Consider the following 71,463-nt stretch of genomic DNA (forward strand, 5'->3'; position numbering starts at 1 on the left):
GACGGCGACAGATTTAGACTGACAGTAATGGAGAATTTTGCCTGGGGTTATACTTGTGGGGGCACATGCTTGGAGGACTAGGGATGGGTTTGTACTGGGGGGGGTGGGGGGGGTAGTACTACTATACGCGCATAGTATATGCACCTGCCCCACTGGCTGCTCATTGACAAAAGCTGAATAAATGACACACACACACACACACACACACACACACACACACACACACACACACACACACACACACACACACACACACACACACACACACACACACACACACACACACACACACACACACACACACACACACACACACACACCACCCCCATCGAACATCACCAGCAGTCCATCAGGCAGGAAGAGGAAAGACTCCACTCCTCAAAGTTATCGCCAATCAGTTTATCCCAGGGCGGGAGAGTGTGCTCGAGGTGATTCATTAACAAAGCACAGTGACGCCCGCCTTGTGTCACTCTTTAATGACTATTTCCGGTAACCAAGGCGACCCCTTGGATGTAGAAAGAAGTGGTGGCTGTGAACCCCTTGACACGGCGTGTGCTAAAGCCCGCTTTCAAAGTCGTTCTGCAGGTGGGTGAGGCTGTGCTCACCTGAACCCCAATCAAAAGAGAAGAGCTGAGAGCTATCGGAATACATTTCAATACGCACCCCCAGGGCAATGCGCAGCATACAGCCCTTAGGAATGCGCAGGCAAGGAAGCCAGTTACCAAGCTAAGTATCTATGTACCGGGGCTCCAAGGTGATTTCAATTTAAAACAACATAAAAATTCAGCTCACAGTTTATTACCACGTACTTTAATTCAAGGGTAGACAGGTTACCATAATCGCAGGGGAGGATATATTGATGTCACAAAAAGGTAAATAAGGGTTTTTAATTTGGAATAAAATACAGTTACTCAAACCTTACTATGTGGGTACAACCCTTCCCCTGAATCGTGTCATCTCGCTATTCTGTCTCTCTGTTTCTCTGTCTTTACTCTCCCTCCCTCCCTCTCTGTCTCTCTCTTTCCCTGTCTACGCCCCTCTCACCAACTGTCTCTCTCTATCTTGAAACAATTGAGACCCTTGGAGCATTAATTAGTGCCGTATTTCCAGGGAGCCCCGGACCCTAACTGCCACCTACAATGATTGCTGACTTCTGTAAACATGATCCACAGCATAACAAGTTGTTGTTTTTCACTATCTTGTTTTTCTGTTTTTTTTCACACCAATGAGATCAGAGAGCTATCCGTGCACGGCCACCAGCTTCCTCCCCCTCGCTTACTCTGTCCCTCTTCCTTCTTTCTCCAGCTTGCGCTATTTTTCACTCTCTCTCTGCGGTTCACTTCATCCTCTCTTTCTCCCTCTGTCCCACCCTCACCCACATCACACAAACAGTTTCTCTCTCTCTCACACACACACACACACACACACGCACACAAACACAAACACACACAGCAGTCTCCTCCTCTTGTCTGTATGTGTGTGTTTGTCTAGCTCTCTCTCTCTCTCTCGCTCTCTCTCTCTTCATTAGTCAGCCCCTGCGCTGGCCTGCATGCGATTCATTAGCTTTTATCCTCTCCATTTGAAGGAGCTGGGCATAATTAGGGCATCTCTGTTTGTCCGGCATCCTTCACACAGTCACATCTCAAGGCCAATTACCGATGCTACCGCAGAGCTCGGTGATAACACCGCCACAGCGGGCGCCAGGAGATTGAACTTCAAACTATAACCGCCTCTCAAGAATGTAAATAAAATCACTTGCAAATCAACAGCTAATGATTGAATTGTGGAGAGCCACTCCGGGGACGTGCGTGCACTGAGGCCTAGCGGGGGAAAAACTTTCAGCAGCCGCTTGTGCATTTATGCATATTTGTCGTGCTGGGAGCCCGCACGCGATTGGTCTGTGTCTTCAGCCCAATTTGAATACTCTTTTGGTAGAGCCTAGTTTATGTGGATTCATTATCACGCACATGTAAAGTGGAAGAGTGAAGTCATAAAAATCTAGCAGCACCAAGTGAATTGGCTACAATAGCGATGGCCGTGTGATCAGGAGAGATAATGTGCCCATTCATTAGAACAAGCTGAGTAACCAATACTTTAATGATAAATCATTCCTATTCCGTTTTCCCAAAGGGACATGGTGGCCATGTTTGATTTAATATCCTGCCCGCTCAGCTCAGGATGTGCTTTTTCTCCAGATTAAGCATTGTTTAGTTATCACTATATATCTCAGACAAACTGATACAGTGCAGTTTGGCTATCGTTAACCAACTCAGCAATTCTCCCCAAGAACAAGCAAGTAAGAACGTGGGTTGAAAAATAAATTAGAGAAAACTGTTGACTTTATTTTTTTACAGAAGACTATGCACAGGAAGAGAACCACATAACATTTTAATATTTCTAACACAAATTAAATTACCTACTTAACTGTCAAGTGTGCAATTAATGTAATATTATCTAGGTTTCGACAGAATGTAAATAATTAAAGGGATGTTAGGTCTATTCAAATATTTCAATAGACAAACTGGTAATTTAGTTTTATGTACCTAGCTTTAAGTTTCCCCTCAGGATTCTGTGATGTTACAGGGACTTGATATCTGCCGGGAATGGCCAACCAGACCACCACAGTGGGCCCAATGAGGTTGCCCTGGGCAACCACACCATCTTTTACGATCTAACCCTCTTAAGTAGAAATACAAATAAGGGCACTATATACTGGCTAAGGTTATAGTTGGATCTATAGTTAGATATATCTATCGCATTGCTTATGACGATTGAAAAAAACATGGATAATTATCCAATAATACCAAGTGACTATAAATTAAATCAAGGCCACACCATGGAACCCTGGTCCTAAACTCCCACTACACTCACAAATCTTTACGTGAAAAAGCATACTGCCCAAGGGGTTCTGTTTTATATTTTATAATTGTAAAGAGAATCCATCAGATGGTAATGCAAGCCATGATGTAGACCTGAAAAGGTTTGCACAACAGAGAAAATATTTGCAGATTTAGGAGAAAACATAAAGCATATTAACAACACCATTATTTTTGGCCTACTAAAAACTTTATCACAATATGAATTGCATAAGCAACATCTTGCAGTATAAAAGGCCACAGAACTGCAGCATGATGATGAATCTCTTTGTGTGTGTGTGTGTGTGTGTGTGTGTGTGTGTGTGTGTGTGTGTGTGTGTGTGTGTGTGTGTGTGTGTGTGTGTGTGTGTGTGTGCAGATAACCACTCTCTCATCTCTAGTAACCCAATACAGCCCCATTCGAGAAGACGCTTGGGTCCCAATGGTGATGTCATCTTTGACACACAACACGCGCAAAACATGACGGACTCCATGGAGATGAACCAAGCGGCTTTAACGCAATTACATAGAAGAACAGATCGAAATACACTGAAAAATAGAGTAGACCTTTATGTTTGGAAGTATGACTGCGAGACAGATCACACCCCCAGTCAACGATATGGTATCCGGTGACCTCTTACCCCACTGTGTAACTCAACCATCGTTCAGGTTCTAACGGAACAAATCCGGGGCTCTCCGAGGAACTGTTCAATGCCCTGGATTATCACAGCTCTAGCCGACCGTCTGCAAGTCTAGAACCTAATGTCACCTACAACTGAGCCATCAAAATCGACAGCCAAAGCAACGATGGAAAACGTTTGATGAATCTATTATTGTAAAAAACTGCACAATATCTAGATAATAATTTTAACAGTGGATTTCGACGCTCCAGCACCTGGGGTTTTATCATCAATCACAGCGGAACTGCTGTTCCTCCGATGTGCTTTGAGCAATCACAAAAAAAGAGGAATGGCGTGCATATTTAATTTCATTCTCCACTGGTTCACACAGAAGGAAACCTGCCACTGTTTAACAAGATACCTTCTGACAAAAAGTCTCTATTACAACTGAGTCAGCGACACGGATGAGAGGAAAATATGTCATATTAATAATAACGTCATGACAAACGTACCATAAGTACTTCAGACGCTTGCTTAACACAACCCAAGGCCTCCAGTAAAACAAGTAACAATCAGGGCGGACGTTGAGCCCTATCAGGAGACCAAGAGAGGGGCAATGGCCTTTGTTGATGCTGGAACTTAATATGCCTCTCCAGGGTCAAAGTTTTCTTTTACAAATGGTCTTACAATTGTTCTCCTATGTAACCCGGAGTTATTTTTGCAGGTGGCAGAGCGATATTGGATCCTGTGTCAGATTTCAACAGCCCACCACTCTAACTAACCCGTGATTTAGAGTCGTTCATGACTTCACAGTTTACACATCATGGTTATAACAGTATTGTGATCATGAGTGAGCAACGTTATCCTTAGAACAACAGAAGAAGAAACAGCGGATGTCCAACAAAGATGGAGATTGAGCTACGATGTTTTATATACACAAAAACCCAGCAAATCTGTGTTACTCTGGGCATTGACTTTAATTTTACAATAAACTTTTTAAAATCTGTTTCGATGATTTTTAATTGCAATGCATCACACGAAACAATCGCAATATTTCACAATGTATATGGAATTGAGACCCTTGTGTCATGATGTGTATGGTACAATCAGATTGGTGCCAAATCCCATTCCCCACCCAAAGCGCCAGAGATTGCCCTACAGGGAGAAAACTATAAAAGATGAGCTCATTCAAGCCATGTCTTTGTGAATGGATGACCAGCTGTTTGACCCTCCCTTCTGAAAGAAGACACCAACAGATCACAATACTTCCAAGTGCGATAATAACAAGTTTATTATCACCGTATCGGATGTATTGGTGATCTGTTGGTATCTTCTTGCAAAAGGGCGGGTCAAACAGATCAACGATACATCCAATGCACTGAAAATAACAAGCTTATGTTCGTTTCCCCCCCCCCCCCCCCCCCCCCCCCCACCCCCCCCCAAAAAAAAGTCCAATGCGTGTCTAAAACATTTAGGGACATTTAGGGACACTGTCAACAAGTTGCATTTGACCCTAATTCAAATTAAGAAAAAGTGCGATGCAATGTAAAACAGGAAAATCCCAATTCATTGCATATTCTATCGTGCATCGTGATGCATATCGTATCACTAGAGATCCATGCCGCTGTGCAACTCTATTACTGGCGGATCATAAATAATGATGCACTAGTATTCGTGCAATTTATCCTTCTGCTGATTAGGGATCATACATGGCCTGATTAACGTGACCAACTTTCGGGTTCCCAGTCAGAGGCAGCAGTCTCAACAAGTTGACTGATACTCTGGCACTCAACAGACCTAGAACCCTCCCTGAGGTTGTCAGACCGGAGCGCATACTCAGGCTGACTGATGCATCCCGGCGTGCTGCATCGCTCTCATATTTACTAGTCTCTACCTCTGCTGCCGTGTGTGGCTGCAATCCATCACCCAGTCAGAGACCCACAAAACACACCCATCGATTTTTGCTCTTGTTTACATATTCACACATATGCAATTAGAGGGGGGGGGGGGGGGGGGAGTGAGCCCCATTCCGATAAATATACCTTATCCAGAGGTTGCCAGCAGGCAAGACTGATAAATCTGACGTTAGGATGGAGGAGGGGAGGGGTGATCCGCCAGTATGTTCTGGAACACTAAAGGGGCCTCACAGCGTTTAGACATATAGATCTTGTTTGTGTTTGGTTGGACTTATACTGCTATAGTGCCCTTGTAAAATAGACACAAATTATCTCATCAATGTTGTCATTTCAATAACTGCATTAAACAATAGATTACTGGGTTGTATTTGTTTACACTTCGATCAGTGTCTAATAATTGTAAATGAGCATTTGGTCAAAACAGTGATACATGTTGGAGGCGGGGCAGCACATCTGAATTCTGACTTGTGCTCCTTGATTCCTGATGGTCAGAAAGTATATGTGTGTACCATGCTGCCCCCAACAGGCCAACTCAAGAATGCACCTACATAGTCAGAGGAGAACAGAGCGTCGGACTAGCGACGCCAAGTATGATAACTTAACCCTTACCCTCACTGTCACTGTTTACCTTGTAGCAAATTCTCTGAAACATACACGCACTCCTTAGCAAACACAGTCATGTGATCTGGGTTAAATGCAGTTTCATGCTTGAGTACTTGTCAACCTAGGATACTATGTCTTGTCAAATTTGCAACATAACATCACTGCAAAGTCTGCCATTCGCTTTCAATGTGGGTATTGATGAGCCTGCACACACGATAATGCCCCTCTTTATTCAAGGATAATGCCATTACCCAGACCGCTGAGATGACCCCTTTTAGGATTTAAATTAGTCTGTATTAATTCCCCTAAGGCAGTCCACTCTACCGGTTTTCCAGTGAAAGCATTGGTTTGCCAGACGTTTTTCATTATCTCCATGTAATACATGTTGAAAACTGGTTCGCCCAATATATTTGTATATTTGCATGTGCAAATATTGATAAGGAAGAATGAGGAAGAGAACATTATACAACATATCTAACTACTAAGTTAAGTTTAACTACAAAATATGTTTCAGAATAAGACACACTTTCACAATTAAGTAAAAAAGAACTAAGTTGTTGTTTTTTTTTACATAAATACGATACATGCCTAATGGCTCTGAAGCTGAGAGTATTAAAGATACGGAACATGAGGAAACTGACTGTGGGTTCCTGCTTTAGTTGTTTCATATAGCAAGTGTGTCAACTCCAAAAAAATGTATATAATTTTACACACGATGGTCATGGTAGGCTATATTAATACTACAAATAATGATTCCTGAGTAACTCAAGAATATCCAGCATTCCCTAAATATGTGATGGTAAGCAGGGAGGGATCCTATGCGCTCAAGTCGGTACACAGCTCTTTGACGACAAACTGAAGAGGAAACGTGACTATTATAACAAATGAAGGCTGTACGTGTTACTCCATGAAGTCGCTCCGAAATCCAAATGTCCCTTTAGCACTGGGTGAGTTCAATTGAACGAAGCTCTAACACGGGCATCGCACAAGAGTGTGACAGACTTCGACGAGAGAATCATCCCTTCATCTGAATCCCATTCGACACTGACAGCAACTTATCAAGAGTTAGACACAGCTAACTCTTCGACACTGGACGCGTGGTCAAAGCTTTACATGTAAATCATCGGTGCTTTAATAAGCACGCGTAAAAGATGTAATCTTTGGCACAAGGTAAATAATGCAAGTTGGAAACTATTGGGCAAACGTATGATAGCGTTCAACCAGAACCCGTGTACATACACACACACAGCCACAATAGCCAGCCACACACGTATTGCTTACCTCTAAAAACTTCGGCTCGAACAGACAGCAGAAGGGCTATTGCAGCAAACAAGCAATTGACAACTTTATCCATGTCGACACCTCCGCCGTAGCGTTAACCCCCTAAAAGCGGGGTTAACCAACAACTCTTTCGTCCTGCAAGTTGAAATTCTGAGCGATACTTTCTAATTGACGTGTTATATATCTAGGGCAGAGTCTATCCTGCCCTCCTAGTCTATTCCTGTGTGACAATGGTCTGCTCTGTCCTCGACACGCCGCTCCTTGCCGACTTGCTCCAGACTTGAGGAGGGATCTCTGAGTGAGTCCTGATTCCTGAATTACGCGGGGATTGAGTGGTCCAGCTCCGCGAGCCCCGAGTGCATATGTGTGCGCGCGCGCTCTGTCTCTCCGGTAGAGGGGGCCTGCGAGCTCTTTTCGGCGCGAGGCTGGCACGAGCCAGAACTGAGTTGGCCATACTAGAATTAACTCAAACCAACAAGGTATGGCCCCTCCTCCTATATTGATGATATAATGATAGTTTTTTGGTTCAATATGATATTTAATATCACCATTATTGTGACTAACCTGACATAAATGTATATCTTTATGTAATATCTATCTATCTATCTATCTATCTATCTATCTATCTATCTATCTATCTATCTATCTATCTATCTATCTATCTATCTATCTATCTATCTATCTATCTATCTATCTATCTATCTCTCTCTCTCTCTCTCTTTCTCTCTCTATCTATCTATCTATCTATCTATCTATCTATCTATCTATCTATCTATCTATCTATCCATCTATCTAGCTGTCTAGCTATCTTTCTATCTATCTTTCTATCTATCACATTAATGTCGACATTTGTTTACAGACAAATATGAACTTCACCTTGCATCTTATCCAATCAAACCTTTGCTTTAGAGTTAACGTGTGTAGGCCTATATCCTTCAATGCTTCATCTGCTTAATCTAAATTCCCCTTGTATGTCCTCTTTGATCAAATTTGTGCATTGATCCCATTAAAGGGAGACCGGGTTGACATTCAGGAGCTCTTCATTAGTTGACCCAGCATATCACTGATTCAGAATCTATACTTATTGAACATGCTTTTATTTCTTTATGGTTTAATTACGGCACGTGACTTTTATATATATATATATATGCTAATATAAATGTGACATTAAAGTATGCCTAAGACCTTGCACATACAAACAATGGATTTTCCATAGCCCTTAGAAGTGTGTCACAAAATGCAAATGAGTGACAATGTCAGACAATGTCAGTGTGTTATTGTCGGATGCGGGGACGCAGGTATGCATGAAACAGTCAGCAGTATAGGACAACTCCGTGGAAGCTCCCATCCCCAATTAAAATGACGTATTATTGACACAGCACTACTTTTAGATTCAGGATCACCTCTTGTCAACAATAAGCAGATATTATCCGGTTGTTCTTGTTGTCACTTTAATGGCATGCGTGAATGTGTGCGTTCTGTTGTTTCGAGATAAGGTGTGGACCAGGTTGGACCAGTCGTCCATAAACAGGCGGTAAAACATAGCATGTTTTCTTTGACAAACATATCATAGGCCTAATGATAAGGTCCAACTTGAATCTAAAAATACGATGTGGTTGAAAGCAACAATGCATAACTGAATAGCTATGCATTGTCTACAGTTGTGGACTCATAGATCTGCAAAGAAACTTCATCCTTATTGATGAGAACCGTATGCCTGATAGAAAGTTGAATGTTGCTTTAATCAAAATACTTTTTGTGATGAAGTTGCACTGGACCGGAAAACATGAGTGGATTTGTTAGGCAGTAACTTAAGTGAAAACCATACATCCAAGAAAGACGACATTCATCCACAATGCTACCAGGCATTGCGCGCCGATTTGTAAAAATAACGCATTGTAGTAATTGTAATAAGTGGCACTATCACGCTGTTTGCCAATAAGTGTCATTCATCTCTCTCTAGCCGCGTGCTGCTTCCTTGCGGGACCAAACAAATGGCGCTACCGAAATTACCCTCGCGCAGGATGACTTATTAAACCTCTCGCGGTGTGGCTGCCAAAAAACAGTGTTATTTTCTGGCTGTTTTTGTTCTACTTTGTTTATCCAGCACTTTTGATTGTCAACGGCTCAATGGGAGATTGATTAGCAGACTATATTCAGTAAAGTTAGCGACTGCCACCAAAGCGTCTTTCTCTCTCTCTCTATGCACGTTTACGGCTGTGAAACAAGTGTGCTCGTAGCGGCGCGTGTTGCTCTGCTTGTTCCATCTCGAACGAGGTCTCATTAGAAACCAACACTGTTCGCACGGTTATATGCCCCCACAGGAAACACAACAAGTAAACAGCATTGACAAATAGGCCCTCGGTTGAGCTTCTCCTCTGGACACTCCCACACTCGAGTCTAGACTGTCTTCTAGATGCCCATCCCTAGTGAATAGCGGTCCGTGCCGTGAAACAGGTCAACTTCTTGCACACATAATAAGTAATATATGGTTTTAATTAATTCGCATGCTGCATAATGGGGTTGTTGACAACACAGAATGTGCTGTACTCTATTTTAATTGGTCCCCGAATATCATTCTGAAGCTTAAATTAGCATGTGTGCTGTAATGTAGATGACCTCGAGTCAACTGACTTGAACTGATGCAATGTTTTTTCACGCCTGACACACGATGCATGCTTTGAAAAGAGACCCATCCAACATGTGGCGAAACTTAAATGATGCATTCATTACTTAAAGTAATATTGAAATATGCCACCAGATGTCGTAGTTTTGTATTTTCTATCGAGTCGTAATACGCTGTTTAAAAAAAAATCTGGCAGGTGTATTTTCTAAAAGTATCAATACAGAGGAAATATATATTGAAAAGCTTAGAAGTGCTATCACGAAGTTGTGTATCATCTAAGATGTTAAAGTTCAAATATACAGTAGTGGGCTATTTGTCCAACTCAATGTCTGTAATGTTTAATTTGTCTGTAATTGTTCATTCTCAAATAAAGTGATATCCAGTTAAACATTTCTTTAATTCACTTCATTTTAATTGCGCCAAGGTGGTTTGCTGAACCAACTTGTCTTTCCAGAAAAACATTATTGCAACTATACAATTCCACCATGGGGAGGTATAAAATGTAATCCAACACATTTAATAGAGACATTCATACCTTAACAATTTGATGTTGAGAGCTTAAAGTAATTGAATTGCATTGTGTGGGTCCCATCGCGAAGGCATCTGAGAATCTTCCGGTATTGTGGCAATCTGGTGGAGTGTAACATTCAATCACAGACTATATGGTTTTGCTTTGTCGCTGGTCTTGATCCCACCCCCCATACCAACACACACACACACACACACACACACACACACACACACACACACACACACACACACACACACACACACACACACACGAACACACACACACACACACTATCGCCTTCAACACAACCTCTGTTCATTGCACAGACTTGGCTCTTTGATCCCCTCCTGCAACAAGGAGGGGATCGGCTGGAGAGTGTAACTGAACCCCAGTGTTGCATCCTGGTCTTCAATGGTGGGTGTCAACAACAATGTTCATCCAGCAAGGTACCCATGTCTAAATCCTTTACCTGGGAAATTAAAAGTTCCCCCCAGTGTCCTTGGTTGTGGCTTTAACCACTTTACCCAGAAGGAATTTATAGTTGGGTAAACCAATATGACCGATGGTTGATTTCATATTCCTCAGGCACAAAGCCAGGGAACATTATCTTCCTCGTCTTACTCCGAAACCGAGGAAGTGTGAGATCGGGCGTCCCCATAAAACCTCTTCTGGCACGGTGTGAGTGTGCAGTAACGTTTATCTGGGCCGCAGTGTCTCCGAGGTTTATCCCATCAGATGGACCCCCGTGGCATCAGAGCACTGCACAGCATGTGTACCACCTGCTCTGAGTCAGTAAGGGAAGACCGTGATCATAATTACACCACACAAACACCTTCCAACACGCACACAGAGTGATCAACTTACACACACTAGCACAACACACACACCAACACACACTGATAAGGTAACCCACACTGGCACAACACACACACACACACACACACTGATAAATTCACAGGCACTACCACAACACACACACACACACACACACACACACACTGATAAACTCACAGACACTACCACAACACGCACACACGCACACACACTGATAAACACACACTAGCACCACACACTCCCGCCCACACACACATGTTCCCATGGCTGCCTGGATCCCATCAGGAGGGTTTGAGGTAGTTATACAAAGCACTGAGGCCTCCCTGCAGCACTTCCTTGATGGGCTTGACCAGGGGATTGTGGACGATGTGCAGACCCTTATCAAGTGGGTGGCAGGCCAGCTTCCTCAGGCCGCTCATCAGGTACATCTCCCCGGGCACGCTCTGCAGGTCGTTGAAGTCCACGTTGAGGAGCTCCAAGGACTCCAGGAAGCACAGGGTCTTGGGCAGCGAGTGGAGGCTGTTCCCCTCCACGATGAGGATCTTCAGATTGACCAGGTCCTGGATCTGGTCGGCGATGACCTCCAGCCGGTTGCAGGCCAGGTGGAGGAAGACCAGGCCCTTCATGCTGTAGACGCAGGTGGGGATGTGGGCCATGCGGTTGTTGCTCAGGTTCAGCTTGGTCAGGTTGCGCATGGAGGCCAGGCTCTCCGGCAGCGCCGTGATCCGGTTGTCGGCCAGGCTGAGCACCTCCAGGCTGCTGCAGGAGGCCAGCTCCTCCGGCACCTCGCTCAGGCAGTTGCGGTAGGCGAAGAGCACCCGCAGCTTCTTCAGCTGGCCGATCTCGGGCGGCAGGCTGGCCAGGCTGTTGCCCCACAGGTTGAGCACCACCAGGTTGTCCATGCCGCCCAGCGCGGAGGGCAGGCTCCGCAGGCAGTTGATGGACAGGTTGAGCTTCTCCAGCTCCCGCAGCTCCCAGAGCTCCGCGGGGGGGTCCTCAAGCCCCCGCATGGCCAGGCTCAGGGTGCAGTAGCCGAAGCGCACCGCGGTCTGCTTGCGGAACCTCTCGGCGGCCGAGGACAGGCCTCCGCCGTTGCTGCCGCTGTGGTCGTCCCTCACGCTGGCGCTCCGCCGGCCGTGGCTCGTGCTCACCTCGCTCAGCTCCTCTTTGGAGAAACTGCGGGAGTGACGCCCGCCCATGGCCTGTCCAAAGGTGAGAGAGCGTCTACTGAAATAAGTTGGCAGCTGTTGGTCAACGGCCGGCACTCAGAGCACCGAGTGATTCACTGGCGGTAATGGCTGCCTACTGCTCTCTGGGGATCGGGAACGAGGCCTGGCGGTAGGCATGGCAAGGCCAATGTTGGGCTGTCATCCGGTCGTTGCTGTCAGGCTGTTTTGGCAGTGGTTTCTCTGGAGTTCTGCTCTCGGTGTGAGAGAGAGCTGTTACAGCCGCGCTGTAACAGAGCACTGCTCGGGGAATGAAGTCTGGGTCCCCCCAACCGAGTGCCCGCCTTACTGGGTTTCACTCTGCAGCTGGTCCTGTCACTTCCCAGTGGGACCAAAAGTCAAAGCCATTGTCCCAGCCCACCCCCCCCCCCCCCTCCCCCCGATCCAGCCCCCAGTGTCCAATCAGAGGAGAGGGGATAGAGCCTGGCTTAGACTCAATCACTTGATGTCACAGCTATGATCTCACAACCCTAAGACCCCACACTCAAATACACCAACACACACACATGCACACACACACACACACAGAGACACACACACACACACACACACACACAAACACACATACGTGGATATATGTACATGTACACACAACACGTGAGGGCACAGAGCCTCACATAGGAAATTGTACACAGCACACACACATGCACACAAAACCACACACACACAAAAACACACATATATACACATACACACACACACACACACACACTCTAGGAACTTGAAACATGACGCAAGAAAGACATAGATAGCATCATAGTTAGTATATTAAAAGCATGTCAACATCCCGAATTTACTGGATAAATGACATACCAATGAACAGCTTGTGTGCTTGTGTTACCATAACCTTATATCCATGTGTGCGTGCGTGTGTGTGTGTGTGTGTGTGTGTGTGTGTGTGTGTGTGTGTGTGTGTGTGTGTGTGTGTGTTGTGTGTGTGTGAGTCAGGTGAATGTTCTCCTCGTACTACCGGAAAAACTGGCACCGAGCCTCGACTTCAGCAAAATATTAAATTGCTTTTTTTAAAGCGGTTCTCAGAGGTGCTTGGGAAATTGCACATACATGGATCTGGTGGCGGTCAATGCCAAGCACTACAGGTCACTTATCATGGCCTTCCGGTGTAGCTGGCCTCACTTTTTCATCCGCCGTGCGAATAACGAATAATATACACCCACAGTGTTATTTAAAATGTTTAACAGTGTTTAAAGGCTGCCTATAAAACTTACTGACCTCACTACTTGGCAGAATCATGGCTAAGGTTAATCTGTTGTGCTAAATAAGAATGAGCGGTACCTATAAATGGAGTCTCCCTGAACGGACTCGACACGTGTCAAGATATTTCTATGTAGTGTTATTTTTTTGGTCATGTTAAATGTCATGACATTTCAATCTTATCTGTATACATGCTGCAAGGCTTGCAGATTGTTGATGAATTATCCCCTCATCCTCGGGTCACTCACGTGGTGACCTTTGTATTTTATTAGTCATGACACTTGACTTGGAGTACAGGGCTTCATCCAGGATTATCACGTTGAACCATGCGCCGTAAATAACAAAAACGAATCCTCAAAGGAACCGAACTGCGTACGCCACTTGGAGGATATTATAAGCGTCATCACTCTGTTCCTAACATGAATCATCTCCCTCAAATTAGAGAGGATTTCCTCTAGGGGAGGGGGGATGCGGGTGGGTTTATTGCAAATGTCAATTTTATATAATTACATGTGAAAAAGTCACATAGGTTTCTTTTTCGGTAAAGTTGTCGGATAATTCCTGGCTGTTTATTTCCCATAGATTTTACATTGTATTTGCGTTTGCGACGCATACCCAATCATTTTGTTAGGCAGTTGTTGAAGCACAACTGAAACTGCATTAGCCAAAATCAGATACTGTATTGGCATATTTATGTAAAATTCGGTTTGATTGATGCTATAATTGGTTGTTATAATGGGAAGCACTTGTGACATTACAACTGCCTCTGATTTATACTGCCTCAGTTCACATGTGATTTAGTTTCTTCAAAGAAACCCAGCCGTTCACAACTACCAGTACTGATTTTGGTTTGATAACATCCTACACAGTAAGGTCTATTCCAACACCACCCACCCACTTAACAGCATATCCAACGGTGCAGTCAGGCCTGCTCTGCTGCATCAGTGCCATGTTCCACATCTGTTGAATTTAAGATTGGCTACTGTACACTTGCTCATGGCTAGAGCGCCGATGGCAACTTCAAGCAGATGCTTGTTCATGTCTCCAGTCATATTTAAGTAGGTGCATCTATATCAAAGCAATCTATAAAACCATGTTTATGACATGGTTCAGTATGTTTGTATATGTCTCTTGCGATGTCAATGTATGTGGATCTTTGTGTGTGTGTGTGTGTGTGTGTGTGCACGCACGTGTGTGTGTGTGTGTGTGCGTGCGTGCGTGCATGTGCGTATGTGTGTGTCTGAGTGTGTTCATGTGTATGTGTGCGTGTGTGTGCCTGTGAATATGTTGAAATGTCTCCGTGCCCGAGTGCCTGTGTACGTGCGTGGGTTTGCCATGCCTGATTTCAAAAGCAGCAGGTTGGCTACATCCTGCCATAGACTATTTACATGAGAGATGGCACCTTGGCCACCACTAGTTGGGCCTCAAACCATGGAATGAGACACGAGTCTTTGAGCACCGCATGCTGTCAGATATGGAGGGTTAGTCTCGGCCGGGCCGATTCACATCCCTGACGCAAAGGGGACGACTGCACTCGTGATGGGGAAGCTAGTTAAAGATGTGTGGGATGGACGGACGGAATGATGGGTGCATGGATGGATGGACGGACGGATGGATTGACAGACTGATGGATGGATGATGGATAACACAACATGGTATAGACTAGTAGTATCTTTTAAGATGTACTAGCAGACTGAAGTATGGACGATGGATAACACAACAGGCTATAGACTGCTAGATTGATTTAAAGGACACCAGCCGACTAATGTATGCACGATGTATAACACAACAGGGTATAGACTGCTAGTATGTTTTTAAATGATACCAGCCGACTGATGGATGGATGATGAATAACACAATAGGGCAGGGATTCCCAAAGTGTGGTGCGCGCACCCCTGGGGGTGCGCGAGCTGCCGCTAGGGGGTGCGCGAGATGAAAAATGTAATGGCTGTAAATAAACATTTCCTTTGTAAAATTTCAATGAAAAACTGTAATTTTGATTATTAAAAAAAATTAACTTCATTTATTTTTAAGTAGCCTAATATCACATGAGCAATGTTGTGTCGCTCTGTTTCAGCGCCGCTTTGATTCGGTCCTAGAAGTAGCCTATAACAGCAGTTGGAGCGGAGCGCGTTGCCAAGCAACTGCGTAAACAACTTAACTGTCGAACCAACTGCTGTATAATTTCAAATATGCGCACATAGTTTTTGGCCCCTACATTCATTATCGCAAATATGCTGAATTGGCTGAAGTCAGGAAAACTGTCAGGCGAGACATCTAAAGTAAAAGTTAGGGATGAAGGAGGAGAGGAACCAAGAGAGAGTGAAACATCGGAGGAAACAGAGGAGATAATTGGAGCGGATCCGGGAGAAGAAAACGAGACGGAGACACCAAATGATGAACGTGAGGACACCGCAAAGGAGGGAAGGCGATGGCAACAAGGCAAAAGAGGTGAAGAGGGTGAACACCAGACGGGGAAAAAAAGAAGGAAATATGATGAAAACTATCTGGGTCTTGGCTTCACTTGGATTGGTGATACAGACTGCCCTAAGCCGCAGTGCGTGGTGTGCAGTGAAGTGCTAGCAAACAGCTGCCTGAAGCCTTCTTATCTACGTCGCCACTTTCACACGAAGCACGCTAATTTAACTCAAAAGCCCCTTACATTTTTTAAATCAAAATTGGAGGAGTTGCAAAACAGCCAAAAACAACTGCAGTTTCATTCATATGTTGGGTCTAAACAAGACGCATTACGGGCTTCATATCTTGTCAGCTACAGAATTGCGAGAAAGGGGCTGCCTCACACAATTGCCGAAGACGTGTGCTTGCCAGCTGCCAAAGAGATGGTGGGATGCATGATTGGAGAGAAAGAAGCAAAAAAGTTAGACATGATTCCAGTATCCAATAACACTGTGTCGCGCCGCATCAATGCAATGTCTGAAGACATCCTGGCTACATTAGTCAGCCGTGTGAAAGAGAGCGAGTTTTACTCTCTGCAAGTAGACGAGTCTACAGATGTGGCAAATCTGGCCAATCTTCTGGTGTATGTCCGTTACCTTTTTGAAGGCACGGTACAAGAAGATTTTCTGTTCTGTCGGCCCCTTGCTACCCGAACAACAGGATTGGAAATCTTCAATTAAATTGATGGGTTTATGAGGACCAACGGCATCGACTGGACAGGCTGCGTGGGCATTTGCACTGACGGGGCAAAATCGATGACGGGGAAGCACACAGGGCTTATAGCTCATATCAGGAAAGTGTGTCCATCCATTCAATGGTTACACTGCAGTGTTCACAGGGAGGCCTTGGCAGCCAAAAACATGCCAGCTGATCTACTTGCAGTACTGAATGATGCCGTGAAACTGGTCAACTTCATTAAAGCTCGCCCGCTAAATTCAAGACTGTTCACGCTGTTATGCAACGAGATGGGCAGCGAACACAAAGCACTGCTGCTGCATACTGAAGTGCGTTGGTTGTCCCGCGGCAAAGTGTTGACAAGGCTTTTTGAACTGCGACACGAGCTTCAGCAGTTTTTTGAGGACAATCCATTTCATTTGGCATCCAGTCTGCATGACGAAGACTTCCTGAAGAGGCTCGCCTATCTGGCGGACATATTTTCTGCTCTGAATGAACTGAACCTAAGTCTGCAGGGAGTCAGTGTAACCGTGTTCAACACACAAGACAAGATCGAAGCTACGATGAAGAAGCTACGCTTCTGGGCGAGCTGTGTGAGTGGGAACACACTCTTGTGTTTCCCTACGCTTAACGAGTTCTTGGGGGAAAATGACGTGCACCTGGGTGAGCACGTGAAAAGCCTCATCATTGAACATCTCAACCAACTCGCCGAGCAGCTACGGAAATACTTCCCACCTATGGACACATCTCAAGCGTGGATTCGCAACCCGTTTGAAGTTTCCCTCCCGGTCCCCCAGCTGTCATTTCACGAGCAGGAACAGCTGATCGAGCTGTCATCTGACGGGGCTCTGCAGTTGCAGTTCAAAAAAAAGCCACTTGTCGATTTTTGGACTGAGTCAATGCCATCGTACACAGTCCTGGCAAAGAAGGCCTTGAGAGTGTTGATGCCCTTCGCTACAACGTATCTGTGCGAGGCTGGCTTCTCTGCTCTGACAGCAGTTAAGACTAAATATCGGCAAAGACTGGATGCTGTTGAGAAAGATTTGAGGCTTAAACTGTCTTCAATTGCGCCAAACATCGCAGAGCTTTTTGCCAAGATGCAGGCCCACCCGTCGCATTAATATGGGTAAGTATTTGGCCAAATGGTATTGATATTATTGCTACAAATATACTGGAAATACTCACACGCACACCCTCCCTGTTCTCTCTCTCTCTCTCTCTCTCTCTCTCTCTCTCTCTCTCTCTCTCTCTCTCTCTCTCTCTCTCTCTCTCTCTCTCTCTCTCTCTCGCTGCAGGCTGAGCCAGCTGCGCTGCACTGAAAAATCCCCAGGATCCCGGTTTATTTTTTATTTTTTAATCTGTTCCTGAGCCATGCTCTTTGTTATTTATGTTGTGTGTAACTTATTGCAATTTCATTCAAATTACTGGCGTTCTAATGTTATTTCCATAACCTGTTGTATAATGACGGGGCTGTTAGCTCCACGGTCATTTAAACTTGCTGCAATTTGTGTTCAACGCGGCTCAAAAATATTATAACATGTTCACAACTTATCTGCTTTCTGCCTCTGATTATTTTTTCCCTTAGAAAGGGTCTCATATATGTCCATATTTCTGCATATTTTGGACCAAGGCCTAGTGCCCTCATCTTGAAAGTGTCATAGTTGGAATTGTTTGTACATAAATTGAATAAGTTGATAATAGTTCTATAATAAGTTAATGATATTTTTTACAACAAATACATGGGAGAGTTTCATGCAATCTTAATACTAAATATTTTAAGAAATTGAACGTCGGGGTGCGTCAACCGGGTTGCGACATAGAAGGGGGTGCACGGCTAAAAAAGTTTGGGAACCGCTGCAATAGGGTATAGACTGCTAGTATATTTTTAAATGATACCAGCCGACTGATGGATGGATGATGAATAACACAACAGGGTACAGACTGCTAGTATCATTTGAAAAGAAGCTTGACAGGCCGACTGACACACATGCATATTTAAATACCTCCAGTCTGTCAGGTTGGCTGGACGGTGAGGGAGATGGATGGATAACAATAGGCGATGGAGAAGGAGAATCATTTACAAAGAGAGAGAGAGTGAGCCCGGGAGACAGGCAGGCAGCAGCAGCAGTGATGAGCCCAGCGGTGGATGCTCATTTCGGCGGCATATCGATGTCATCACGCCCTGCCTGCCTCCCACCATAACGCAGTGCCACACGCCACTTGCTTCCCTTTAACCATCGGAAACAGATGCACGGCCACAGCTTGAGGTGTAAATCAGCAGGAAATAGGGTTTCACTGCCCCTCTGCCGTTCACACAACACCTCCAATGCAGAGTCACATTAGCACCTAATGAGGATATGAGTGATAGACTGTGTGAACACAGGCCCCCTACCGTCCTGAGGGGAGGCGGGGGGGGGGGGGACAGAAAATGATGTAATTTAAGGGGAGCTAATCTGGCTGTATGGGACCGTAATGACTAGCTGAGACACCTTCGGAGACTCAGAGTTGAAGTTGCACACCTTTATTACTTGTTCATTAGGCCCCGGGCCACGCAGGCGAAGACTGATCATCTCATTGGGACAACCGCTGCCCAAAGGGCCCTATACGGCACTCGGTCCCGTTCCATGGGCCAGTGGCCCCTGGCCAGGAACAGACACTTTCCAGAGAGTGTCTTAGTCGTGTGTGCCTCAGAGATATCCTCATGGACTGCAGAGCCATGCCCTGCTGAAGAATATCTTCCATTCTTCAGACCCCGCAATGTCTCTCCCGAGCAAGATCACAGCTGTAGAAATCAAGACAAGAAATGTGCATTTGGGGGAACCTATGAATTTCATGAAGCAAGTCAGCTGCAGGGGGAATAGGGAGGGAAAGAGAGAGAGAGAGAGAGAGAGAGAGAGAGAGAGAGAGAGAGAGAGAGAGAGAGGGAGAGAGAGACATAGAAGGAGAGTGAGGGAGAGGGAGAGTGAGAGTGACACAGAAAGAGAGAGAGAGAGAGAGAGAGAGAGAGAGAGAGAGAGAGAGAGAGAGAGAGAGAGAGAGAGAGAGAGAGAGAAAGACAGAGAGAGAGAGAAGGTGAGTGAGCAAAAGTGGATGGCGCACCACCTTAGCGGCGAGTCTTCTATTATTCAGCAGGTGCAGATGGGAATATTTTCCCCATTGGACTGATTTTGAACTTCCATGTGAATGGGAGCCACTATAGCCAGCCCCACTTTCCGGCTAATAGTGTTAAGCGTCATCCCAAGGCACGAAAGGTGTAGGCAGAAAAAATGTGTAGAGAAAAGTGCTCTCAATGTCTTGTAGGTGCTGCGAGTGCACATATGCTAATGTATATTTTTAAATAGAAACTGTATAAGAGGCTCAAACACATTTCTAGTTTGGATTCCATTTATTATTTGCCTTTCGGACATTTCAGTAAACGAAAAGATCTTCTGAGCTATGCAAATGAGCCACGTGGAAGTGTGAGGGAGTTCTGCTCTCAAGGCAAGAACACCAGGGCCAAGAACATCTTCAGTTCAATGTTCCCGGTGTTTATTTATTTTGTGAGTTTGACGAACACCGTTTCGCCACCGGCTGATTGTGCAAAATTGTCACCATGGAAATCGCACCACTGGGAGAAGATCGAGCATATCCAGAGCCCACACGGAGATCTGTCAGAGGTGGGGGCGTGAAAATAGCAGCCGCAGTAGCAGTGGCAGAAGTAGCGGTGGCGCTTCTGAACATTGGAAAGTGTATTCCTCCTTCTCCGTGCTTCTACCAACCCATCTGTAAGTTAAAACACACTCCACCACCACTGTGTCTACCCCGTCGGCCACGTATGCGGCAGTTACCTTGAGGTCGGTCTGCGGTACCGTTAACCCCCTTTGTTCGCCTGGAGATAAACTGGGACAATATGATGAATAGACGATGATAAAGGTGCTCAGTGGAGAGCCGGTATCCAGGTTAACTGTGCCGCATAAGAGACACCTTGTCCAACCATGGTTGGAATCAAGCGGGGGGGTTGGGGGGGTGTGGTGGGAACCTCCAGAGTGACCGGATCCTTTCTGGCTCGGCTTTGCTGAGGCAGCATTCGGGGAGAACAAGCCAATTGTAGTCGTGACAACAACAAGCCGGGGTGATGAAGTACCGCCGAAGATCTTATCTGGGTTCCACCTGCACGCTTTGAGGGCTATCGGTGCCCCCGTTGCTTAACATTCATGTAATGGAATCTAATTAGCGGTGAAGTGGGATGACTATGGTAACAGCGGTGTGAGTGAGGATAAACACCGTCTGAGGCTACTCCGGGACTTAGAGCTGCCATGGAGAACACGAGGTTAAACACAGACATAAACAGGCTGCAGGCTGTGTTATGGGACCTGTGAGAGGCTGTCTGCCAGGCAGGTCTGAACCTGCTTGGAACCTGGGGGTCTTGTTCGATTTTTCCTTCTTTTGACACCAAGCTGTCAAAAGCAAGACAGATATCCTGGCGGATACTCCCTGATTGGTGGAGAATGTTGACCCTGACCTCACCGGGCACTGATTGTTTGGTAGTTTCTGGGTTGCCTAGGATCGACAAGGGAGCTCGGATGAGGTTGGAGATGGATGGGAGCAGGACCCGAAGATTACCACATTGTTTAACTGTCAGTGTGAAATGGCAAAGTTTCTACAAGTCAGCAACAAAGAAGGAGGGTTTGAGAGTTAGTCATTTACTTTTTATTTCAATTATTTATATTAGGCTGGAACAATGTAATATAGCAAGCAAAACAAGAAGATAGTTAAACTCAGCGAATGAATAATAATGACATTTTTAATTTGCAGAGTAAATAACATAAAACATGCAATAAAAAACGAATGAGATACATTCATCTATTTTTCCCTTGATAGTGAATTTAATATGTTTGAACAGGATCTCCTTTACTTGGATGGAATTAATAATGTTACCTGTGCTTCGACCACTTACCTTAAAGTAGGCCACTCTCCAGCCTACCTTTGCTCCATAAATCTTTCATGTGGCTCTGCATCGGTTTTCCTATCGTGACAGCAGGAAGGAGTGGGAGCTCCATGATCTGTGGGAATCTGGACGCAGGCCAAAACCCACATGACAAACCCCAAACTCAAAACATCAAAAAAGGCTGAATTTCATTTGGTTGCGAGATGAGCAGCGATTTGAATGATCGCTGTGCTTTTTTTTTCCCCACCCTCCCCCCAGTTACAATAAAGGGCAGATGAGGGCATGGCACCCACAGATCAAAGCTGCCCTGAGAGCAGGTTCCACTGAGTCAAATCTGCATTTTCACTTCCCTGAGAGAGCTCCATGAGCTGTTGGCCCAGACAGGTGCCCGCAGGTGGCTTGGCTCCAGCTGGGATACGGCTGAGGAGTCCTGTTCAACCGGCATCCAGCGTTGCATACTAACCAAGCCAGAGGTGCTTCCACACGGAAAGGTTTGAAAGAGAGAGACCTGAGCCGCTGCCAGAGAAGCCAGGGGTAGAGGGGGACGCAGGCTCCCAGCTGCGCTGGCTGATGAATGCCGCTAAAGGCCACAACACCGGAGAGTTAGAGACAGATGACGGCTGACGGGGGTTTTTAGGGATGCCCTCACATCTGAGGGGCGTCGGTAGGGACGCCGTCTCAATGGTTTGACATCTGCTGGGCTACTGGGTGGCTTCAGCCCAGCGCTCTCGTCACAAACTGAGGCCAGGGCGTGTGCGGGCGTACAAACACGCACGCAAACACAATGAAACACTCATGCGCACACACATGCGCATGGGCACACGCTTACCAATACACACACACACACACACACACACATATAAACACACACACACACATATCCATCCACAAATCCACATGCAAACACACACACACACACACACACACACACATATATAAACACACACACACACATATCCATCCACAAATCCACATGCAAACACACATACACACACACACACACACACACACACACACACATATAAACACACACACATATCCATCCACAAATCCACATGCAAACACACACACACACACACACACACACACATGCAACAGACATACACTTCATTTCTATCCATTACCGACAATGGGCTGAAAACTTCTGAAATGAAGGATTTGGGCTGGTTTTTCCATGCCATGGGGATGAGGCAGAGAAAGGCCAGCGTTCCAGAAGGGGAATGTGTTATTTCTCTCAGGCCTGTAAGCCCTTTATTGAAGTGTAACAATCTTGTCAGACACCTGTTGGCATGAGTTATCTACTGTCACCCTACACCAGACGGTGACTAGTCCACTGCTGTTGTGAACCACACTTGGTCCATAATCTCCACTGTAGGAACATGTGTTTCAATGTACGTATTTTATCTGTCTGCTTTTTTAAGACTTGTGACGCATGACCTATGGTAACCATATGGGGTTAAGACATAGCGGGGTTCATGTGTCATTTGTGGAGAGTGTGTGTGTGCGTGTCTTGTGTGTGTGTGTGTGTGTGTGTGTGTGTGTGTGTGTGTGTGTGTGTGTGTGTGCGTGTGTGTGTATGTGTGTGTGTGTGTGTGTATCTTTGTGTTTGTGTGTGTGTATGTGTGTGTGTGTTTGTGTCAAACGTGTGCCATACATTTAAGTGATGTGTGTGTGCTTGGTCAGTTACATAATTGTGCGATGTTATGTTGAATAATTGAAAGCAACCGTCAACCGTTTCGCTCTAGGTTTTTTGACACCATGTGTCACGCAAAACAAGCCATTTACTGCTGACACCATGGCTCCCATGGTCGCCAGTTCCGAGAAGTGTTTGTGAAAGCAAAACAGCTTGCCGTTACTGTCACAGTGTTAGACATTTCTGTGATTAAGTAGTATTGGGCCAAGAAAGGGCTGGGAATGACTTTACTGGTCATAGGGGAATGGAAAAGTGCACACACACCCATAGCCCTCAGAGTTATTTTAGACGTATCGGAAAATACTAATTATGAAAGTTTTGTGGAGTTTCAACATGAAAGATTTCCATGTACTTTTTATTGCTGAAAGGTGTCTTTACAAATCCTAAGTAATCACTCCTGGATTCTGGTGTTGAGTGGAGTCTTCACTCCTAGTGTTGTGAGCAACCCCCACTCTGTTCATCTACTCAAACATGTCTGATAGGAATGTCGACGTCTGCTTGTAGGCTTATCCACTAATTGCAGTGTGAGTGTCTCAGCTTTTGTTGAATCGTATCCGTTGTTCGGCTATGGAGCTATGTTAAGACCGAAGCACAGTTCCATATCTCTGCACATATTTAAGGATGGGTTAGGTTCTCCATCTATGCTATCGGTTATAAATGCCCATGAACATGTAGGTTTAAATTGTAGATGATTACTGAATAGAATGTTCAATTAATTAAATCGTTAAGATACAACACTGAAAACTGTTTCATATAAAATATGCTACTTATATTGATAAAGTAAACCGAATTTGATTGTTCTTATCGCATTAGGAAGATGATTATCGCAATGTTTTTGTTTTTTATGTAGGCCTATACAGACATTTCCAAGAACGGCATAAATGGCCCTGTGCTGACACCTACTGGTCATTAAAAGGTAAAGCAAGTGTCTGGCCTCGTGGTATTGGTCAGGGCTACACATAGTCATACGCCCCGCAGAATAGTCTGTTCTATTATGCCATTTTTTTCAAAGAAGATGACATTACTACAGGTGTTTATGTTCAGCCTATACGAATGAATGGCTACTAGAACCATCTATCTAAATTTATGCTTGTAGTGAATACATTTTGAAGCTATTTTTTTGGCCTATACAAATACTATTAGCAGCCAACTATTTTGGACATTTTACTGATGAGTGGGAGTAGGGTTCCCTGCTGACCTGAACATGTGAATGACATTACCGCCATCCACCCAGAGCGTCATCGTGTCTATCCCGGCCAATGGTTATTTTAGAATGCGGACGGCTCTCGCTTGACAGCCAGCCAGCTTATCCAATCAGGGTTTAAAATTAAGTAAAATACCCGCCTTTCCCCCTCGTATGACCTATCAGAATAAAGCGCTCATTACTAATTCATTACATTGCAAAGGGGAGTGACGCAGTTTTAATAGATCTATAGATAGGCTACCCCATGCTTTTTCTGGCCGAAAAAAATAATAAATTCTGCCGTTGTCCAAACAAACATTTATCAGAATCACCGACAAGAATACGGATTTCGACTCCCATCGTGTGGGCTGCATGTCGAATCTCCTCAGTGCTTCTTGATTGTGTGGATGCCATTCCGGTGGGAGGTTGCGGAACATCCCGAGGACTAGATGCGATAACCCAGAACGAGATATGCCGCAGCCGAAATCAAGAAAAATCGCCATCCTCGGGTACCGATCCGTAGGTGAGTATTAAACCATGGTTAAACAGCATGGTTGATCCGGGAACACAGATAGTAGACTACGGTTTGCGAGCCGGAGGTTGCTAGCATCGGGTACTAAAGCGCTTTACGCCTCCTATCATAGATTTAAATTACAGGCAACGATGGTGGTGGTGGAGGGGTTTTGTCACGCGATGCCATGGAACAAATGAGAGCGCGCTCACCAGGTGAGACGTGGCCTTGTAGTCACGCTGGCTCACAGAGGGCCTTGTGTGCCGGGCTTTTATTATGGATACCCTTAGCTTAGGTTGTGATGGAGAGAGAGAGTGTGAGTGTGTGTGTGAGGGGGGGGGGGGGGGATGCTACAGCATCTACAGCTTCCATTGATCGATTACGTTTGAATCACGTTGAAGGAAATCATCATCCGTTCACCCATTATCGCTTTCCACGCGTTGAGTGTGCCCAAAGGCTGTTCCCTTTGACTGTTTAAAGATACACCAGACCAAAATGAGCATGTGATCAGTGTGTTAATGGTGGCAAGATGGCACTCAGAATGACGGTAACGGAACGAGTGATGCGTGCTGGAAGTGGATGAAGACTACCGCTGTATAATTGGCTGTGATAGCATATCTCTACAGTTGTAGATGGTCCTTCAACAGGGGTTGTCCGTTTGAAATAAATTGGAAATTAATTCTTTTTTTCTTCCATTTTCACAGGGAAGTCCTCTTTGACAATTCAGTTTGTTGAAGGCCAGTTTGTTGACTCGTATGACCCAACGATAGAAAACAGTAAGTGGGATTTATTGATAGACCAATCAATAATACTGTGAAATGTATACTGTCAGGTGTAATTACAGACCCTTCGTATTATTACACCAGATGCATTCTGATCCAATGTAACATGAGTTTGTGATGCCTATGTGTGATATTTGTATTCCTGACAAATCATACCATTTCTCTGGGAAAATAATTAGTGTATTTCTGTATGACATCTAAAAAACACATGGCAAGCATTCAACACAGGGGAATCGTACCATTATATTGAGGTACTTTTATTATGTGTATTACTGTTTTTAGCACAGCCTCAGGCACCATAGTGCCTTTATAGCTAGCTTTCTAAAAATCAAAAGAGGCATTTTTCCTCCTGAGAATCGTTGACTACCAAAAACCGTACTCATCAATTGGAAAAGAAGCATAATGCAATACAGCCATCACCTCTCTCTGTCTTGTACACACTCAACTAACACTCAACCTATTCACATCTATCTCATAAATTGAATAGAATTGTGGAATAAAAAAGGCTTTAACAGCCATCCAGATTTGTTTGTGTGTCTGCGTGCGTACGTTGTGTGTCTGTGTGTTTGTGTGGGATTTGTTTCCGTCTCTATAAATAACCTGACTGTATGTTTAACACAAAGTGAAGTGAGAGTGTCCGCATAGAGCAGTCTGGAGCTGTATCTGAGATGAAGTGAGCTATTGACATCCCCGCTCCTCATCGAACCGACTGACCCCAGTGAAACAAAATACCGCTTCATTTTCAAAGCATTTCTTCTGAATTTTCTGTTTTATACATATTTTCTAAATGTTTGAATGGAATATATATATATATATATGTATGTATATATATATGTATGTATATATATATGTATATATATATAAAAATATGAATGTCGTGTTCTGTCATGCGTTCATACGTTCAACATTCGAGTGAGCTAATGCGACCTGTCTTTCTCGCTTAGCGTTTACTAAAATGATCACGATAAACGGCCAGGATTACAATCTGCAGCTGGTGGACACTGCGGGGCAGGTAGGCCTTCATATGCCTTTCAGCCCACGTCATACCTTTTGTTGTGTTCATGCTTGTAATGAGGCCAATGACAGGACATACAATTTATGTTAGCTTCTCTTTGTGCCTATAAATATGTTACCACATGCATATCACGGTGACAGCCTTTGTTGTATTTTCCTCTAGTAGTAAAGCAGTAAATATGTATCTGTTCTTACTTTTGTTTAAGTGATCTGATTACCCTTGCTCTGTGTTTTTCTCCAGGACGAGTACTCCATTTTTCCACAGACGTATTCCATAGACATCAACGGATACATCCTAGTCTACTCTGTCACATCGAACAAGAGGTGCGCTTTCACCGTCCTTATCACGCGCCACTGAACGCCAGGCAGTTCACCATAATTCATACTCAGTCTGTACAGAATTGAACTGATATGTTGTGCTTGGGTCTGTTCCAGTTTTGAAGTTGTACAAGTCATCCATGAAAAATTGTTGGATATGGTTGGCAAAGTGCAGTAAGTAAAGCTCATTTGTTTTTCTTCAATTTGTGGTGGCTATAAAACATTCCCAACATACAGTATATCTAATGACATTTATTTGCTCTCTCAATACAGAGTACCAATTATGTTGGTTGGAAACAAGAACGACCTACATATGGAGCGGTATGTTGTGCATACACTGTCAATTAGATGTTAAAGTGCTACTAAATTGCACTTTGGCATACCGTAGATTGGAGGCCTGACCTAGCCAGCCATGCTATAAGTCTTGCGTATGCGTGCTAATATCGAAGAAATGTTCCACAAAGGTCAGCTAATGTTATCAGCTAACCAGAAATACATGGCTTTAAGTAAACATTTATAAATTATAAAAATATTCTTAAATATATATATTGATTTATATTATTATATACATTATGTATATAATATATATACATTGTATTGTATACATTATATATATTTAACAATGTGAATAATTTTTTTAGCATATACTACACGTCAACACGTGTAGTATATAAAAATAAACACTTTTTGACGGGATTTATTTGTTTTTATTAGCGCAAAAGCGGGACATTTTGCGATGAAAACATTATCCCGAGTTTGAGATCTCAATCGTGGGATATTGCCCTATATCCCGAGATAGCGAACCAATCAAATTGCGCCGTCTTAGGAGGTGCACGTGTAGCACATACTAAATATATTTAATCATTTTTATGTGTATTTTGTCTTGGAGCCAGAATCTGGTTAGCGTAGCAGTGAGAGAGTAAGAGTAACAGTGAATGCTTTGGGCTGACGGGGTCTCTCTGTCCCCCAGAGTCATCAGCTGCGAGGAGGGGAAGGCCTTAGCCGAGTCCTGGAACGCTGCATTCATGGAGTCTTCCGCAAAGGAAAACCAGGTACCGTATCTCCCCCTACGGCCTGTTGAGTTGCTGCCTTCTACGCGTCGAATCGATGCCAAGGGCACGGATTCGTTTGGCGCAGGGGAAAAAACCTGTGCCGAAACCTGGCGCCCGTTCAAAGATAAGGAACAGCTATGGCACCACCGTAGCCTGTTTTGGCACTGATCTTTCATTTTAGTTTTGGCTTATACTGTAATTTTGCTATGTGGGTGTGTGTGTGTGGGGTCGTACATACAAGTAAATATATGATGTTGAGTTACTGTGTGTTTGTGTGTGTGTGTGTGTGTGCGTTGGTGGTTGCGTGGGTGTGCGTTCGTGCTTGTATGTGTGGCACTGTGTGTGTGTGTGTGCGTGTGCGTGTCCAGACCGCTGTGGAGGTGTTCCGGAGGATGATCCTGGAGGCAGAGAAGATTGACGGCGGTGCGCAGCCAGGAAAGACGTCCTGCTCCATGATGTAGACGCCGGCCAATCAACACACTGGACACTGCACTGGGATATCCCGTTACTTGAAGGCTAGCTGCCAGTTCTCCTACACCTCAGCTGACTCCACCCATACACCACTCTTTCTCCCCTCTCCCCCCCCCACCTCAGCTGATCCAACCCATACACCACTCCACCCCGTCCAGGATCCTAGATATCAAGATATCCCCTGTTTATGGCTCTGATTTACGCTGTTATTTATCAGTATTTTCCTCGCCCCTATTTTCGATATTGTTTATTTATTTATTTTTTTCAAGGATGAGTCGATTATTATTTCTTATCCACAATCCAACACTGTCTGGCACTGATGCAAACGCAGAACTTCATGTGTGTACCAGAAAGAAATGTTTGGGGGAATGCTTGATAACAGTGGAGTGATTTTCATACATTGTTAGGTTCAACATGAAGCTCTTACTCAGGCTAATATGCTAACAGGATAACTGTGAGAGCTACGAAGGTAACATTAACGGACCCCATATATGGCAGGAAGAGTATAGCCAAAACATTTTTTTCTGCTACACGAAAAAAAAGCTGTTTTTTCCTCCAACTATACAGCTCCTTTTCTACTTCATTTCAACGCAATACCGTCTCTCCTGTCCCCTCCATTTGTTTCCATAGCCGTTACTGTCAGCCAAAAAAATACAACTTCTGCATCCATTTTCTAACGTTGAAAATGTTGTACAAATGTTTTTGATTGTATTCATTAAAGCAAAAAGTGGTTATGTAATGTTGCCTCAATATACTTTTTTTGTTCTTCTGATCCCAGTGGGGTATGGGGATCAGAAGTTGTTACGACAAACAGCTATTTTTCTTTTTTTTGCATTTATTAAAGGGTAAAGCAACCTTCCCACAAACACAAAAGAGGGGAGGTCTGCTGTACCCCAGAGCACAGCCACACACACCAGGTCTGGTCGCTCCGAGGGACAATTCAATGCAGAATGCACGGTGGGCTTTGTACAGTGTTCACATTCTAGAACGTGTTGCACATGTCATCGGCACAACACGTCATGTCAATGTAGGAGTTCATCTTCAGCATCTCACAGTCGCTCATAGCCATGCATTTCTGGTACTGGCCATCTGAATGAAATGAAAGAAACATGGATCCGGATTAAGTAAAATTGGTTTTATCGTTGATATCTTACAATCTTGAAACATTTTCATTATGAGCTGTTTTAATGAGGAATGTTAATTCTAAGAAGAACAACGGTAGTATTGCTTCTGACTACAAAAAAACCTGGTTGTAATCTATTTGTATAGATGTATTATGCAATATATTCTATTTCACCTTTGAAATAAAGCCAATGAATTTCAGGGCTTTACTGAATTAAAATAGGACAATGAATTAAAATAGGCTTTACTCATGTGTTTATTCCTGACCAACCTATTCTTTACATGTGACTGAGTTGGAATAAGGTTATTTTATTAAGTGCGATATTATTCCATGTCAAATGAAGTGAATAGAAGCGTATTGTGTCCGGAGATGGGACTCACGCGGGGGTCTCTGGAACTTGGCGGCCGCACAGGCGTCCTTCTCCGGCCTACAGGACTCCACAACCAGGTCACATGACTCCCCCGCCCGCCGCGACACACAGCGGTGGCAGTTCAGAGCGCTACCTAAACACAGGGAGAGAGAGAGACAAGGCAAGAAAGAGAGAGACAAGACAAGAAAGAGACGAGAGAGAGAGACAAGAAAGAGACGAGAGAGAGACAGACAGAAAGAGAGACGAGAGACAAGAGAGAGAGACAAGACAAGAAAGAGACGAGAGAGAGACAGACGAGAGAGAGAGACGAGAGAGAGACAAGACAAGAAGGAGAGAGACAAGAAAGTGAGACAAGACAAGAGAGACAAGACAAGAAAGAGACAAGAGAGAGCGATAGTGAGAGAGAGGGAGACGAGAGAGACGAGAGAGAGACGAGACGAGAGACAGAGAAGAGAGAGACAGAGACAAGACAAGAAAGAGACAAGACAAGAGAGAGAGAGAGACAAGAGAGAGAGAGAGAGAGAGACAAGAAAGAGAGAGAGACAAGACAAGAAAGAGAGAGTGTGAGAGAGACGAGAGAGAGGGAGAGACAGACAGACAGACAGACAGAGTGAAGGAGAGAGAGATCCAGAGAGTTTGGTAAAATCACTATGACCAATTCACTCTTGTCCTTTGATTATTCTTATCTGCATGACACTAAGTATACTAACTGCACGTGGGATGTCTTTGATTGAGAAGCACCAACCTGGGCCATAATGTATGTAAGTGTAATCGCTTTTCATTACAACTGATGGTTTGGGTGGCTGTAGGCATTTCATCAAACCATAAAATCTGTTACCAAATGTCCTCAATTAAGCATATCATGTTAGTTATGGACCTTACTTCCCTGTACTGTTCCTGCAAAGGTCAAAGCATGTATGAGAAGTAATTTGGCATGTGGCTTGCCCGGCCTGTTCTCATCACATATTAGCAGCATTGATTTAAGGCTGCTGATCGAGAGACTATCTATTTTGAGTTCAAAGTGTGCAAGGCGCTGAGCTCTTCCGGCCAGAGGCTAAGCAGCGCAGAGCAGTGTTTAGACTTCACTGTTTGCTCAGTGGAGAATCAGTGACCGACTTACCGGTTGTTAAAACCAGGGCAAGAGCCAGGGACAACACCAGGAACTTCATGGTTCTGTTCAACCTAGATTTGAAAGACAAGCAGCAATCAGTGATTTTTGTGCCCCTTAACAGCATCTCTGCTCTTTCACTCTAACTTGGGAATACTTGAATGTGTTTTATTCCGATCCTTTGGACTATACACTAGCTGAAGTCTTGAAATCTTATATTCATGCTACTTTTACTCGAATTCTCCTTTGCATAAAAAAGATCCATATCCCAAGCAAACCCTCATGCACTCAATTCGCTCAAAATGCCAGAAAAACCGGCCACTCCAAAAGTCAATACAAATATCAATGAAGATGAATATATGAACATATTGCATTTGGTTTTTCTACTATCTTTCAAAGTGATATTTAAAGTGAAAACATAAAAAGTCAACACGTCAAAGGTCGCATTGCAAATTCAGTATACAAACAAAATGAAATAATCAAAAACCCACATCCATATGATCAATGACAACAAAAACGTTACGCATGAATATCTACGTACCTGTTTGCTGTAGAGTTGCAGAATGTGATGTCACAGCAGACTATCCACCCTCCCTTTATACCAACCTCATTTCCGGCGAAAGGCTCCAAACCAGTTGTAAAAGCGCCGTTCCTGGTTACAGTGTGTACACCAGGTTAGTCTGGAGCCAGTGACGTCCCCGCTGTTAATACGCTCATATGTTATGCAAACAGGCTGCCACCTTTTGTTCATAAACCTATATCATTTAAAGCTTGGCTATGCATATTAACGCACAGACCTGTCACTCAATGGTATAAAGGACTGAAATGAATCACCCTGGCACAAAAAGCCTTAATACACAGAGAGTCAGGGTGAAAGGTATGTTTGCTGTAGGTGGGCCCTGCTTTATGTACAGGATTTAAACTCAGCCTTTACCATCACTCACAGCCCTACACTTCTGACCTATTGAAACATTGAAACCGAGCCATGTATAAACCTGCCCTCATAGATTGGGGGCAAGCCTGTGTAAATTCTAGATTGCATTATTGGACTAATATGTGTAATGTCTCATGTGTGACATATACTGGAAGTGTAGTTCAACGGACATGTCTCAATTCGGGTGTGGCCAGACAGTACAGCTGTTGTAAAGTGTTAATCTGCCAATCTCGGCCAAAGGGATCAGAGGTGAACGAGAGGGAGTCGTTCATGGGAGCAGGTTTTGTCATTGATTTATGCTCTCCAACTCTTGTCTGGCCCACGTCCTGCCCCACCTACCCAGGCTTTCATTCTTGGAATAGGGCTCACTTGGTGGGGGTGCAGGGGTGAAGGGGCGGGTAGTGGTTTGAAGTTCCAGCCAGGACTCCTGCTGATAGTGTTTCTCCTGCCGAGACGTTAAAGGGAACGTTCACAGTTTTTCCAAAGTCGTTTCCATGTTGGATTTAGATATAGAGGGGGTTTGTTGTAATAACGTGCCACTATAAACCTTTCTCAATCACCTGCATAGCTTCAGTTCGGGGTCTCTGCGCACTCAATGGGGTCACAATAGAGTGCGGTTCAGGGATGAAAGTTCTTTCCTTGTCTCCTTGGTGAGAGCAGAGGGTGGTCTTGTATGCCTCGACTCTGCTGGGGTCCGGAGATAAGTTCGTTGTCGACAGATACCCACGGCTATACAGATCCTTTTACAACGCTTCTTCTGGGATGTCATGATATTTAAAAGTTTAAATAGTATCGAATAGTATACAGGTATAAACTGTATTTGTAGTTTTCCATCAAGTTCTCATCACAGCATTTTCACAGTATTATCAGACTATTGGTATTATAACTCTAGTTAGCAAATTTATGTCTATCTGAACAACAAGTATGCAATCCAATCTGTCGCATACAAATAAAACATTTGACAGCAATCTGGACCCATGCCTCGATCTGAGCCCCACTGAGCAATACTGCCACAACCCAAAAGCCAAATCAAAGCAAAAATATCTGGGGCTGTATTGTGGTGCTCACACCAAAGCCCATTATCAGCACAGGCAGATTTAAGGGAAACTGTCCATGTGGCACAATGTCTAAACCCTTCATTGTTGAACCTTTTGTGCGATGGGACTCGCGATATCTGCGCACACTCTATTGACCTGTATATATCAGGCGGTCCAAATGAGTCCACTTGTAAACTCTGGGTCAAGTTTGGAATAACACCTGGTCAAAATGTCGCAGTACTCTGGAAAGGTGAGTACCCCAACATTGAATGTAGTAGCCATCATAGTGAGGACCGTTGAAATAGAAAGGCACTAAAAGAACAAAACAAACAATGCATTTTTGTTTTGCTCCGACCAACAAATCAGAGGTTTTCTTTCATGAAACAACAGTAACAAACAACAACAAAAAAGTAGTCAACTTAAAAAAAGAGATCAGGAAAGCGAGCAACAAGTCCATCCTTTTTAATTAATTCAGATTGGGACATTCACTGTAAAGCGAGCGCGACTAACAAGCGCAAAAACATAAACTAGCCCCTAAACTTGAGCCAACCCCTCCGACTATCAACCAACTCACGGTACAACAGACTCGACTGGTTTTACAGTCTGATCCTGCCATTGTCCATCCCTGACACTTAATCCGCTCCTCCGCTCCCAAACTAGGTGGTGTTCTACGAGGGGAAGTGTTTCACAGGGAGACAGCTGGATGTCTTTGGCGACTGTGACAACTTCCAGGACCGCGGCTTCATGAACAGGGTGAACTCCATCCGCGTGGAGAGCGGCGCCTTCGTGTGCTACGACCACCCCGACTTCAAGGGCCAGCAGTACATCCTGGAGCGCGGCGAGTACCCCGAGTTCCAGCGCTGGAACGCCCACAACGACCACCTGGGCTCCTGCAGGCCCATCCGTATGGTGAGCCCTCGGCCTAGTGGCCGTCATCCCGATCCGCCCGCTGACGCCTCCAATGGCCTGATGCGTCAAACCTTCCGCTCCGCAAACATACAGGTGTGGGGGAAATAAAAAATGGATGTGAATGGCGTCTTGATGGAACTGTTTGTTTCCCCCCCCGCCCCCCCCCCCCCCCCATGTTTTTCCCAGCACGGAGAGCACTATAGGATCGAGCTGTTTGAGGAGCCCAACTTTGCTGGCCAATTCGTGGAGCTGTGCCAGGACTGCCCCTTCCTGCAAGGTCAAGGCCTGGTCAAGAACTGCGTCAACTCCCTCAAGGCCTACGGAGACGGAGCGTACGTGTCCCCACTGCAATAGTCCACTAGACACCCATATAGGACCGTTCGTTCTGGGAGGGGGTCCGTTCTTTACAGTGCTCTGGCTGGCTGTGCTTTGCAAGGTTCTAGTTATGTTCTTCACGCTGAATTATTTTACCAGGTTTTAGTTTGAGATGTCCTTGGTCGTATGGAAGAGATGCCCAGATGGCATCTCTTTCAGAGAAACAGAAATCGCAATAACCTGTATCCCCCAGAGAGACCAAGACTGAGGTTTAATTTCAGTGTTTGGTCACTCTTTAGATGAGACACAACATACTTTATTAATCCCAGATGGGGAATTTGTGGCGTCACAGCTGAGAGTACAGAACAGCAGTAGAATCAGGAGGAGTTAGAGAGACACAAAAACAAGAACACCATTTCTATATTTTTTGTCACACGGTTTAAAGGAGGACATGTTTTAACACTGCTGCCTCTCCCTCCTGTTCGCCAGCTGGGTGCTGTACGAAGAGCCAAACTTCCGCGGCCGCATGTACGTGGTGGAGAGGGGAGACTACTGCAGCCACATGCAGTGGCAAGCCCAGAACCCCAACATCAAGTCCATCCGCAGGGTGGCCAACAACTTCTAAACCCTCAAACCACTATAGGAGCGGTGATGACCCCGGGGAATGCATAGCCCCAGTGAGGGGCTCAGCGTGGGCACCCTCTGCCAGCATAATTAGACCATACAATACTGTTGTATATACTTTGATATAATAAACAATGTAAAAGAGAGCATCACAAGGCTTTGTGAAAATGAAGGAATATGAAGGTTAGCAAAAAGTAGTGCTACAATGATGTCTGTGTTCTATTTTTTTGTTGGCGAGAAGAGCAGAAAAGCTAGCAGGATAGATGTACAGATACATGTGTGACACGGACGGAATTCAACAGGGAAATCTAAATAACAAATTGTAATATCAAGAAGCGAAAACATCCTGCCAGCTTTTTGGCATCAACATGTAAAAAATGAGTGGGGACAACTCTGCTCCGTTTCTGTATATCTCTCCATACAGAATTCATAAATTCAGAAAGAGAATGAGGGGGTGGGGTATTGCACAGGTGGGTTTTAACACGCCCTGGAGAACACTGCTACCATCTTGTGTCATTTATCTATTTTACTAAGAGGTCTGCTCACCCCGGGGTTTGAAATATGATGACAGCAGAGTGTTTGGATGGCAATAACACGCACATGCATAAACGGGGAAACATTTCCCGAGGTGGATGCGCGTATGTATACTTAGGCAGATATAAACACCATCATAGAGAGTAGGTGAGTGTTTCCAATGAACCATTGACCGTGGTTTCCCTCCTGCAGCAGCCTTTTATATCTGCTGCTTACAAACCAAATAAGTATGCTCAGAAAAGAAGCACATTTCCTACCATATACAGGCCTAGCCTAGGAATAATTAGAATGTAAGTATATCGAATTACTTCCCCTTATAATTGGCCATTGTCTAAGAATCACACGTTGTTCCTTGGACTGCTGAACCTTGACCTGCATTCACATGCAATCATTTTTCCCCCATGTGTCATGACAATAACACATCTGTCCGTGCACTGTTTCCCTCATGGCCTATATTGAATTACAGGGTCAATATAGGATAGAGATAATGAGGAAATGCTTTGTCTTGTGTTACACTCCGCGGTACTAGTTTAAGAGCGATTACCTGGCTAACCTTATTCCTCAGCCATTTGCTTCGCGCGCGCGTGTGTGTGTGTGCGCGCCTTGTGTCACAAACTTTCCATTAGTCTAGACACGAGAGACTCTGGAAGTAAGGCCTAATGGCGATAAATATTCCTCCACCATGGATGATATTCCTTAATGACAACGGCCTGGTTCTTTGAATGGAAAGGGAACTATATATTTTATAATATAATAATACGTATGTCATATATATATATATATATATATATATATATATATATATATATATATATATATATATATATATATATATATAAATAGATAATATATAATATATTATCATCTTACTATAACAAAAATAGTCAGTAGTTCTTTATTTGTCTATACGCTTTCTCTCTCTCGCTCTCACACACACACTACACACGAACACACGCACACACACACCATAGAAATTTGTATGAAAACAGTGGGAATTTGCAGGATCCCAGACGTGGCTTAATGCCCACTTTGACTAGTGAAAGTAGTAGTAGCAGTTGTGTGGCGCAATCAAAACGCTAGTTCCATAAGCATGCTCCTATTCCTTGCGATTCAATTGGATGGTGAGAGCGAAATAAGGCGATCATTTAATGAATGCATCGCCGGTGTGGTGGTAAGGTCACTCCAGCTGCCTGAATTCCCCTCTTTGTGTTTACACATCCGGGTTTCCCTGTTTGCAGCCCATTCCCCATTTAGAAGCCATTTTGGACACAGATCAGTAACATGCATGTAAACCCCAACCGACCTCCCGACGCCGACGCAGTGGTGCTACTATTCCAACCAAACAACCTCCAGAAGCGCCGTCGGGTTTCGTCGCAGATCGTGAGAGAGACCTTCGTCCTAACGTGGATGTAATTCCGATGCGAAGCGGCGCACACATCGAAGGGAGCCGCTGCCCTCGTTGCGAATCGTTCGCCTCCGTCTTTTCTTGCAACATTGTTGCACCGCGGCTATTGACACGCTCTGTGGCTACCGGGAGCACCGTGGAGGCCTGTGGTCGTTTTTTTTTTATCCGCGTAACTCATGTTTGGACCACCCGAGTTTTAATGTTCGCGACGGAAAAAAGAGAGAAAACCCCGAGTCGTGCATTTAAAACATAACATGTCGTTTTCATGGCTGACTTGTTCACTTCTTCTGGGAACTTTATGTGCAGGTAAGCTTCTTTTGTTGCGGCTGAAATGGTCTCATAGCTTCGAGCCTTTCCTCCCCCCCACCCACCCCCGAACAAACTTCAATGTCCGCCGCTCTGTTTTTATTTCACGGGTCTGTTTCACAATGGGGACATTGTGCGGTTGGTTTTTTTGTTCGTGTGTGCCCAAACTTTAACCGCTGTGTTTCCATTGACTAATTGCCCCCGTCCGCTAAGTATGTGTTAATGTTGTCCATATTCATTGTCTCTCTCCCTCTTGCGTATTTGTCTGCGTTACATAAAGCGTGAATATGTTTCCCGGGCGGTTTTGGACGCTGCCTGACTTTTAAACTCGTAAACCGATCAACATGCATGATCCCCTGGGCTAACGAAACCCTAACACTATTATCCGAACTGTTGCTTTCGCCCTGTCTTTTTTAAAACGGTGGCTGTAATAGATGGCAGCAGCTGCATCAACATCTTGAAACCCTATAGCCTCCTACATCCCAGCCCTGTGTTCTTGTTTGTAGTAACGCCACGAAGTCGGCGACTTCCAAATACCGTCGTGTTCAGTCGTTCGTAATGGACGAATTGCACATTTCAAATGTAGGGATGTACGGTGTCGTCCAGGACGTTAGCACATTATCCAACATCGAGATAGGGATTAACACAGGTCCGAGCCTCGGTTATTTGCTACCTCGTGGAATTGAACATGTGGGGTGTTCTTTTTTTTTATTGTGTCTTTTCCCCAATTGTAGGCTATTCTGATTTTACTTTTTATTACCGGGAGAGTTGGGGAAAACCTACTCGCACGCCCCCTCAATGGAAGTTGTTTGGTTATGGCTGTCATTCTGGTGGTCTTTCGGTAGAAATCCACTCAGCCCGTGTACTGTGAGCTAAAAATAAATCCAGCACAATGGCTTTATGGTGTATGGATCAGAAGCAGAATGTATAACAAGCTGCCCATACACAGCCTGTGTTGTGGTATAAGCCTCGGTAAAGTGACAGGGGGGAGGGGTGTCGGGAAAGATCTAGGACTAGTAGTAAAAGTCCCCCCCGGATCATGTGACCAGGGGGATATCAGAAACGCCATCTCGGGCTCAATGGAGCGTGAGACATCCGCGGAGCGCGTTTCCCCCGTTTCTTTAGTGCGGGTTAAGGAAGAGCGCTTCTCTGATAATCCGCCCGGAAGAGATGCTTGTCTCTTCACGCACCTTCTCGCAAAACGTGTGGAGGACGGCCTCGCGCCATGAAACGTCGGTGTTGTGCGTGTACCATGTGCGCGCGCACTCAGGCGTATATGTGTGCGTAATGGTTGAGGGGGAGGGGGGTGGGGGGGCTTAAAAGGGGCAAACGTGGGGGATGGGCAACCTCCTATATACATGGATTTAAAGAGACAGAAACTGTTTTTTTCCCCCGTGAACAAAGATTAAGAGTGAGTGTCCAAGAGGACCACGGCGAAGGTCAGCCACAGCCTTTTGTCCGTTTGGATTCCCGTCAAGCCAGTAATTGCATGGTAATTGCTCGGACACTTGAATGATGGCACAGGATAAAATAAAATCAGCGAATACTACTATAGCACGGGCCACATGGTTGGGAGAGGGACATACTCTATTACACATCGCAACTCTGGCGTGGCCAATTCAGCAGAGTGAAACAACGCATCAACATAATTCACCGAATTACACAATGCACTCCATTTGACACATTTAACGCGTTGGCATCCCTCTTCCCCGTGTTTCCCACTCTGGGGGAGCCGCTGTGTTCTCATAACTCCTGACACTAGTGCTGGGCATCCAGGCCGCCATTGTCCTCCTATAGCTAATTAAATAGCTTATTCTTTTCTATCTGTCTCTTCATTAAGTTGTTACGCTCAAACGACGAGATTACACACTCTGGCGCCATGCAAGAGCAAATGTGTTGGCCCGAAGGAATCTTTGTGTCGTCTTTTTTGTTTGACAGAGCCCAACAAATTGGCTTGATGCCAAGATGATGATGGACGCCACGCTTGGGAGACATTTATTTTCCCAAAGTGTCCAGGCTCAGCCTATGGCACCATATGTCCACCGGTCCACATAAACACACATGACCACACAACAGTGGTTTGATTAATTAAACATGTGTGTGCTGATCTCTTCCTCTCTCTCTCCTCCTCTCCTGTCTCTTCGCTCTCTCTCTCTTGCTCTTTCTCTCTCTCTTGCTCGCTTTCTTCTCCTCTCTCTCTTCTCCTCTTGCTCTCTCTCCTCTCTTCTCTCTCTTCTGTCCCTTCTCTCTCTCTCCTGTCCCTTCTCTCGCTCTCTCTCTCTCCTGTCCCTTCTCTCTCTCTCTCTTGTCCCTTCTCTCTCTCCTATCCCTTCTCTCTCTCTCTCTCTCTCTTGTCCCTTCTCTCTCTCCTGTCCCTTCTCTCTCGCTCTCCTGTCCCTTGTCTCTCTCTCTCTCTCTCCTGTCCCTTCTCTCTCTCTCCCCTGTCCCTTCTCTCTCTCTCTCTCTCTCCTGTCCCTTCTCTCTCTCTCTCTCTCTCTCTCCTGTCCCTTCTCTCTCTCTCTCTCCTGTCCCTTCTCTCTCTCCCTCCTGTCCCTTCTCTCTCCCTCCTGTCCCTTCTCTCTTTCTCCTGTCCCTTCTCTCTCTCTCTCCTGTCCCTTCTCTCTCTCGGTCTCTCTCTCAGGTTACAGCCTGGGCGAGGCAGAGACCCGCGAGTGCGTATACTACAACGACAACTGGCGCACGGAGCGCACCAACCAGAGCGGCTTTGAGCGGTGCGAGGGCGAGAAGGACAAGCGGCTGCACTGCTACGCGTCCTGGCTCAACTCCTCGGGCACCATCAAGCTGGTGAAGAAGGGATGCTGGCTGGACGACTTCAACTGCTATGACAGGTCGGCGCTCGCCAGGGTTTTGGCCGGGGTCGGGCGCGGGGGGGTTTAGGGGCCCCTTAAGGGCTGATGGTGGCTCCACGTTCACGCAACGCAAGGGCCACGTAGACGCTTCGACGCGGTCGAGAACCTGTTTTGGTTCTGCGTCAGGGTTTTAGTGAGTGGACCAGTCACAGCCCTGCTGCGTCGCCTCGACGGAAGGTTGTGATTTTTAGGGAGGCGCACGTCAGGCCCTTGCGGTGGACGCAAAGAGGGTCCGCAAGGACGTAAGGGGGCCGTAACCCCCTTGCGTTGCATGAACATGGGACCATAATCAGCCTTTTACACTTAAATCATGACAGTCAGATTTGAGGAAAAGTGAGGGGGACACACGGGGCGCATATCTGTAAAATATGGCCTATTGCGTCCCACCTGTTTAAAAGGACACTGGCAGAGGTTGCGAGGGATTATGCACTCTTTTACCATGACTACAAGGACATGTGCTGTGTTCCAATATCCATACTTCCATGAGTACACTTAAACATAGTACACTATCCGCACTCACTAAGTGCGCTTATTTTCAGATGTCAGTGTCGTTCCGAATCGAATACTCCGTTGTGCACTGACCGGAAATTATGATCGCGACCGCCGCCGCGGCTCCTCCCGTGCAATAAACATCCCGGCTTTGAACGGTGAACTCTTTACGCCTAGCAGCTATAAAAAGCTATAAAAGCTATAAAAACTACAAAATGACTAATAATGAAGGTTATGTGGAAAATGCGCCAACGTTGGCTCAGCCTGGCTCCGCCCTCTTCCGCTACGTAGCTAAGATGGCTGCCGTTGAGTACGAAAAGTGTACATCGGTCCAAACTTCGCGATATGACCGTTTTGAGTACACCATCCGGGTCCTTTCAGTACACTTATTTTCGCCCGATCTGAATTGGAACGCCCTATGTACTCAAACTAAGGCTAGTAAGTACAGATAGTATGGATATTGGGACACAGCAATGGACATTGTAGGTGACCTACCATTAGACGATCAACCCACACACCGCAGTGAATATAATAAGTACCCTGTCTGAATCACTACAAGGATGGTTGTGTCTGATATGCTGACAAAATCTATAGCTTATATGCCGTATATAAAAAAACAATTTACCTGTTTAAAAATAGAATGAATGAACATGAACCTCTTTCATTGATGCTTTCTTTATAAAGCAGATTGAAATCAAAGGAAAAGAAACCCATTGACCTTCAAAGAGCTCTTGCCATAATCATTCAGAGCAAGCTCACAACCTCCAAATCACTTACCTTGGACTAAAGTGGATATATATCCGCACAGAAAAAGATGGCTTACAATGTCCATTTGCTAAGTTCCAGCACCCTCTAGAACTGACGAGACAAACTCCCCCATACTTACAAGGCTTTATGTAACTTTGAAGAGGACAACTGTAGAAAGGAATGTAAAAAGGACCAAAGAAAGGGGGGGGGAAATGCCTGCATATGTACGGAACACACGGTGGTAACACACCGCAGAGAGCTCCCCCCCCCCCCCCCCCCCCACACACACACACACACACTCTCTTCCAGGCCTGTCACATGAGATGAAGGGTTGTATTCTCCTTGCGGGAACAGAAAGTGTTGAAGTGTTGTAGAGGAAGGCGGCCAATCGTGGAATGGGCTGTTGGTCGACTGGAATGGTAGCGTGCTTTTATGAATTAAATCCATTTGCCCATTCCCCATTTCTGGCACTTAACTCCTGGGTCAGGTCGGAACCTGGCGCCGCTAGCTCGCGTCGTCCTTGTTTAAGAAAAGACAGAATTGAATTCTTCGTTGAAGAGGTCACGGGCGAAAGCGGGAGTTGATCCCTCTTTCTCGCTGCTCTTTTTCTAACGAGCCGGTATCACACGCGCTCTCGTGTTCCAGCGCTGTTGAAGAAAGTGTTTGTCTGTGAGCGCAGTAATGGATCTCTCTCTTCCCCCCCCCCCCCCCCCCCCCACAGGCAAGAGTGTGTTTCCATGGAGGAGAACCCCCAGGTCTTCTTCTGCTGCTGTGAGGGCAACTACTGTAATGAGAGGTTCACCCACGTCCCCGACATGATTGGCAGCGGCACCCGAGGTGAGCTGCAAACGGAAAAATGAAAAGAGAAATGTCACCAAAAAATGCAAAATATAGGTCCCACTGAACTGGAAGCGAGATGTCTGCGTTTTTTGCTCTGATCCAGGCCCAGTTTTATCACGTTGCCAATTACCACGGCATCCTATTTTGTCACGGTGGGGGGGGGGGGGAACGAAACAAACCCTGCGCACGGAGCTTCCTGTCGATGTCGCGTAACATCAAATTAGTGTTCAGGTGCCGCTTGTGATCAAACCTCCCCCCTCCCCCCAACCGCCTGAATCCTGGATAATCGGCTCTGGCAATTTGGCGTGTCAGGGTCTAGTATATCATTTCCCTGCTTGTATCAGTTCCATATGCGGTGGGAGTCGTGGGGAGGGAGGGAGGGAGGGGGGAGAGGGGGGGGGGGTGGATGGGCAACCGCCCAAAGCCATGACACCAAAGAATCCCACGGCAAGCTGTGCATGGCAATACTTCCTGCAGTGATTGATTCCTGGTAGTCTTGTTTGCATGAAAACCATTAAAGCCTTTTGATGTCGTCTGGCGTTGGCAAGAAGTCAAATTGAACGCCCCCCCCCCCCCCAGGGCGGGGGGAAACCCGGAGAACGCAGAGCGCTGCTCAACGTTTACACAGAAGGGGGAAACAAACGCGCAGACAGCTGCCACGGACTGTTACCAACAGGGCAGTTTGTAATTGCAATGAGGGTAACGAGATGTGACACACTTGGTCAAATGCACATCCATGAGGCAATGCGTGGAGGAAATGGAGGATTTTTTTGACGTTTTTTTTTTTTGTAATTTTTTTACCCACTTTGCATTTTCTTCGCTGTGTCTGGTAATGAAGTTAGAAGCCGTGCCTCGGACTCCGTCGTGTGTGTCGCGGCCGCTGGTGCGTGGGCCTGTTCCTGTCACCGCGGTGACAGTTTGAATACGCGAGTCAGGATTCAGTTGTCAGACCGCTTTCAATTATAAATAATGGCGTGCCATTAACGAGTCATTTCGCTTTCTCGCTCCGAGCGACGCGCTGATGCGATTTCTGTGTGCTTCACTTATAAAACCCAACTATTCCTTAATGCTCGAGTTTAACCCAGACCATCTCCAATTACAAATCTGTTTATTTGGTACCCAACCCCCCGCTTGTTTGTTTTGAAGAGCAGGTTCGACCTTTCTCCGTTCTTGGCCTCACCCCATTCCGTTGGAGCTCGCTCCTTTTTTTTTTTCTTTTCCTTTTTTCTTTTACAAAACAAACACATCCCTCCCTGTCTGGGCGCTGTCCCCGGGTGTCAATATGTCGACACTCTCCGTTAACCCTTTTAACCTCTCTCTCTCTCTCTCTCTCTCTCTCTCTCTCTCTCTCTCTCTCTCTCTCTCTCCTCTCTCTCTCTCTCTCTCTCTCTCTCTCTCTCTCTCTCTCTCTCTCTCTCTCTCTCTCTCTCTCTCTCTCTCTCTCTCCCCCCCCCCCCCCCAGTGAAAATCCGGCTTCCCTCCAGGGTGCCGTCGTTGCTCAATGTGCTGGTGTACTCTCTGCTGCCCCTGTGCGTGCTCTCTCTGGCGCTGGCCCTGGCCCTGTGGATGTACCGCCAGCGCAAACCGCCCTATGGACACGTAGACCTGGGGGAGGTGAGCGCCACGCGCCCAAAACATACAAAGTGTATAAAAGTCTGTTTTTTAAATTGGATCTTTAAATCCTGTAGGGAGAAATCTACACACACGGTCGCTAAATGTACCAAAGGAAACTATTCAAACGTGCAAATCAACGTTCTCTCTGAATCATGGTTCGAAGGTATGGAAGGTATGTATTTTTGTAAATAGTTTTCCCCTCTTAACTTAGGATCCTGGGCCCACGCCCCCCTCTCCCATGGTGGGGCTGAAGCCCCTGCAGTTGCTGGAGATCAAAGCCAGGGGGCGCTTCGGCTGTGTCTGGAAGGCCCAGCTCATGAGCGAGTCCGTGGCGGTGAAGATCTTCCCCATTCAGGTGGGCGACCGGGGCCGCTCTGGAAAGGAGCCGCGTTATCTAAAGGATGTCATAGGTATTTGTTGATGGAATGACGATTTCATTCAGCGACTTACCCACCGTTTTCTGTGTACCCGTCTCTCGGCGTACAGGACAAGCAGTCGTGGCAGAACGAGCGGGACATCTTCCTAACGCCCGGCATGCGCCACGAAAACCTGCTGCGCTACATCGCGGCCGAGAAGCACGGAAGCAACTTGGAGACGGAGCTGTGGCTCATCATGGAGTTCCACGAAAGGGTGAGCACGCGGCCTACTCCCGACGGCCCCAGAAGCCACCAAAGCACCCGCTAGATTACTGCTATCTGGACGAACTTTCTTTGGTTCAGGCTAAGGTGAAAAACAACACGACTGGAAGTTCTGGAGGCCAGCCATGCCAGAGACTGTTTTCGGGTTTATTTTGATGGTGCCAAGTAAAGGCCAAATCACACAGGAGTCTAAAGGCTGTCTAGACTTTATCTATTATTTGGCTTTTAGGTAAACGCAACAAGAAGATTATCGTTGACTTTTTGTAAACTTCATGGTGCCTGTATTAAGTCAGAGCCTCGGATCCTTTTTATATAAAGAAAAAAAGTGAAAATTGTTGAAATCGTTTTAAAATGATTGGGTGTCTGCAGAATGCACTCAACGGCTTGCTTTCAAAATACTTTCCCTTCTCTGCAGTGTCCGTGTGGCTCTGCAGACCACTGGTTTAAAGTCCCCGCCGTTGTGTGTTGGTGTGCGTAGGGCTCGCTGACGGACCACCTGAAGGGAAACGTCGTGACCTGGAGCGAGATGTGCCACGTAGCGGAAACCATGGCCTGTGGCCTGGCCTACCTGCACGAGGACATCCCCAGCTACAAGGGGGAAGGACCCAAGCCCACCATCGCCCACAGGTGAGGGCTCCTTCCTGCTGCCCATCTGGTCGGGCGTTGTAGAAGCCAATAGCTTAATTTCCCCCCCCCCCCCCCAGAGACACAAACACCTCCATCCTGCCCCCCCCCTCCATCATGCGAGCGCTTTTTACTGGAGACGGTCTGTTCTCGTCTTTCTAATGTCATAGATATCATTATGTATGCCCTATCCTTTAATTCACTTATTATGACTTATTTAATAGGTCCCTGACAAGACTAGCCATCTGTTTTTACCAAGTCAAATTCCTTTTTTATTCGGTGAAAGCCTTGCGAAAATAAACCTGATTCTGAGAAAAAATGTACGTAGAAATAAGAAGATCTCCCCTGAACTACCTAACGTCCTTTAGCGTGCCCATTCGTACCTCGAGTAATGTATCTTGAGTCATTGGGCTTAAGTCGCCTTTAAGATTATAAGAGACAGAAGGCTCCCCTCTGAAGGTTTGTGTTTCGAACTCTCGCCTCCGCAGGGACTTCAAGAGTAAGAACGTGATGCTGCGGGACGACCTGACCGCCATCATCGGAGACTTTGGTCTGGCGGTGCGGTTCGAGCCCGGCAAACCTCCAGGCGACACCCATGGCCAGGTATGACGTGCACACTACCAGCCATTCAGATTGGCTGTGTTTTTCCCCCTTTTTTTTTTTATAACTGCTCGCAGGCCAGAGGATATGAGCAGGAGCATTGGTATTGGGAATTTGCTGTGACGAAATCCACAGATGAGTCACTTTCGGTTGCATGACTCAGTGGTTAATAGTAACATTGTAGTAATGAACGGGAAATGGATATGTTAGTACGTGGTCCTTGTTTGGGCTTGTTCATTTCCTGTGCTCAGTCCTGTGCTTATCCTACCTTTCTCACCGAAGTCATTGTTTATGTTTGTAACGCATGAAAAGCAATCATCAGTGCGGCACATTGTATATGTTTCACAGGGTCATACTGGGCAGTGAAATTCTTAGGACAAGGCAAGCGACAACTGCGTGGTAAAGAAAAATATAGCACTGGCGTGTTTTATAAAGCGTAGGGCTGCAAAGTGACAGAGCATACTCGAATGTTCAGCTATCAGTGTTTAAGGTTGCTGGTTGAGAAGCCTGATGGGCTGGGGATAGAAACAGTTTGTGTTTCTGGTAGTCTAGTAGCCTGGCTATTGCCAGACCAAGATCAATCGTAGGTTGCACGTTGGTCTGGGGAACCTGCTGTCATTCTTGGTGGTCAGCGGGCCTAGTTCAAATGACTGCACGCAGTTGTCTGCTTGCCGTCGCTTCCCTTTCGTCATTGTGTTAAACCAGCCTATAGCGCGCCAGGGGAAAAATGAAAAGCTTGTTGATAGGCTCCCGCAAAAACGTATCGAAACTAGAAAGAAATGTGTTGCTCTTCTCCAGACCCTTCTGCGGGGCGAATTCATATCGCCGGCAGAATGAGCGGGGCCACCCAGTTTACCGTGCAAGTACAATACGTTCACCCCCTGCCCGCTGCCCTCCCCCCAGGTTGGAACCCGGCGCTACATGGCCCCGGAGGTCCTGGAGGGGGCCATTAACTTCCAGCGGGACTCGTTCCTGAGGATAGACATGTACGCCGTGGGCCTGGTGCTCTGGGAACTGGTGTCCCGCTGCACGGAGAACGACGGTGAGTGCCGAGCGCGCCCTTCGCCTCGCGGGACCGCTGGATCCCGCATGGACCCGTTCACGCGAGAATCCGTCTGGCCAGGCTTCGAGTCATGGCGCTGTCAGCCAATCAGAATCGTACGAGCGACTGCATTATCGACGGCGATAGGCCGATGGCTCATCCAATCACCTGCCAAGTATTTTTTACCGGTATTTTAGTACCTGCCCCTATCCAAACAGTTGCCAAGGAAAACTACCTAGAAGGTGGTGTAAGAAACCATCTGGCACGGCCGTTACTGCACACCCACATGACGACCGATATTCCCCCCACACCTACACTCTACTTTATGGGTCACATTGTTCGCCTTTAATGAGCCTCTCGCACTTTCGTACTTTCTTTATTTAGTTGGCATTTTTAACCAGGTTTCAGGGGTTACATTTTTGGGATTACAAGAAACTACAAAACTCTAGAGGGCTTTTACATAAGACTGTCCCATAAACGGGATGCGCAAGACTACTTCAAACCTTTTGTGCTTATGGTTATGTGTATAATTGAGAAGTTCCACGCACATGGATTTATCACAATGCCCACATCAACCACAATGTGGACCAGGTCCAGTGACGCCGCTCCACAGGTGAAGAACGTGGTCTTCACCTGTACGGAGCCCCAGGACATAAGACGCGTCATCTCGGTGGACATTCTCCAAAAAAAGGGGTCGCAAGTTTTCGAAGGGAAACGGTTGTGCTGTTCCTGTGACGTTTGTGTCGTCTATTTCACCACGTCCGCCGACCCTTCTGTGCGCTGACACGTGTCCGCCCTCCTCTGGTTCCCCCCAACAGGCACCGTGGGCGAGTACATGCTGCCCTTCGAGGAGGAGATCGGCCAGCATCCCCTCCCTGGAGGACCTGCAGGATGTGGTCGTGCACAAGAAAATGCGCCCGGCCCTAAAGGACTACTGGCTCAAACATCCGGTGAGTACCCCCACCCCCCCCCATCCCGAAGAACGGCTTTTAATGACCGGGATGCCACCTCACTGCGCCTGTCTCCTCATTGTCTTTTTTTCCGGGCATCGTTTCAAAGGCTGGTGACGCAAACTCGCGGCGGTTCAGGTTGACACTAGAAGGGCTGTGGGGACGAAGTGGCCACTTTGGGGAATGTGTTTATTGTTTTTGCGTCAATCCTCTGCAATCAAAGAAGTTTATTGGGTCGGACTTGACAATGCTTCTTGTAATCTTTTGGATTCCACTGGGATGAATATTTTCGGTGAATTGCAACCAACCGCCCGCCCGCCCGTTTCATGTAACTGCTGGGGGAAGTGTGGCAGGGTAGAGACCCAGCTGGAACTGCCGGCTAAAGCACTAGTCTCATCACAGGGTCCCCTAGGAGTGATTATCTAGAAGGCTTTCAGAAGAGATGAGGCTTAAATTGTCTGAAATATGTTGGATTCTCTGTTGTACCTGCATGGATGCACAGCCAAGTTTTTAAAGTCGTGTATTGTTTGTCCATCGTCAGTGGAAGTTTACTTGTTTATTACATGTACCGACAATGTCTTATCACTCCTACAAAAAAGGGTTAAAATATAAGCACAAATCAAGTCACATGGACCACAATGCAGATTAGTTTGTAGCATAAAATAAATAATGGTCCTTGAATCTAACTTTGTCTCTGTCTCCCTCTCTCTCTCTCGGTCTGTCTGTCTCTCTCTCTCTCTCTCTCTCTCTCTCTCATCTCTCTCTCTCTCTCTCTCTCTCTCTCTCTCTCTCTCTCTCTCTCTCTCTCTCTCTCTCTCCTCTCTCTCTCTCTCTCTCTCTCTCTCTCTCTCTCTCTCTCTCTCTCTCTCTCTCTCTCTCTCTCTCTCTCTCTCTCTGTCTCTTTCTCCCCCCCCCCCCCCCCCCCCCAGGGCCTGAGCCAGATGTGCGAGACCATCGAGGAGTGCTGGGACCATGACGCGGAGGCTCGGCTGTCGGCCGGCTGCGTGGAGGAGCGCATCGGCCAGATCTCCAGGACCGTCAGCGGCACCCCCCTCCGACCGGCCCGTCTCCATAGTGACGTCGCTCACCAACGAGGACCTACCTCCCAAAGAGTCCAGTACCTGAACCCCATCACGCACCACCCCGCAGAACGCAACAGACTCGCCCGTTACGGAGGAGGGTTTTTTAAGTCTTCTTTCAGATTTTCCTTTTGCCACTCGTTTGTCCGTTTTGGTTTCTCCCCCAAAATCCCGAACCCCAAGTTGGGCCTTCTTGTCAATACTCAAAAAAACCAAGAAAAAGAGAGCGAGAGTGTGAGTAGGAAGGAGGAGATCCATCACCACTTGAGCACCGCTGCTATTTTTATCGGTTCCTCGTGACGTTTTTTTTTTTTCCCCCCCCACATGGCCTGTGTGTTTTTCTAAGTTGATCTTAAGCAACACATCCGTCTGCTGTAGGGTTGGGAGTGGCGTTGACGACGACGAGCTCATCTTCTCTTAAGCTCCCCCCCCCCCCCCACCAACCACCAATGTGTCAAAACTCTCCCTGATGTCATTACCTCATGTATTGCTATTTTGTGTTTTTTTTTTTTTGGTTCACTGGTTTGTAGTACCCCTCTTTTTGGTGATGTCGGCTGGTTTTTATTCTCTCCCCCCCCCGCCTCCCTCTCTACCTACCACCGGTCACTATGGTCTACAGCCAAAAAGAAACAGAAATGTGTGCTCCAAATCCTCAAGACGCGCCCCAGCGGGCCCTCCTTTAAACCCGTGGGGATCCAGACTGTTAGCGTTCAGACTGTTAGGACATCTCATCTTCCTCAGGGGCTCGTGGCGACTCGTTTTTATCTCAATGTGTGCTCCCTTGATTGGTCGGCGGACCTTTTGACTAGAGAACTAAACAATCATTAAAGAGGGATGGATGGCTATGGGAATGCGTAGGGACTAAGTGTTTTTTATTTTTTCATCCCTTTCTTTTTTTGAACCGAGCAAAAAAAATAAAAAAAACGGGAGCTGAGCTGACAGTTGTAATTGGACGTTGGGACTTTTATTTTTGACTTTTTTTTTTTTTTTGAAGGGACAACTGTCTGTGTCCTTGCAAAACTACCTCTCAGGTATTCAGTAGGCCTACTTTGGAACATTTTCTATGATTTGAGAGCCAGGCTGTCTTATCTTGCTAGCGTTCATGGACACTTTTCCAGGTTTTTAGATATTTTTTCGCTTTAGAAATGCAGTTACTAGCTTGCCACGGCTTCAATGATGCCTTATGGCGTTGCAATGATACATTCTTTTTTTTCTTTTCTTTTTTTAAATGGATGTTCACGTTTTATGTCTGTGTGTATCGATAATGTGACGCGAGTTTTTCTATAAGTAGAAGCGTTTGTCTTTTTAAGTTCGGGCTTATCATCACCAGCGCCCTACTTAAAAAAAGGCAACATGTCTGTTTTGTTTTATATTCACTTTTTAGTTTTGTTCAAAGACGAAACAACAGAATCATGTTGGACAGTAGTGGGTCCCAGATACCTCAGTCACTGTACACCATGCAAGGAGAGCGCACACGAGCTCTCCTGGTCTCAAATGCAATGCCATAGTTGTAACGATAACACCAGTTACCATAACATTGAATGTCTTGTTGTGCTGCTGTGACTATTCCACGATACTAAAGGGTTGACCGACTTCGTTAACGTGCGGCTTAACGTGCGGTGAACACCCCATGGTATGACGTGAGGCGGATAGTCTTTTTATGATTAGTATTATTTTAGGTTTTTATTCTTCAATTGGGTAAGCTCTCATGCTGCTTACATCTCCAAACTGACCTCAGATATTCTGACAAGTACCTCAGGCTTTTTCTACATGTTTCTCTTGGCGTTGTTGTTGTTAATGTATTATCGTGTTTAGTAGTCGATATTTTATTGCCGGTCGGTCGGGCCTCAGGAGATTTTGTTTATTTTTTATTTCTTTCATCCCCCCCCCCTTCTCTTGAACAGAGCCAGACCAGTTGTTGACACGGTGTGTGATCGCTGTACAGACCCTAAAAAACGACCCTGAAGAGACAGATTCTTGTACATAGACCTGTATACACAAGCCGAACACTGATTCATATATATAGATATATACATGTATCTATATATATTTATATATATTTTGTTTCTTAATACAGTATTGGGGCATTACTTTCTTTTCACGTGAATGGAAAAGGGACTTCTCTTGGATCTGTACCCTCTACTTATTTAAGAGTCATCTTCCACATGGAGTCCTGTGAAATATACAGTATATATATATATTTTTTGCAATGTATTTTCTATTGAATCTTTCGAGAAAGCGGTTTCCACCCCTATTATAATTATTGTTATTATTACAATTGGAATCAGAACCTCTGAATTCGAAGCTGTGTAGTTGAATGTGTTGGGTACACTTGCATCCTCTCTATTGGCAAATCACCAACACCCCCCCCCCCCCCTTCCCCGACAAAACAAAGCAAGCCTCCTGGCTGACAGTGTTAGTGGCTACACCAAGAAGGTGGACCGCACCCCCCATCCATCCTTTAAGTTTTTGTTTAATGCCAGTTTGCGCAGTATTACCTCTTCTATTAACCTGCTGATGTGATGTTTTAAAGCTGTTGTGTGATAGTCTAGTCAGGCCATGACTGCACACAGTTGGACCTCCCTCCCTCCCTCCCTCCCTCCCCACCCACTACCCCGTCTGTGTACCGGTACTGGGAGCGCTGGTCACTCTGACCCGTGCGCTGTCGCCGTCGAGGCAGACGGGTTAACATCCAGCCCGACGGGTTGCCGTGATTTGTCCCCGAACCGTAGGCCCCGCCCACACCAACACGGGTTGTGATTGACGCGGACAGCTACCAATGACGCAACACACCACTGGACCTGGTAACAGTGGGTCAGGCGGGCCCCAGCAATATTTATTGTACAGCAATAGTCATATCATAGATCCGGACGTGAAAGAAATAACTCTACTCAGCTGTGAATTTCTCCCCCCTGAGGGGAAGGGGCGGGGCTGTGGGGAATCAATGGAAATGTATCATCCAACCTGGCACATACTCAGATTTTTATATGTAAATGTATGTATAAAGTGATATCACCACACATTAGCCATGTGTAAATGGACAAACTGCTGTAGAGTTCTACCTGAGCCCGGCGTGCCAGGACACACACACACACACACACACACACACACACACACACACACACACACACACACACACACACACACACACACACACACACACACACACACACACCCTCCTTATGCTGTCTCTTCTACCAGGCTCCTTGTGAACACGAAACCACTTACCTCATGCGTTCGCTCATTTGCAACACTAACACGGAGACTCATCTTCAAAACAAATATGTATATAGTAACTTGACAAATGTAAAAGGATTCTTCCTTTTTCATGTTTGAATCCTGTGAAAATGATCAATTTACAGTAAATATGTTGTCCACTTCTATTGTGGTGTGAATGGATGGAGCGTTTAAATTGTGTGTCTCTGTGTGCGTGTGTCAGTTCCACTAAACGGTGTGAATGTTAACTGTGAGCTAAAACATTTAGAAATATAAACTAGAGAGTACATCCATCTTTTTGTATATTAAAATAAAGAATGATTAACTGTACTGTGAGGTTCTCTTTTTCACTGGCATTCAGAGTTTAGTTTAATCTCGTAGCAGAGCACATTTATTGAAATTTAGGCCACTTTAATCGTTTATAAACATAACACTCTAAATTGCATGTTTTTCCAAATACCAATAAAGGATGCATTAATACTTTATATAAATGCAATGCATATTAAACTGACAATACAATATAAAAAAATAAGGTCGAGTAGGCTTGTTATTTTCCTTACATTTACTGTGTAATCAGAGCTCCAATGGCTTGTGGTTTTGAAGCATCGTGCTGCTATCTTAAAAGAGAAATAACTCTATATGCACACTAGGTGGCAGCGGTGGGATTAGCCGTTTGTTCGTTTAATTTGAAAATTTGAGGTCAATTTAGATTTGATATAAAAAAAAGTCTTAATATGTATTCATCAAAATAAAAAAATCAGCTGTGTAAAAAATACCCAGCCCTTTGCTCTTAACAAATTCGAAGGAGTAATTTCCCTCTAAGATGAACACGCCTTTGTACTAAAAAACATTGGCGGTAAATAGATGCAATTACGCAGATGGAACAACATGTCGATGATTGGCACAATTATGGCAATGGTTATGGGTTTTAAAACTGAATCATCACGAATGAATCACACGCGCAGAATCGAAGCCATCGCTTGGGGAAGCAACAGCGCGCGCCTCCTCTGGTGTGTGGGGGAGGCAGCCACTCAGGGCGCGTGTGGGGAGTCACGTGACGCACGGCCGAGTAAACACCAATTGAGTTGAGGCTGGGAGCCGCCAACAGAGCTTCATCTGTACTGCGACTGTTCTCGGAGAGGCTACTCTCCCCCCCCAAAAAAAATACGAAAAGACTTGGTTGTTTTTCAAACGGATCTATACAAAGCGATGTTCTTCTGAGAATTGCGTGACTATGTCACTTAACTGCCGGCCAGGTGAGTTTTATATTTATATGTTTTTTCTTTGCTCGTGAAAAGCGCTCACACAAAAGTGGTTGCCAACCAGGCAGCGGACGACCCTGTGGCGGAGCAGCAGAGCGGGTACCCAGCATCCGTTTGATCGCACACCGAACCACCTATGGCACACCTAACGTCTATATCACTTAGATCATGTGTCCTTACTCGTCAATTACAATCGGATACACGCCGTGGTATTCTGTAAATAGATTTGCGGCAGACTATTTAAACTTCCCTCTCGCTGGTGGAATACAGACGATAGGGATCGCTGGATGTCTATGAGGGCCATTTACGTTTCAGATGTTTTAGGTGCTGTCTTGATCATTACTCACTGTCCTCCTTGCCTCCCACACACACACACTGACTCTTCTCTGTTTTAGCCATCCAGGGACCGGTGCAACGTGATCGGAGGGGCTAGCTGGCTTGGAGTGGCCCTGCCCGGGGAGGCTGCTGCAGCCCTGGCCGCTGGAATGTTACGGAAGAGCAGTGGTGGCGGTGGAGCAGTGAAGCGGACCCAGGGGCTGCCTCGACACCTCTCCAACCCGAGCACGGCGTTTCTGTCTGCGGGATCCACCAAGACTTGGGATATGGGTCGTGCGTCCAAGAACAACAACCCTCTGAACAGTATTGGGCTCGAGTCCCACATGGTGGGCGCCCCGGGGGCTGACCCGGACTATGTGATGCAGCTGGTAAATGATGTACGGACGTTCGCCGACGTGTTGCTCAACCTGAAGAAGGGCTTCCAATCTAAAGGTCAGTTCAAAACAGATGTAAATGTAATGTGTTGGAAATGGAAGATTGATATTTGTTTGTGGGGTTGTGGAGGACATTTTTACCTCTGCAAATTATACCTAATGGCTGGATGTGAAAGTTCGAAAAGGTTACCTGTTAGTTAATAGTGTTGTAAGGCTTTTTAATTACAATGTGGCTCAGGATTAAATGCTGTTGTATCATCATGTTTATATCCATGTCACTCAGGAGCCTATGTGCGGTCTTTGAAGTTGAGAACTTGAGTAAATTGAAAGGCAATATGACAAGCATGTTTGGAAGTTGGCATAATTATAGCACAACATTACACACCATTCATATTTTTTTTAAGTGTGCATTGTCTGGAATGCATTTCACCATGCATAATCACCTGAGGATGTTAATCAATTGAATCATACTGTATATGAGAAGCCGGGCATGAACAGACTCTAAATAATCACACGTAGATGAAGACGGAATAAATATAATTTACCCCAGCTAACCCCCCCCCCCCACACACACACACACACACACACACACACACACACACACACACACACACACACACACACACACACACACACACACACACACACACACACACACACACACACACACACACACACACACAGGGGACGGGAGTGTCTTGTTGTTCCATTCCTCTGGCTGGAGGAGTCAGGCCTCTCGGAGGGAGGTATCCTTGGCCGCTGCCTTGCTGAGCGCTGCTCCCACACGTCACAGAAGCATTCGGGATATTCTCCTCCCTGCGCTCACCCACATCCCCTGACGTTGACTTATTTGGCAGGTGGGGATAGGAAACCCCCTTCCTTACCCCCTCCGCTCTCTCTCCCCCTTCCGCTCTCTCTCTCTCTCTCATCCCTTCCCCCTAATTGACCCAAAACACACCTGTTCAACTCTATTCCGATATTTTCTCTTGTTTCTTTCGCCTCGCTCCGATTTGCAATGACACTTGTTTCTGCCGGTAGTCGGGAATGGAAGGGTTCGCGTAATTGTTGTAGGCTGTTGTGCCTCTGGTTGTTTGCACGGCCCCCTATTTAAAGTTGTGAGGTCGAGGCCCGAACCAGGTGTTCCAGATCATGGCCACAGGCACAGGACGTTAAGGGAGATGTGGGTCAAGGCCAGGAACATCCTAACTAGATGATAGGATGTATGCCTTTGGGGAACACTCAAGGGGACGTAAATGCTACTCATTTAATCTAGCAGATTTGTTTTAATTAAAGTAAGGCCTGCTTTGTATTTATTATTATACATTGGTCATGTATATGAGAGGTCACACAACGCTTGCAATGCCTGGTGTGATGGTTATGTGATTGCATTTGTGTTCCGTGGCATCTCACCTGTTTCGTGACCTCTTTCCAGACAGCCTTTCATCATGTTTCCAACTTTACAAGCCTGTAAAAGCTGCAAAAACCAAAGAAAAGCAAAGAAACCGGAAATGACAAGATTTAAACTGGTATTCGAGAGTCTGCATTGTAACAAACTGTTAAAGACACTTGTAACCTTTCATAGAGATTAAATGTCAGTGTTGCCTAACCTAAAACATTTTTGTTTGGAGAGAAACATGACATTTCATTTTTTTCTTTCTAATCACAATTTCCTTGGTACAAACTAATATTATTACTCTCAAGATGCTGATTCTTTTTTCGGAATCCAACATTTTCCTGTGATTAGGGAATCTAAATGATGCTTTGTCAGTGAAGCCTATCTTGTTTTCCCTGTGTGTGTGTGTGTGTGTGTGTGTGTGTGTGTGTGTGTGTGTGTGTGTGTGTGTGTGTGTGTGTGTGTGTGTGAACATCCCTAAGTGCACTAGATTAACATCTTGTTTGTTATGGTCTGAAGCCTAGGCATGTCACATGGTCAAGAAAGAGAATCCCACACACAGACAGCTATGTTCTCTCTTTGGGTCTAGGACAATTACACGAGCCAGACCTGATCTATGTATTTCTTTAAAGACGGCAAATCAGAAGAAATGCTTAATTCAGAAATATGCTTTTTAAGAACACGACCAATGTCCACCCTAACCCTTCACAAATTTGTCGACCCTCTACAGCAAACCAAACCTCTTTAATAACATGATAAACCGAAATGGAATGTGTACACGCAAGGCCGACTAGTATTTAATTCCCACAAGCGGAAAACCTATACAAAAAAAAACAGCATACATTTGGTACTTCATACGCTGGAGAATATTGGGTACTTAAAGGTTACTCAGTGTGGTACTTTTTTGGACCAGTCTGCTGCTTTTGTATCACATGGGAAGGGAACTAATGAAAAGGAAGGCAGAAGAGGGTGGGGGTCTTCTCCTCTGCATACTTGGCCGCGGTGTAATGTTGTGCGATCTGCAGCGTGCGTCAACATCTCGCTCCGCAGGGAAGTCCGTCCGCACGGCGGGTTTTCCGTGCGGCCTAAGAAAGCTGAGAACAGCATAAACACGGTGGAGGAGGTGGGCCGGCCCATGCCAGCGTCCGTGTTATTCAACGCATATTTGCGCGAGGTCCAGTGTGAAAGAACAACAGCGTAACGTGCGCCCCTCCAAAATTCCCACCCTCAAACGTTTCACTCCGTCGGGTCCTCCCCGAGCGCTGAACGCCGAACGCTAAGCGCTAGCTCAGCATGTCGTTGTTTTCCTTTTTCCTTAAGACAACCTTAAGGCAGGCCACTGCCGGAGGCAATGCCCAAGCAAAACATGCTTTGGTTGGGAGAGCTACAAACCGCGTCGCGAGCGGAGACCAGACCGGCCACATTCGTTACACCCATGGAGAAACACCCACAGGCCCCCGTGGTCAGAGTCGGGGTGAAGATGTTGTCTTTACGATCCCCCTTTTGCTCCCGTGAGAGAAGGGGAATGATAAGGTGCGTGATCACCAATAATGGAGCTGTCAAGGAGCCAAGAATGCGGGGCAGTAGGAGTTGCGCCTGATTGGATCTGGATGACCCCAGCCTCCGAACCCAACCCCCTCCTCCCATGTAGCCCAGTAGCCATGCCCCCTGTTGGGTCAAGAAAATCTTTGTCTTGTTCCACGGTCCACCAACGCACGCCATTGACCCCTCGGCCCGCTCTGTCTCACGCCTCGGGGCCCTCGTCGTTATGCGTCTTGAATTTGCCGCAGAATTGGAGGCGGCTTTTTAGTGTGGGATTGAAGCGGGCAGGAGCAAGGGGCGGTGAACAACAAGTGTGGCCCTACTTTCATTAACATCCCTTGGCCGAGCAGGAGTTTCTTCCTCCCCTCCCCCAGTGCTCCCGTGAGGAGTGGATTTGGAGGAGGAGTAGGCCGAACGGAAAATGAAAGAGGTGGTTGGGGGGAAACAATATGACAGCCGGGCGTTAGACACAAAGTCCAGTAAGAAGTAACATCGTTTACAAAAGGGTTGTTCAATTCCAGACCATCAAAGTCAAACCCAGCGCACCCTTTTGTGGCATACTATGCTTACTTTTAACATTGGCACATTCGAATGTTTACAATCGAAAGCTAAATAAGTAAGGGATAACGGAACAACCGTAGTGACAATAAACTTGTAATTTGGGAACACAGAGAATTCCAAAGCAGATGACCTTTTTTTATTTTAATTTCAGAAGGCTGTGATTCGGTTATTCAGCGATGGAAAAGCCTGGCTAATGGTTTAAATCTGGATGAAAAGAGAGCTCTCCATACACAGTGGAGCTGCTGGCCTTCTCCCATCCCCCTCCCCTTCCACATACTCTGCATTCCTTTTAAACAAATGTTCACTTGTAGCTATAGTGTCTTCAAGAGCCCCGTGTGGAAGGTGTGAAGCAGATTGTCTGGGAAAATGGGGAAATACAATTGCAATTCAAACCTCCACATACTGGTCATTCTATTTCTTTACAAAGTATACATGTTTACATCTAACGGTGGAGAAGGAAGAATAAGCTACACTTTGTAGCTGAATAAAATAGTGCCTGTAGATGTTACCTTCATCCATTTAAACTTGACATAAACATGTCCAGTGTACATTTAGAAAGAAAATCAGGTCCTCAGTTTGAACTGAACATCGAGGAAGCCGACTTGGGTAATAATTCTGTTGTTTTTACTCTGATGAATGCAAGGAGCAGAAAAAAGAGTTTCCTCTTCAAGGGCATACGGCCTATAGCTTCTCTTCCACAATCTCTTAAGATGCCTCACATAGTTCTGAAAAGCTCAGCGGTTTTCCCCCCATTCTCAAGCCCAAGAAGCTGAGGAATGTATGCTGAGCTGCCGGCAGTTGGAAATATGGATTTTTTTTTTTTTGTGCAGGCCCATGAGGTTGGATGAGACTACAGCAACAGCATATACTTAAAGGGCTTTTTATGCAGTTAGAGCAGTAGAGATAAGCGCCGAAAGGCCCTCTCGGCCCTCGGGAGCTTGGTTCTCCCGGAACCTCTCCTGGTTTTAACCACCGCACCCCAGGCGCAAATGGAATAAACAACAGTTTTCCGCTTATGAGTTGAGCAACCGTCTCACAGCGTGTTTGCTTATCTCAACGTTTGGGGCTTATTTGCTCAAAGTATAGCAGGACTGTACAGTGCCTCACAGATACTGTATTACCACTATTGCTCTGTTGAGGTGAGGAAGAGACTGAACGTGGCAGGCCTGACCAAATCTCTGTTCCACCACTTATTTTCTCCCCACCAGTTCCATCACGACACTGATAACCTCCGGCGCCGCTCCAGAAGAGCTGTATTGTTCTGTCTCCTTCTGTACTGCTGGCTGTCCTGCACTAACTAATGTAGGCCTAACATGTAACAAAGGCCTAATGTATTAAGAGCGATTAACCACTAACCCAAAACCGTTTTAACCTCCTTTATTGACACAAGTGGTGCCATTGGTTTATTTTAAGTTTGAGTAAATTTAGTTTTTTAATTTGAGCTTAAACTTTTAATTAAAAAAAAGTCTCCGGTCATCACGCGGCAAACGATGGGGTACTCTTTCCCTGTGAAAAGTGCCACATGCCTGCCAAAGTGGCCACTTCACAAATGGTTTGCGGGTGGTGCCTTCCCTCGGAAGAAAGACAAATCCTTGCCCTTAATGGTTTAATGGCCTGCTCCTCTTGTGGGGTGAAAAAGGAGAGAGATTTGTTGGACAGTCTACTCCTCCACGGATGCCGAGAGATGCTTCTCTGTGGAAGCCTGTGGTCGGGCCGTGTTTACTGGGTGAGGATTTATGGTTATTAGCCCCAGAACCTTGGCATCAGAGAACAGTCACGGTGAGGTTTGAGCTGGGCCCCACGGTTCCCCCTGCTAGAGGGAGGCCACATGAGGGCCTTTTGGGATGGACCCCCTGAAATTTACAACCGTGAATGCATGTGTGGCGGTGAGGCAGCTACACACAGCGCTCATTTGTAAGGCCAAGTGAAGCCCAACCTCTGTGGAACACACACGCAGATTTCCTCAAACAGTATGCAGCATGTTGAATGCGCTTATCTTTGACTTTATGCAAAGGCAAAATGATAATAACCAGGGGCTATGTTTTATGTTTTACACTTAACACAAATTATTAAGAAGGAAAAGAGAATACTTTTTAAATTGAATGAATATATTTATACATTGGGTAACCAGAAGCTCCTTTGCAAGACACATCCACAGTCTTGATATTGTGTGGTAGTATAAGGCTACATGTGGAAAAATACAACCTATTTACCTATCAATGTTGTTATTCTCCTTTTTAGTTGCATACCACCTTTCAGACAAAGGTATTGTGATACCAGGATATTTCTCTGTCCGTCTGCCTATTGTAAAGTAATTCATAGATGTTTAATTATCTCAAGGAGTAAGTCTGGCCTTTGGGGCGAAATCCCAGCCCTCAAAAAATGCCCTTATCTAGAGTTCAGGTAGCTGGCTGTTTATGGATAGCCTGCTGTTTACTGTCTGCCGTATGCCTAGAGGGAGCCCTCTCTCGCTGTCCAAACAAGGCAGGGGATAACGGCGACTCGGCTAGGCACCAGTAAAGCTGCATTTGCTTAGTTAAGTAAGGGGCTTGAGAAGGTGGTTTAAATAGAACCCATACCAAACCAGCCCACCTGTTGCATATCACGTTGCGGTCAGCTCAGCCGTGCCAACGAGTTGCTGGCTACTGGGAGCTTTCCATCTTGGTATTTGAGTCCAGACAATGTTACTGTTTGAGGAAAAAGTAAAACGACACCTGACCAAATCCTGTCTTGTATTGGGTTGACCGATTTAAGTTATAGAATATCAATATCGTGATGTAAAGCCCCATTCACACATGCACTGCAACCCTGAACTTATCCAGACCTGGAGGAGATGTATGTGAGAATGCAAATGCCAGTTGAACCGGACAATAATCATATTATATATATATATATATAATTTTTTTCCCTGCCAGCTCCTGAGTAAAAGTCTGCGTAATGTCTGATTTAGCTCATGTGTGAATAGCGCAGGTCATTATAATGGAGAAATCACAGCGATTGGATCCGCTTCTATATACTCCGTTACAGTTAGGTGGCCAAAAATGAAAAGAAGAAGAGGAAGAATTCCCAGCGAGTGTTGTTAACATTACTATCATGCAACTAGCGTTTTCTCATGTGTAGAAACAGATGATTAAATGAATAGCTAAATGTCGCCATGTTTCAAGGCATTGGACATAGAATAAAAGGTAAGTAATCCACATCCACTTCGCCAACGTTTATAAGCTTGTTCTGCTGCTGCCACCTGGATGGGATCACCTCTCCAGGACGAAATGAGTCAGTTGGCTCCAAACACAATGATGCTTGTCATCGAACATCATGATGGCTGTCACCATCTCGGAATGGGGCGGTTGGATCCCTAGTGAATGGGAACCGCCCTTTGGGCCTTAAGTCCACTGTTTAGTTGTGGGATTAAGTAAGGCTTCCAGCCAGTCAAGTTATCCGCCCATCCTCACCCTCCCTCGAAGGGAGGGCCAGAGAGATGCAGACGGGGGCGCGTCGTCGAGGCTCCGAGGAGCACGCCTTCCTAGGGGCCTCCTCTATGGTTGTCCCCAGGGCCCCTTCTCCCAGGAATAACGCCTGGTCACCAGACATCTGCTGGGGCTTGCCTTCTTCACCTGGAAGGGTCTTGCGTGTCCAGACAGGATATTTGATTGCCTGTTGTTGCCAGCTGGAGAGGAGGGCGCGGGGGGGGGGGGCTGGAAGTGGCTTTTTTCCCTCTCCACATCGTCCTACCTGACGCATGTGAAGACGGCTGAAAACAATGGGATCCCCCCCAAGCTGACAGCAGGTTTACGGGAAGACTTAAGAAGGCTTGGAAGGCATATATTAAGCTCTGTTGTTGGCCTACTTTCTGTCAAGCTTGGTATTGTCGAAGGACACAAGATGAAGTCCACCCAAACCTTTGTTATCCTAAGAAGATCTTCCAGTTTAGAATTGGGTTGAAACTGAGACCGGAGGTATAACCACACACACACGTTCTTAATGACCATTATACAATGACATCGTTAAATATTTGATCCTGACGAGTGAATCATGATCCATGGGTGTGCATTATTCTTCAATTCAGGGACACCTCTGCCTTTCTACAGTTTCACATCAATGCGCTCAAATCCAAACAGACTTTTTGTTGATGACACAAACACAATTTGTGCCGCTGATGGGGATATTTAAATTTCAGCTGATTGAAGTCCATAGGAAAATAGTAATGTTGTAGATGGATGTAACTCATATTTATTGATTGTTGGTTACTGTGGTATGCGTAATAAACCATCCCGGGGTCTCCTGTTACTGGAAAATACTGTACATTAGAGGAGGTGATAAGACCGTGGGAAAGAAAGGTCGGATAACCACCCCATAGTGGTTTATTCCTTACATATTCAATAGTGCCGAAGTGATTCAGTTGATGAAACAATAAGTTTCAAATTTGTTAAAATCTGTTAAAATTCAAATCTGCTGCTTATAGCTTTGAAAATGCTTTTCTGATCAAATCAAAGTTAAAACCGGACACCACTTCTGCTTCTGGAAAGTCTAGTATAAAAAAGGTTGAATATTTAATGTGATCATATGAGGTTGAAATCCATATTTTGACAGATGTTATGATTTTATGACCTCAGAATCCCGGGAGCCAACCATAATGGAGCTGATTAGAGGGGATTTGCACGATCAAAATAGGGCATCAGATCATCTGTCCCCACTGTGGAGAAGGTGGGCCAGTATTGTACCATGATGTGTGTGTCTGTCTGTCTGTCTGTGTGTGTGTGTGCGCGTTTGTGTGTGTGTGTGTGTGTGCGCGTGTGTGTTTGGCTGGGTCTTTCATTGAAACAATGCCGCCAGGCCCCACGCTACACCGCCTGTTATCTCCCCCGCCACAAAGGCCCGCCTCCCCACGGCCTTCCCACAATCGCCAACACATTTCCAGCGAGCAGCTTTTTTGATGCCATTGTTGTGACAAAAGCAATTTGCGGCCGCTGCTAGATGTGGTGTGCCCCGGCTCTGGGCTGACAATGAGACGGTTCAGTGGCCATTCTACCAGCCCCTCGACGAGCTGTCTTTTCCACCCCAGCGAGTACACATCAGACCCCCTTTTTACACCGCTCGTCAACGGCAGCCCGGCTCGCACCCGAAACGGTCCCACTGTCTTGACGATGATCGCGTCAGTGTCGTTAAGTTGCTGATGTTTTTTTCCCCCCCAAATTGAATCTGTTGCCGTTTATTGTGGTTTTTCTTTTGTGGGTGGCCGTTTAAGTGTGATCTAAACAGCCTAATTATATTGAGTCTGTAGTGACACAGTAGGGGTCCATCTGGTTTTGCTTAGCTTCACAGCTGTCTTCCTGTGTGTGTGTGTGTGTGTTTGTCTGTTTGTGTGCGTGTGCACACAATTTACATTTCTTCAGTCAACGTTTATTGAAACCTATTGTAGTCGGAGGGACTGAAGTGCTTTTAAAGTTTGACTTTCCCACTATAGTTCAAACGAACATGACGACACCAGCAACGTTCTGTTCACCCTAGTTCACTGCATCCATTCACAATAACGGGATCTTCTACACGTTTCTTCTCACATAGGTTGAGGGTTAACGGGATTCAAAGCCCCGGTTTGGCATGCCTTGTGATTGACATTGCCTCGCTGCACGCTCCCGGTCAGCGTCCACCTTTTGTCATTCCAAACCAAAGGCCCTCAGGTGTGCCAATCTCCGTGGCCAGCCCCACTCTCATGTGCTAATCAGCGACCGTCGCGTTTCCTCCGGCCTGAAAGGCATCAAACGCCGTTGTTCCCGCTGGAAACACCAGCTGACCACAACTGAGAGAGGGAGGGATTAGAGCGAGGTGATGATGGTCTTTTAATGAAGGTCCTTTGTCGGCCTCGGTATAGGAGCGGAGACTTCAAAAGGGGTAGAGGGGGGCGGTGGGAGTTGAGGGGGGTCAGAGACCTTTCCCCCCCTGGGGGCTAGCCACCTCGGCCCAACGATGTGGTGAGGGCCTGTAGTCAGGAGGCGGTGAGGGTCAAAGGGATATCGCCCAGGGAAGGGGCTTCATGTTACAAGTCCAGCATCTCAAGGAGGGATGAAATCAATTAAATTGGTTTTATCCCTCCGAGTTCAATTAAGTTTGCTCAAATGAAAGTGGTCATAAGATGACATCATTTTCCACAAACCTGGGTGCTGCTGATTGGCTCTTAAGATAACCAACCAATTTGTCTTTATGATTTAAGATCAAACATTTCCGCATCCGCAGAATTTGGATTTTCTTTAACACGTGTGTGGGTGTGTGTGTGTGATATGTGTGGCTGTTCTGTATCACATAAAGGAGGCTTGAACTTTTGGCAGTGAAATGGGTGTGGGTTCAATTTAACCACAGGGTACACACACACACACACACACACACACACACACACACACACACACACACACACACACACACACACACACACACACACACACACACACACACACACACACACACACACACACACACACACACAGTCATCTCATTTCAACGGCCCCTGTAAATCCTTTTAACTTCACCATAAACTACGTCTCCCGTCCCAACCCGCTACGTCAGCTGTGCGGCCTTGATTGAAACCAGACAGGGCGCTTGTTGTGTACAGCCCTTGTGTACGGCCGCTTGTGTGCAAAACAGCCAGTTAGACGTGAACTCAGCTGTTGACTGATTGCCAGGCCATAGCTGTATATTACGCACTGCAACATAAGCCTATCCAACTCGCTTTGCTGGTGGCATGGTTCTGAGTCCCATGCCAAGATTTCATTTCTTTCATGTTTCTTTTTGTTGATCGTCGTTTCTAATTTGTGTTTTATTAGGTTTATTTTAGAACGTAACTGCGAATTTTAAAGGCGTGCTTGGTTTTGTGGCTAAATTTAGATTTAAACCTTGCAGTGTGAAGAAAGCTTGGGCATCCAGCCCTACAGTTAGTTTTTTTATTTGAGTTCTAGTCCGCTAGGAAAAGTTGTGCGATCTAAAGAAGTCAGTTTAAAGTTCAGACTTTATTGCATTTCATTACATGACAACATTCAACAGACACTTTCATCATTACAAGGCCTCTGAAGATAGTGGGAGGAACAACGTCACAACAACAAGTTGCATACCGTTTGTTTTTCAGTTTGGCAAGTTTACACAAAGACTTTACATTCAAACACATCCATCATCCGAACTGTGTGTTTTCTTCTCTGCATACAAGGAGTTGGACTCCTGTCAGTTATCCTGCCTCGGCGTCTCTCATAGTTTAGTGAGATAAGAAGACAGCTAGGGGATTATTCAAAACACCTCGAGGAATTCTCTTATCATGCATGCATTACTTCCTCCACAACTCACACCTCACATTTTTCTGTATTTCATTCAAACTGTTCCACGTTACAATGAGATTCTCATTTTTAATCGTATTCCCTTTTGTATTGTTTAAGCTATAGGGCCTCTGCAATATCTGTGTGTCGTATTATCTCCTGTTGGATGTCTGCCATTGCTGTAATGACAATTGCTTTAAAGGACAACAAAGATCTTCTGAAACAGAATATGAGTCAGAAAGTCTTCAACATGCATACCTCTACCTGGTTATCTGCGCCTTCATTAGGACAGAATACATTTTTCTCATAGCCCAACGACAGTGGGGGAAGAAGCGAGTATGCATGCAGGTGTAATCAGAAGGCGTTGGGGGCATTCTTTCGTGTCAAGCAGTCCTCCTCTGGCGTTTTGCTGAAAAAAAAGGCTTCGCAGACAGCTGTACGACAAAGAAACCAGTCTCAGCAATGACGAGACACCGGTGATGTCATCTGAGTCTTCCTTCACATTTTCACAACTGAAAACAGCAGGAAAGAAAGATCTTTATCTCGACAACAATGTATTTGGGTAAAGGTTGAACAAGTCAACCTGTTGTGATTCCTAATTAAATTAGTTTTTGAGGGGCTCTCAGTCTGGGGTTAATTCAGTCGTTCATTACATTAAGAGCTTAGGGTTGTTGTTCAGGCCCCATGCAAATATTGGGGTTTGCACTATATTTGTTACCTCCCTAACCGCTTACTTCCTCTTAACCTTGTTGACAGCTTGTTTGGCTATTTTAATAGCTAGTCCGTGTGTGTGTGTGTGTGTGTGTGTGTGTGTGTGTGTGTGTGTGTGTGTGTGTGTGTGTGTGTGTGTGTGTGTGTGTGTGTGTGTGTGTGTGTGTGTGTGTTTCTGCTTGAATGCATGCGCAATCAATGTTAAACCGATAGGTTGCAACATGGTGTCTTGCTGCAACAAGACACTATGTCTTTTCGAAAAAAACGATCCGAAAATAAGTGTCATAGCATTTCCTCACTGTTACCGTCATACCATGTGCTTGTATGAGCATGCAGAAGAGAATACAGTAGAAGTTTAATTAATATTATGATTTGCTCTGTAGGTGAAAGATATAGGTGGAACAGATGATGACAGGTGATGACTTGTTTGTCGTAATCACAAAGACAAATCAAACCCCTTAGGTCATGTTTCTTCCTGTGAACGGAGGCAGACTTGCATCAGCTATGACCGGACGTAGGCTGGCTCAGACTTTCAAATATGTAGCGTTTATCTTTTCTCATCTTGGTGTGTCTCTTGTGTCTAACCTTGTTTTTAAGCTTGCTAGCAGATGGTGAAATGCTTTGGTTTAGTGATCGACGGATATATCGGCCGGCCTATATTATCGGCCGATATTAGCGTTCTTTTTTCCTTTTTCTTTATCAATTTATTTCCCAGCATGAACTAAAGACGAAATGTTCCTCTTTAAAATTTTGACTTGTAACATTTGTTATCATAGTTGTGTAATGTTTATGATGTAAATTGAGGGAGCAAAAGCAGCATCGGCTCCAAAATGTGGCTCAACAAAATCGGGATCGGAGTATTGGTCATCAGCTAAGGCTGATGACAAAATTCGGTATCGGCATCGGCCCTAAAAAAATCCATAGCGGTCGATCCCTGCTTTGGTTTGACGTGGTGTTCCCCCCTCTCTCTCTCTCTCCACACAGAGCTCCAGGAGGGTCTGCAGCCCACGGTGCAGGAACGCCTGGCCGAGCTGCTTCGAGTCCTGAAGGCCGTCATCGGCAAGCACCCCTCGCTCAACTCGACGGACATCCTGGGAGCCGCCGGAACGGTCATCGCAAGGGTCAAAGGTCAGCCCCCGCTACTCTATCTGGAGTGGATGCTATTCAATAAAAATTATGTAAACCATAACTCCTTCCATACAAGAGGAACATGAAGGTAATGAATACGCAAGCAGGGTGATGACCAACAAGGATAAAATTCCTCTGTTTCACTCGGCCTCTTCAGAACAGGTGTAATTTGCATTCCCTACCCCTGCGACATGGTGACAGGATGGCATCCTGTCACCATGAAGCCCCATCCTCTGCCTTTTGTTCAGACCAGCCGTCCGTGTGTGTATACGTGCGTGTGTGTGTGTGTACGTGTGCATGTGTCTGTTTGGGTGTGTCTGTGGCTGTCTGCTGATCCACCTGTCCTATCTCCACATCTGAAACACAATTCAGACCTAAGAATGCACGTCATCGCCACACTGACTTGATGCCCGGAATTCCCAAAAAGATGGATAAGTAAATAGCCAAGACACTAACGGCGGGTGTGGTCCCCACAGGGGAAACAGAGCAGGAAATAGACACACTTGGACGCCTGACCCCATGAACACATGAAGGCACGAACTACACCCGTCTCTATCCCGAAAGATGTTTGCCAGTGCGTGGCAGCCACACAGAACTTGGCATCGTGGTACCCCGGTGAGATCACTCTGACGCATGGACGTTCCTATCCACTAGGGGCTGGCTTACAAGCCCCCTCAATCTGTTGGGCCCGACCAGCCGGCATGTAACTCAAAACCCCGGAGCATAAAGGGAACAGTGAGCCGGGCTGAAAGGGAGAGTGGAGGGGCGGCACCGGGGAAGGGGGGGGGATGTAAAGAGCCATGAATCAGCAGGAGACCCGCGGAGACCCCCGCTGAATGGCTGGGACGAGGGTGGGCCCTGTGCGACGCCGTTCCTCCAGAGTGCTTTCCCTTGTACCCCCGTGTTCCCGGTCGCCAGAGCTTTGATCCCAGGGTGTGATCGCTTGGGCCCTCCACTCTTTGAACGACTGCCAGGAATTCAGGAGGAAAACAAGAAGGAGTAGAAGTACAAGAAAAACAGTCCCCACAAAAAAACGTGCTATGGATGGAATGTCTCCGCTTTCATTCCTGCCAGCGGATTACTGCTTAAATAATAGAAGATACATATTTATATCTGTTATGTACACACACACACACACACACACACACACACACACACACACACACACACACACACACACACACGGAGAGAAAGTGTCAAAAAGCACACGTAAACCCCATCTGCCTGGACGCACAATGCCTCATTGTCTGCGGTGTTGCACTGTACAATGTTTGTCTTTGCCCACTGGTTTTGTCTACTTGTGCAGATTTAATCTTTGAACCAACTATCGGCTGTTCAAACCACATTCAAGGCCTCCACCTTCTCGGAGCTCAATCTTCTTAAATTTCCCTTCCGTCTCTCCTTACGGTAATCTCAAGGCCAACACAATAAAAATATCAACTTTCTCGAGTTATGGAAATTCTTGCCTTGTTCTCTCCGCCATCTTTGTCTTGAGGAGATCAGCGTGCGGCTTCGTCCAGGCAAAGATGGTGGAGAGAACAAGCCAGGAATTGAATCTGTTTACTGCGGTGCATCTCTGGCCTTGAATCGAGGAATCAAAATATTTCCACTGTTTTTTTATTGTGCTTGCTTATCGGACAGCTGCTGGATCAGTCTCATGGTTATGTGAGGTATGAACCCCCCCGTCTACTCGACTTGTGTTAACAATCTTTTGTTATTGCTTGTAATGTAGTAGTAGGCCTATACCTCATTCAATGACACATTACTCATTATTAGGATGGCTTTATGAGCATGAAATGCTTGAATACACAAACGCCCGCAGGAATTATATGTTAGACAGTTGAATTATACACACATTGTGTGTAGGCCTACAGCTCGTGTTTCTAGTATTTTTCACTTTTACTTTTTGGCAGACAGAATAGCAAAGCTAATCTCCAAGCACTGATTATTGTTTTGTTCGTTCAGATGTGATATAAGGGTCTGACCCCTGGATTTCCTGATCCCATTACATTACATTCATTATAAGTGCGTTTGCTGATGTAAAAAAAGTGAATACTTTGGAAACACGTTGCTGAGACAATTAGTCGACTCACAAAGCACAACGACAGCTCATCCATCAGACGTTTAGTTTGACGCCTTAACCGTGCCAGTTAAGTGTACAATTAGTCAGTGGGGGCCTTGCACTTGAGATGGTGGTTCCCATATTTCAACGGTTCCTAGAGAGGGAGGGAGGGCAGGGCAGGGGGGGTGTCAGCACTCTAGAATCATTGTTATGAGACTCGCAGGATGTCCTGAGGAAGAAGCCAGCCGAGGTCCCGGGGCCTGGGAATAGCAGCGCTCCAGTGGCAGGTTAGACCAGCACCACCACCACCAGCACCACCAGCACACTGGCTGCTCCACTCCCCACAACTTTCGGGTGACCCCACCTCATTCGCAGAGGGGACATATTTATTCGTGCTTCCGGAGTCCGTTGGAGGGTTAGGAGTTGATAGCTTTCGGTTTTTCCCCGATTGTTTGAGTCGAGTTTCGGTTCCCTCTGTCTCGCTACGGGGTGACGAAAGGGGGCCAGGGGTTGTGGCGCTCTGACGGTACGGCATGTCGTCACAAAAGTCGAGCAATGCAAGCGTTTCCTGTGGTGAAACAGGAAGCACTCTGCAGAGTTTTTTCTCTCTCCGCCTCTCCTGCCTGTGGCTTCCTCCGACTGCGTTCTGAGAAGGGTCGGTCGCATCGCAGAGAGACGACCAAACGCACGCAGAGAGTGCAAGGAATCGGCCAACCTTTGACTCCAGGGTTGATCCACGCTCGGATTATCGCATCGTTGATCGTGTTTGGCGTTTTGGATTTGTTTTGGATGTGCCAATGGAATATCAAACTAGGGGATTAGAGATGAACTGCATTCTTCAAAACCCTCCCTGCACTTGGAAGATCTTCCTGTAGCCATTTTTTGTTGAAGTAAGACCCTCGTAGACACACACAGCCACTGCTTCCAAATGCAGAAGGAGTTTTTTTTTTTTAAGTATATACGTATATACTTTCTAATTGTCAGCCTCAAAAGTTCTTGAGCGCCATTGCATTTGCTGATTTTTGAATTCCTGCAATTTGTCACTGCAAACCTTTTTTTCACTTTACTTGTAAAAACAGATTCTTTATTTGCTTCTTGGAAGCCAGGAGTTTATAAACCTATAAAAACACATTTTATTATGTGCTGCACTCGATAAAATCAGTAACCATGTTTATTCTGTCTTTTAGCTTTTTTTTTCTTAGTTAGTTTTGTCATGCAGTAATAACTAAATGTATGTTTGCTTTTCTGAATGCTAAAATCTATACCTTTCCTATAGTTTGACCAAAGGCAATAGCAACCTGAGAACCTTTTTACAAACACAGCAATGTGGTTTGAATGCATAGGCAACTGTGATCTCAGCTATAACCCAAATCTGACGCACTCATCATGTCAGCAGTGACTGCTTTTTGTTGGAGGTTTTCATGTGGTTTATCTCTGCTTTACAGCCGTCGACTGCAGGGAAGTGAGCCCAGAAAACAAAAAGGCTATATTTGGCGAGATATACGCGTCCATTGACACTTTGGCATTCACATTCGGCAATGTGTGAGTAGAGTGTTTGTTTACCTTTTCAGCACCATTTCTGACTTTCTTTGTTAAACGCTAGGGGCTATAAAACTGTTTCCACTACTGCCCTGCTTTGTCGAAAAAGACAAATAGTGCGTAGTATATTGCAGCCAACTTAAGCAGAATAAGACCCAAACCATAAAAGTAGACTTTTTGGATCGAGGGATTAGTTTTATTTTTAACATTTTCAGCAGCAGCAGCAGTATTTATGTATGATCGGCTGTCATGTTCCTGGTGCTAAATTCTTCCCTCTGTGTGTGTCCAGAGTGTCTGACTTCCTTATGGGAGATGTGGACAGCGGCTCAGGGTTGGGGTTCCCCCCCCAGACCAGGAGAAGCAGGGTAAGACCGCGTCACACACACACACACTTCCCATCTTCCCTTTCGTCTCTTGTCTCTCGTCTCCCGGGCCCTTTTTCAGCTGGTTACCTTCAAAGCACCACTCTCAAACACGAGTTCAAACGGCTCTATTGAAGGGGTCTCCAAAAACTAGTGTTTTTTTTTTTTTTTCTTTACAAAGCCCTGTACTTTACAGGAAAACAGCCTCAAAGCCATTTTTCTCTCTGTCTTCAAGATTGAATGCACCCAGCTTCCTCTGATGCCCGCTTGATGAGTTTCTCGCTGCTTTTTGTTCGCTCCCTGTGCTTGAATCTGCATCGTGTCCTTTTTTTTTTTAGTCTTTTGACAACCTGTCTGTGGATCCCGGCGGATATGTGTCGGAGAAAAGTGACCTCGCAGGTAAGGGCAGTGTCAATCATTACTCACTCACTCACTCACTCACTCACTCACTCACTCACTCACTCACTCACTCACTCACTCACTCACACACACACACACACACACACACACACACACACACACACACACACACACACACACACACACACACACACACACACACACACAGTCACACACACACAGTCACACACACAGGCAAACACACATAGCCACTCAGTCAGTCATCCTTTTAAATAATTAAATTTAGCCCTGGGCATCCCAGGGTATTAATTGCGTTCAGCGTAGAGCGTAGTAATTGCTGTGATTGTTATTAAAGTCACTGCGCTGGCGGGAGATCCGGTTTAATATTGCGCCGGGT

General features: G+C 45.8%; 7 protein-coding genes across 8 annotated transcripts in view; 4 read left to right on the top strand and 3 right to left on the bottom strand.

Annotated features, from left to right (window-relative positions):
* Positions 1–7,552, bottom strand: part of LOC307085673 (receptor-type tyrosine-protein phosphatase mu) — a 141,419-nt gene extending 133,867 nt beyond the window's left edge. The window contains 1 exon segment of the mRNA XM_079750538.1: positions 7,276–7,552. Within this exon segment, the coding sequence (XP_079606664.1) occupies positions 7,276–7,348 (73 nt within the window). The 5' untranslated portion in view covers positions 7,349–7,552.
* A 3,975-nt stretch (positions 7,553–11,527) lies between these two features.
* Positions 11,528–12,445, bottom strand: LOC307086272 (uncharacterized protein; the record flags this gene model as incomplete). Its single annotated transcript, XM_079751427.1, has 1 exon — positions 11,528–12,445. The coding sequence occupies one exon, from the start codon at positions 12,443–12,445 to the stop codon at positions 11,528–11,530; it is 918 nt and encodes a 305-aa protein (XP_079607553.1).
* A 12,496-nt stretch (positions 12,446–24,941) lies between these two features.
* LOC307085635 (GTP-binding protein Rheb) lies at positions 24,942–29,362 on the top strand. The gene is made up of 8 exons (XM_079750500.1): positions 24,942–25,142; positions 25,835–25,906; positions 26,857–26,924; positions 27,168–27,250; positions 27,362–27,418; positions 27,518–27,565; positions 28,215–28,296; positions 28,665–29,362. The coding sequence occupies exons 1-8, from the start codon at positions 25,091–25,093 to the stop codon at positions 28,755–28,757; spliced, it is 555 nt and encodes a 184-aa protein (XP_079606626.1). The 5' UTR covers positions 24,942–25,090; the 3' UTR covers positions 28,758–29,362.
* Positions 29,363–29,749: 387 nt separating this feature from the next.
* On the bottom strand, positions 29,750–31,429 carry ly97.3 (lymphocyte antigen 97, tandem duplicate 3; the record flags this gene model as incomplete). Its single annotated transcript, XM_079750539.1, has 3 exons — positions 29,750–29,856; positions 30,271–30,393; positions 31,381–31,429. 3 exons carry the CDS (start codon positions 31,427–31,429, stop codon positions 29,750–29,752), a joined length of 279 nt encoding a protein of 92 aa, XP_079606665.1.
* Positions 31,430–33,568: 2,139 nt separating this feature from the next.
* Positions 33,569–35,188, top strand: LOC307086334 (gamma-crystallin N-B-like; the record flags this gene model as incomplete). The annotated part of the gene is made up of 4 exons (XM_079751500.1): positions 33,569–33,589; positions 34,000–34,248; positions 34,435–34,580; positions 35,053–35,188. 4 exons carry the CDS (start codon positions 33,569–33,571, stop codon positions 35,186–35,188), a joined length of 552 nt encoding a protein of 183 aa, XP_079607626.1.
* Positions 35,189–37,215: 2,027 nt separating this feature from the next.
* On the top strand, positions 37,216–49,109 carry LOC307086433 (activin receptor type-2B-like). Its single transcript, XM_079751645.1, is given in 13 exon segments — positions 37,216–37,432; positions 40,074–40,281; positions 42,260–42,375; positions 43,841–43,992; positions 44,204–44,347; positions 44,479–44,622; positions 45,109–45,257; positions 45,743–45,857; positions 46,758–46,896; positions 47,715–47,764; positions 47,766–47,846; positions 48,776–48,895; positions 48,897–49,109. Coding segments are annotated over 13 exon segments (1,545 nt in total). The 5' UTR covers positions 37,216–37,380; the 3' UTR covers positions 48,972–49,109.
* Positions 49,110–53,257: 4,148 nt separating this feature from the next.
* Positions 53,258–71,463, top strand: part of LOC307085892 (rho GTPase-activating protein 29-like) — a 34,097-nt gene continuing 15,891 nt past the window's right edge. The window contains exons 1-6 of one of the 2 annotated variants that reach the window (XM_079750810.1): positions 53,258–53,397; positions 53,799–54,171; positions 66,600–66,743; positions 70,251–70,347; positions 70,634–70,709; positions 71,045–71,105. In XM_079750810.1, the coding sequence (XP_079606936.1) occupies positions 53,889–54,171; positions 66,600–66,743; positions 70,251–70,347; positions 70,634–70,709; positions 71,045–71,105 (661 nt within the window). In that variant the 5' untranslated portion in view covers positions 53,258–53,397; positions 53,799–53,888. Of the gene's footprint in view, positions 53,398–53,798; positions 54,172–66,599; positions 66,744–69,447; positions 69,696–70,250; positions 70,348–70,633; positions 70,710–71,044; positions 71,106–71,463 lie in introns of those variants that run through there. The other variant, XM_079750811.1, reaches the window with a different exon arrangement.

This window comes from Pollachius pollachius (genome assembly GCF_949987615.1).
Source record: "Pollachius pollachius genome assembly, chromosome: 14".
Classification (NCBI taxonomy): Eukaryota; Metazoa; Chordata; class Actinopteri; order Gadiformes; family Gadidae; genus Pollachius; species Pollachius pollachius.

Bases quoted from the DNA above. Each gene is read 5' to 3' on its own strand.
- LOC307085635 (XM_079750500.1), top strand. From the start codon at position 25,091: ATGCCGCAGCCGAAATCAAGAAAAATCGCCATCCTCGGGTACCGATCC. The intron at 25,907-26,856 runs GTAAGTGGGATT...TTTCTCGCTTAG, and splicing joins TGACCCAACGATAGAAAACA to CGTTTACTAAAATGATCACG. The intron at 27,419-27,517 runs GTAAGTAAAGCT...CTCTCAATACAG, and splicing joins GATATGGTTGGCAAAGTGCA to AGTACCAATTATGTTGGTTG.